At 42.1% G+C, this 72,089-nt stretch overlaps 1 protein-coding gene across 1 annotated transcript; it reads left to right on the top strand.

Annotated features, from left to right (window-relative positions):
* Positions 1-34,075: 34,075 nt before the first annotated feature.
* Positions 34,076-61,360, top strand: PRLR (prolactin receptor). The gene is made up of 12 exons (XM_029910927.1): positions 34,076-34,183; positions 34,983-35,115; positions 39,367-39,536; positions 41,585-41,751; positions 42,485-42,626; positions 44,184-44,313; positions 52,424-52,593; positions 54,719-54,888; positions 56,167-56,308; positions 57,199-57,298; positions 58,924-58,993; positions 59,779-61,360. Exons 1-12 carry the CDS (start codon positions 34,114-34,116, stop codon positions 60,799-60,801), a joined length of 2,487 nt encoding a protein of 828 aa, XP_029766787.1. The 5' UTR covers positions 34,076-34,113; the 3' UTR covers positions 60,802-61,360.
* The last annotated feature ends 10,729 nt before the right edge of the window (positions 61,361-72,089 follow it).

Below are 72,089 nucleotides of genomic sequence, written 5' to 3'. Positions count from 1 at the left end.
AAAGATTGGAGGTGTGGAATCAAGTTTCTAATTAAAATGACTTTTGTATAAGTGGAAAGTCAGCCTTTATATAAGCCATCATTAAAGAGCCTGTATTGTGTCATTATCTAACCAAAAATCCTTGCTGACAGGTTCCCCCTTCCTATTATTTAGTAAAATAATAACTGTTTTGATGACTGACAAAGGTTTTTATTTCAGGTGATGTGGAAAAAATACTGTTTTGGATTAAACACAATGTGAATGCTGTTAGCATATAAAAGACTTGATTACATAAGAATAGGAGCCTTGGATAGCACAAACAAAAATATAACCTACACAGATATGACCAGTTAAAGCTGTTTTTAATGTGATATTAAGCAAAATCAGCTGGTGTTAATTAGAGAAGCAGCAAAACAATTTGCTAGAGATCTGAATTATGGTGATTAAATCCCATTAAACTGATTTAGAAAAAATCCACCAAGTGGAGGCCATTCAGTATATTAAGCAGACAATAAAAAGAGCAAGCATAAAAGTTTCTGATGTTTCCTAGTTATGTGAAAATAGCAAATACTTTAAAACGAAATGTCACTAGAAATGTGGTTTTCATTATACTTTTGTGTAATGGCACTATTTCCATTCAAACAAAGGTCTTCTCTGTCCAAACATTAGAAATTTAATGTTTTATATAAAACATATGTGCATCTAAATGCAATTTTCCCTTTTGGAATTTCAGGTTTGAATTTGAAAAGTTTTGATGTTCATTTACTTGAAAATTGAAACGTTTCACTTGAAAATAATCCTATTCTTGCATGAAAAAACCCAAAAGATTAGACAGGCTTTAGAACCTTAAACAAATGTGTCACTTGAAAGGTGTGCAGAAGAGGAAGAGCTTTGTCATAAACAGGGTTTTCCAAGTTCTCACAACTCTAGTATCACTAGCCACTATAACAAAACTTTTATAACTTGATAAACATAGTGTAGACCAAAGCTCAGTTTTTACAGGCACTGGATTCAAATTTGAGTTCCAAGGAGAAAATTCAGTCATAGCTGCTCATATAGTAAATGGAGCAAACTAAGAACGTTTAATACAAAAGCAATGTGGTTGGATTTGTTGATAATTGCAGTCCTTCCTGATGGAATCGGGATTGAGTATCGTATGGATGGTCAACTCCTCATTCTTCAGCGTCTCCAAACAAAATCTAAGATCACGAGAATAGGCATCACTGACCTTCAGAATGCAGATGCCTGTGTCATTCTTGCATACACAGAGGCCGACCTGCAAAGCACCCTAAATCTTTTTGCAGATGCCTATCACAAACTGGGTCTCTCTCTCTCAACATCAGGAAAACAAGGCATTCTACCAGCTCTCACCTGCACAAACTACTCTTCTTACTCCACAAATCACTGTCAGCGGAGAAACCTTGGAAAATGTGGACCATTTTCTGTACCTTGGCAGCCAGCTCTCCCAAACAGCCAGCTTTGACACAGAAATTGAATACAGGATCTGCTGTGCCAGCACATCTTTTGGAAGACCACTCAAATGAGTCTTCAATGATAGGGATCTGCAAACAGGTACCAAGATCTTGGTTTACAAGGCAGTTGTCATCCCTACCCTTCTCTATGAGTGTGTGACCTGGGTAACCTACAGACAACATCTCAAGTGGCTGGAGTGGTTCCAGCAGCGCTGCCTCAGGAGGATTCTCAGGATCAGCTGTGAAGACCAACGGACTAACATCAGCGCTCTCTCTGCAGCGAACATCAGCAGTATAGAAGCACAGGTCATGAAACACCAACTCCGCTGGGCTGGCCACTGTGTACCTATGCCTGACACTCGCCTCCCGAAGCAAGTACTCTTCTCTCGTTAAGGGAAGAAGGGGTCACGGAGGGCAGTGGAAGCATTTCAAAGACATACTGAAAGTGCACCTTAAAAAGGGAGGCATCAACCCAACAAACTGGGAGGACTCGGCGCGGAACAGAACGCAGTAGCACCACACCATACACCAAGCCACAGCTCACTTTGAGGAGAACAGATGTGCTCATGAGACAGAAAAGCGACAAAGGAGGAAAGAAAGGGCACAATAGTCCAGCCAACAACTATGTCTCCTCCAAGATTACACCTGTCACTTCTGTGGGAAAACCTGCAGGGCAGGAATTGGGCTCCTCGGCCACGTAAAAACTCACCAATGTACCCCCTTGGCAGACATCATCCTCGCATCGAGGGATAGCCAAAGAAGAAGAATTGCAGTCATAACCCTGAGTTCCTTGAAACGGCATCCTGCATTTCAGCCCTCAGCTATTTTGGTCCCAGTTCATTAAATAATCTGAACTCGACTCAGGGAAAAGCATGAAAAGCAGATTTCATTTTTGTACAGGATGTAAGTTGTTTATTCCTGAAATATTTTTTTCTTCAAATACAAGTACCTGAAGCGCTTTTCCCTCTAGAGTATAAGTGGCTACTTCTTCATCATATAACCGAGGTGTGTAGAGCCCAAAAAGGAGACAGGAAGGGTGGAAGGGCCATGCTCCAGACTGTAGCATGCTGTATAGTACTTACGCTGATTTTAAAAGGGAAAGCAAAGTGGAGGTGGTTCACACAACAGTAGGTTAAGATTGAGACACTTTTCTTACTCTTTACCTTGCTAGACAATCAATACTGGCAAAAGGCCAATCCTGAATCATTTATGTGAGCAATTGTTGTTCATGTAAGTAGTCTCTTTGTACTTGGTGCATGAGGGAAGGTTTGCAGGATTTGGACCTAATGCACTGCTTGAAGCATGATTCATGTGTGCTTGCTGTTAAAGACTTGAAAGTCTCCCTCAGGAAATCTGGTCACGAGTACCAGCTGTGATATTGTTCTGGCAGTTTCTGGGGAGTAGAATAAATAGGTTAATGCACCACCACTCCACCTCTGGAGATCAGAGTTCAAATCTGAATTCTGGAAACGAGCACAGATGAATGTTTGGATCTCTCAACCGATATCCTCTGGATCATTTCTCGCTATTTAAAAGACAAACACAACTTGGCTTGCCTGGCAGCCTTTGTTCAAGGGAAGGCTGGGATGGAATAGGGGAGGTGGTTCACGTGAGTGCTGTATTTCATTCAGATTATGTTCATGAATAATCCACTTTCACTTAAAGGAAAGTTAGAAAAGAGAAATGAAATTTGGACTGCTGATCAAAGGGTGAACTTACTTCAATCCAGACAGAGGCTCCGGCTGCATCCTTGAAGAGTTTTAATATTTCTCTCCAACAAGCCCCATTATTAAACAGGAGCCCTCCAGCTGGATGATGGAACTGGGATTCCTAATGAGCACCTGTATGGAGTGGAGCAGAGCTTTGAGAGAGCAGCAGAAACAAAGTTATTGGCTTGGCATGCTGGGTGACCAGAGCAGTTTGAAAGTTTGATTGTCTGTTGCAAACTGGTTTCTCAGAAGGGCATTTTGCAGTGTTTTTATTCATGCTATGGCTCAGCAATCACCTTTTTGAAGACCTGAGGAAAACTATCTGGTTCCAAAATGTGTTAACAGCATATGTTCAGAAATGAGGTCCAAGAGCAGACCTACAAAATGCCAACAAAACTAGAGCTAAGTATGATGAGTTTATTTCCTTCCTGTGTATCCAATTGAGGGTTTGTACAAGGAAATCATAGAAATGTAGGGCTGAACGGGACCTCAGGAGGTCACCAAATCCAGCTCCCTTTGCTGAGGAAGGACCAAGTACTCCTGACAGGTGTTTGTCCAACCTGTTTTTAAAAACTTCCAGCAATGGGGATTCCACCACTTCCCTTGGAAGCCTATTCCAGAGTTTAGCTATCCTGATAGTTAGAAAGTTTTTCCTAATATCTAACCTAAATCTCCCTTGCTGCAGATTAAGCCCATTACTACTTTTCCTATCTTCACTGGACATGGAGAATAATGCTTCAAGTCAGAGATGCCTAAGGAGTTACTTTAATTATTTAAAACTATATAAACGAAAGCCAGATACTGCTTTATCACATTCATTACCAGCAGTTCCTCTCATATACTAACATAGAAATGTTTTTACTGAGCTTTAGATTACAAGGATAATATTGTTCTGTCTCTCTTAATTAAAACAGCATGTTGTTTAATCTGCTTATGGCATTAGTGACTTTTAGCATTTAATCAGGAGGCTTTCTATAAACCGCTTTTACCAGGAGTTTTGGGGAATGTTCACCACTGCAAGTAACAGGGCTTTGCGTTTTTATATTAACTTGTTTAGAGCAGTGCCTTTTTTTTTTTTTTTTTTGATAGTTCAGTACTCTTAGTGAACAACTCCAGAATCACTCAAGTAATGCAAGCCTGAACGTACAACATGTACTCAGGAAAGTACAAAGAATAAGTGACTTGAAGAGAGTCTTTCTCACTGAGGTCCTCTTGAAAAAGAAAGCATTTAAACAAACAGCAATTTACATAGCCAGTAATTTTCTCTGCTTGCGCTACTGTTGCTAATTGTTGGACAAACTTTTACTAGGATAAGAACTTTTATTTCCCTGTAGCCCGTGTTCTTTGTCTGCCCCAGACCTGCCTCGGCCATAATGCTCTGATGCAAAAATAATAGGGTGAAGTTCTTTGGCCTGTGTCATACAGGAGGTCACACAAGATGATTAGAATGACTCCTTCTTGCCTTAAAATCTATGATCCTATGAAGATTTCTGTGTTTATGACACCACCCTGACTTTTGGTGAAAATGACTTTTTAATGTCAGAAATGAGACATTAGGGGGCAGTCCTCCATCAGTGCATGTGTAGAACTCTTCCTATTTAAATCAATCAGGAGTTCAGAGTAAAATTCAGTGGCAGTAGATAGCCATATGCTTTTGCTGCATGATCAAGGAACAGAAACTGTGAAATGTAGGAGGAAACACATTTAAACCCAACAATCTGCAATAGATAATGATTAACACTATTTTGTTTTGTTTTTTGTCTGAATATCACATCAGTAAATTTCCACCCACAGTTAAGCTCCTGTATTTAAAGGACAAATGCATACTTAGAAAGAAAGAAAAAAGCGATTCCCTGTGAAGTAGCCTAGAACGCCAAGGCAGCTCATATTTTCAAGCTTCTTTTGTAATTTCCATTTTTAGGCAGTCTTGGCCAACTTTATTCCTGGTGTAACTCCACTAAATCTATTATCCCCAGAATGAATCTGGCACTTGATTTCTGTTCTGTGTAAAACAGAGATAATGTTCCTGCATTGCTGAGCTCCACCTTAATGTACTTTTTACATCATGTAATCTGGATAAAATTAAGTCCAGTCTTTGCCTTCAACATAAACATATATTTCTGCCCTATTCTGTTTTATGACATCTAAATTATTACATACACACACAAGAAGAGAAATGCAGTTCACTTTCCTCAGTTAAATTTGCTCTATCTCATTAGGTTTATTGAAATGGAGTTAAACACAAGAATACCCTGTTAATTTGTTAGTCCAGCCCCCCACCCCCACTCCCGACCACCACAGACCCACACATTCCATACTCTATCTAGAGTGCCCTTAGTGCTAAATGTAAAAATATTTTGTTTTATTTCAATCTGCATCTAATGAGAAGATTTTATAAGTAAATTAGACTGGGCTGGTAGTTTCATATGTAACTTTTTATTCCTTACTGGAAGACAAACTGCCCATTGAGCCTTGTATCAGTTAGTCATTCACTCTGCGGGCACTGAAAGCAAAGGTTTACCACCTGAGGAAGGGTAACAGGGAAAAGTTAGTTAAGTACAGTGCTTTTTCTGTAAGACATCCAGCTTCAGTGTACAAATGATGAATGTAAACTGTGCATTCTGAAACTCACTGATTGTTCCTTTCAGTGGAACAGTACTTATGACAGAAAAGGATCCAGCATTACAGTGTCTTTCACTAATTTTCATTATTTCTCCCAATTTTTTTTAATTGAATAAAAATGCTGGGGTTTGTATGTAAATTTGAAGGGTCAAATTCATCAGTGGTATAGGTATATCTGCTTACACCAACAATAAATGTTGCCTCTGGCATATTTTTGCATAGAAAATATCATTCATTTTCTCTTTAATAGTAAAATGCCTTCTCTTTCTTCTCATAGATAATCAACTGATCAGGCATACATGAACAACATTACCAAGAAGACTCCCTCACATAAATGAATGCTACAGGTAGGATGCTAGATTTTATTAATTTTATGAATACATTATGTATTAATCGTACTAAATCAGTTATATCACTGTAAAATACCTTGGTATTGGGCCTCTGTAAATTCTAATACTGGATTTACTTAGTATTTCAACAGCTGTTTTTAATTTTCATTCTCTGTAACTTTATGCCCATGTTTCTCTCTCTCTCTCAAAAGAAATTGCCAAGAAAGTTGAGATCCCAAAGTGACAAACATGCAAACCTGGCAGGGGAGTGAAACAGAGTCTTCAAGAGCCATGAAACTGGCAGAATGAAAGATTGTCATTTATTAGCTTAATTTTTTGTTCAGAGAGGAAGAATGGTCATGTGATACAGGCATTAAAGTGGGACTCCGTGTGTTTTGGGGTAAATCACTTATCACTCTGTTCTCAGTTCCCCATCTGTAAAATGGGAATAATGATATTTATCTATTTAGGTGCTGGATAAAAAAATATTTAAGTGCCTAAGTTCCATTTTCAGTGACTCAGGCACTGAAGACTTGGAGACTTAGGGCCAGATTAAAGGTATTTAGGTGCCTAACTCCCATTGGACTTTTAAGTGCTTAAGGCTTGGGTGCACAAAAGGAATTAGGCACCTAAAACAGGGACTTGGGTGCCTAAGTCTCAGTTTTGGCACCACTGCAATGCACAAAATTCTCACCTAAGTTCCTGCTGTAAAAGTTCCCTTGAGACCCATGTTTCTGTTTCTGATCATGTGCGCTGCTGCCTCCTGCTAGGCATCCAGACACCTATCTTCTGCCTCAGCCCTGGAGCAATTCACAGACCAGGGGAAGACCAGTGTTTGGCCGCCTAAGTTGCATGAAGGAATCTGATCTCGTAGGCATCCTCTGATCACGCCCAACGGATCCAGCCCTTCAGGCACATTCACACAGAACAGGTGTGGGGGGAGGGGAGGAGGAGTTCCCTCATAGCCTTTAGCCCAGTGGTTAGAGTACTCATTTGGGATGTGGGAGACCCCTGATTCAAGTCCCCCCTTTGCCTGAGGGGAAAAAGGGATTTGAAAAAAGATCTACCGCTTCTCCGGTGAGTGCCCTAGCCAGTGGCCTTTGGGATATTCTGATGTGAGGGCTCTCTCAGTCTCCCCCGTAGAAGCCGTTGCACTCTGGATAAATACTCAGAGTCACTGGGGCATGGGGGGGAGAGAGAGAGAATGAGAATGAATATAGGATGTGGGAGACCCAGGATCTAGCCCACTGTACCAATGACTCTTCAAGTATTTATCCAGAGTGCAACAGCTTCAATAGACTAAGGGAGCCCCCTGTGACAGTGTACCCCATAAGGCTTTATGGGGAGAGGGTGCTTATAAATGTATGTATGACATAACTGGAATATGTTTTGTGCTGCCTGTGCCAGGTAACATATCTCCGTAAAGGTTATGGTCTACTATATCTATTCATCCTATTTGTACATATATATATCATTTTCTACTTGAGGTTAAGAATATGGGCTGTATGCTTGCTTGGTTTCTAAGTAAGCTTTGGGAGGCATTTGGTCAGCTTCTTTAGGAAGGAATTCGCCAGGTTAAGTACCTGATCAGGGAACAATGCATCTTGGAATGCTCCAATCCACATAAGAAGTCTTCCTGGAGACATGCAAGATTCCATGTGGGCAATGGCTTCAGCCTGTAAAGACTGAGTCATGCAGGGACATGTGACTTGCCCAGGTGACTCCAGAACTCCATCTTGGAGCTGGACTTTGCATAGGAGGGAGGAGGGGGGTCTCCTCCCACAAGAGAGAGTCTATTTAACCCTGGGGGAGACCCCTCCTTTTAGTCTTCAGCTGGCTAAAGAAGGAGCCTCTCCACCCCCCCAGGATGCTTGAAGGAAACTGAAACAAAAGACAGTAACTACAGGGGTTGTGAGAGATTGCTGGACCCAGGCTAAAGGGAGATTAGCCTGTAAAAGGGAGCATTCTGGAACTGGTGAGGAACTTATCTGTATTTAGTTTGATCAGGCATAGATTTGCGCATTTTATTTTATTTTGCTTGTGACTTACTTTGTTCTGTCTGTTACTACTTTGAACCACTTAAATCCTACTGTCTGTATTTAATAAAATCACTTTTTATTTAGTAATTTACTCAGAGTATATATTAATACCTGGGGGAGCAAACAGCTGTGCATATCTCTCTATCTGTGTTATAGAGGGCGAACAATTTATGAGTTTGCCCTGCATAAGCTTTATGCAGGGTAAAACGGATTTATCTGGGTTTAGACCCCATTGGGAGTTGGGCATCTGAGTGCTAAAGACAAGCACACTCCTGTGAGCTGTTTTTGGGTAACCTTGCAGCTTTGGGACAAGTGATTCAGATCCTTGGTCTGTGTTAGAGCCAGACAGGAGTGTCTGACTCAGCAAGACGGGATGCTGGAGTCCTGAACTGGCAGGGAAAACAGAAGCAGGGGTAGTCTTGGCACATCGGGTGGCAGCTCCCAAGGGGGTTTCTGTGATCCAACCCGTCACACCCCCACATCAGAATACCCCATAACTAAGGATAAGATTTTGTCACCAAGGCCATGGAAGTCACAGATTCCGTGATTTTCAGAGACTGACATTTTGTGCTTCAGCTTCAGCCCCATGCCGGGGGTGGCGGGGGCCCTGGAGCGCTCAGCCCCATGCCGGGGGCGATGGGGGCCCTGGGGATGTTAATCCCCCTCCCCGGCAGCCAGCCCCCCCCTCATTATTTTTAGTAAAAGTCACAGACAGGTCACGGGCTTCCATGAATTTTTGTTTGTTGCCTGCGACCTGTCCATGACTTTTACTAAAAATAACTGACAAAAGCTTAACCTTACACATAACCCAATGGCTAGGGCACTCACCTGAGAGGTGGCAAGTTCCTATTCAAATCCCTTATCCATCTCAGGTGGAGGGGGAACTTGAACTGGGCTGAAAACTATGAGGGAGCTCCTCCCCTCCTGCCCCTGGGGCTTCTTGTTAAAACAGCATAGGTACCTAACTGCAGGGGAGGGTTCACAGCTGAAAATTGCTAGCAGAGTTAAGCACCTCTCTGCAGCCTGGACTTAGGTGCCTATTTCTGTGAGAGAGACAGGATTTCAGGTCTTTCTCTCAGTTCCCTGCAGGTCAGCTGCAACCTTGGTGATCTCCAATGAGGGAAAGTCAGTGTTCTCTAATCCAGGGGTTCTCAAACTGTGGGTCAGGTCCCCAAAGTGGGTCACAAGGCTAGTGTTAGACTTGCTGGGGCCTAGGGCTGAGGCCAAAGCCAAAGCCTGAGCCCCATTGCCCGGGGCTGAAGCCGAAGCCCGAGCCACACTGCCCAGGGCTAAGGTTACATTCCCCCTGCCCAGGGAAGAAGCCCTTTGAATTCAGCTTTCCCCCCCCCACCTGGGGCGGCAGTGCTGGGATGGGCTCAGGCTTCGGTCCCACCTCCTGGGGTCATATAGATTCATAGATTCATAGAATCTATGACCCCAGGAGGTGGGACCGAAGCCTGAGCCCACCCCAGGCTTCGGTCCCACCTCCTGGGGTCATATGTTTTTGATGTCAGAAGGAGGGTCACGTGCAATGAAGTTTGAGATCCACTGCAGTCTCATCCAATGGTGGTTCAGTTTCTCAAAGGTATTATTCGTCTTTAACCTCCTGTTCCTATGTATGACTTAAATGCAACGCTGGCATCTCTTATGGACCCTCCATATGAACCTTTAGCTAATTGCTCTCTAACTGACCTTTTTCAAAAGATAGCTTTTCTCATTGCAATAACTTCACTCGGAAGAGCTTGAGAAATTCAGGCCCTTATGTCAGGCCCTCTGTGTGCCCAGTTCTTCAAAGATAAGGTAGCCTTAAGGCCACCTCCTAAGTTTTTGACAAAATCTGTATCATCCTTTCATTTGAACCAAATGATACACTTACCTGAATTCTTCCCAAAGCTGCACTCCAGTAGTGAGGAATGGCATCTTCATACGTTAGACAAGAGAAGCGCATTAGTTCTATTAGGTTTAGACAAAACCAAGCCCTTTTGAGCATCTCCTTTGCCTTTTTGTTTCATATGCTGATAGAAAGAAAGGCTATGCAGTTTAAGCACTGGCTATTTCCAGGTGGATTGCAGCTTGCATCACAACAGACTATTGGATAGCATAACTTCCTTCTCCAGAAGGGCTCTTAGCTCAGTCCACAAGAACACAGTCTAACACAGACATATGTAGGGCTGCTACATGGTCTTCCATACATACCTTTTCAGCACTATGTCATCAGATTGCTTCCAGATATGATGCAAGTTTAAGAGAAACAGTTTTGCGATCATTATTCGGTTAGATCCAAGCCCCACTTCCTATCTGAGCTGCTTGGAAGTCACCTGAGTGGAATACATGTGTGAACTGTCCCCAAGGGTCAGTCCTGGGTGCCCCAAGGGTCGGCGTGGACTGCACCCTCAGCAAGTTTGCAGATGACGCTAAACTGGAAGGAGTGGATTGATACACTGGAGGGTAGGAATAGGATACAGAGGAACCTAGACAAATTAGAGGATTGGACCAAAATAAATCTGATGAGGTTCAACAAGGACAAGTGCAGAGTCCTGCACTTAGGACGGAAGAATCCCATTCACTGTTACAGACTAGGGACCGAATGGCTAGGCAGCAGTTCTGCAGAAAAGGACCATGGGGTTACAGTGGACGAGAAGCTGGATATGAGCCGACAATGTGTCCTTGTTGCCAAAAAGGCTAGTGGCATTTTGGGCTGTATAAATAGGGGCATTGCCAGCAGATCGAGGGACATGATCATTCGCCTCTATTCGACATTGGTGAGGCCTCATCTGGAGTACTGTGTCCAGTTTTGGGCCCCACACTACAAGAAGAATGTGAGGAAAATTGGAAAGAGTCCAGCGGAGGGCAACAAAAATGATTAGGGGGCTGGAGCACATGACTTATGAGGAGAGGCCGAGGTAACTGGGATTATTTAGTCTGCAGAAGAGAAGAATGAGGGGGGATTTGATAGCTGCTTTCAACTACCTGAAAGGGGGTTTACAGAACAAGGAGTAATGGTCTCAAGTTGCAGTGGAGGAGGTTTAGGTTGGATATTAGGAAAAAGTTTTTCACTAGGAGGGTGGTGAATGGGTTACCTAGGGAGGTGGTAGAATCTCCTTCCTTAGAGGTTTTTAAGGTCAGGCTTGACAAAGCCCTGGCTGGGATGATTTAGTTGGGGACTGGTCCTGCATTGGAGTCTCTGGCCTCATATTATGGTGCAAATGAACTAAGGGGGATTGGGGTGACACTGACATTAAATAGCCATGGAAGGGGCCAGAAGAAGGCATACAGCAAGTGTGCTGCCCTGACAGGTATTGCTACAGAAAATTATCCAGGCATGCTGGGTGCGCACACACCTGAGTGGAATACATGTGTGAATCACATTTCGAAGAACAAGTTACTGTACATAACCATTCTTTGAAATCTGCTCTCTTGATACAATTATGGCTAGGTATGTATTTAGTTTTTAGTGAAAAAAGAGATTTTAAAATAATGTGTTCTCAATAAAAGTATTATAGACAACAGTTGGGCCACAAACAGTAAGCAGTGGGCAACAGTGATTAAGCACAGGCATCATAACGAATGGTGAATGCTTCAGTGTTGCTTGGAAATTGGTGGCTTTGTTGCCAGCACTCCCTCAGGTAGTAATACAGATGTCAGGATAAAGCTGCTTTTCATGGTGTTTAGCCATATGTTTATGAGCCTCAGGCAAACAACAAGGTTCTCAGGGTTCTTTAAGAGACAATATTTTGGAAACATTAAATCTGATCCACAAAACAGGACAGCTAATCATCTCACACTTATATACAGTTTTCAAACTTTTAAAATTTCAATAAAAATGATGAATTGATGTGAGAGCATGATAAAGTTGTGCTATAAGGACTGCACAGTTCCCTACCATTCTTCATGGAGTGACTTACGATACTTATATTTATGGAAACACATACTAAAAATCAATGTATCCGTGGTTCATTTGAGACAATTCAGTCTGTTACCATAATAAATCCTTCCCATAAAGTTCTATGTTCCATAGTTTTGATTCACCATTTCACCAATTTATCCCATTAATACTAGCAAGTTTCATTTTTCCTATAGTCCTTGGGGTGTATATAGAGTGGAATGGTTTAAATCAAAGCAATTTAAATCACCAATTTTGTCATGATTTAAATCAGCAAGAAGAAACTCTGATTTAATTTATCAATTTTAATTGGGCTTGTATTTGTATTTCAATTATTTTCCTAATCTATCCTGTTTCATATCCTGTGTCCAACAGTGGCTATTACTAGATGCATCAGAAGAAAGTGTAAAAAACTCCGATACAAGACTATTGTAAAAAAAATACCATGCTGTAAGTTCCTTCCTAACCTCAAGCTGTTAATACTTGCTTATATCTTGAAGCAAGACAGTCTATATCCTGTATATTATAACTGCAGATATTCTTGTTAACCATATGTGGATCTAATCCTTTTTTTAATCTTACTAAATTCTTTCTCATGGTGATATATTTTGGGACGGAATTCCACAGATTAATTATAAACTAGGTAAAAACTCATCACATATCTTTTTATTAGTTTTAAATTTGTTAGAAACAGGAGCTCCCACTTGACCTGTTCCTTATTTTGTATATACTTCTAAAGTACCTTCTTATTTCTGATTATTTGGATTCACAAGCAATGAGGAGTTTGACAGACCAGCTACATTTTATTCCAATTAGAAATGTACTGTGAGAAAGTCCCAGCCCTCATTTCTAGAAGTGAAAAAATTACTCCTGCTCATATATATATATGTTGGGGTTTCATGCTTATTACTTCTAAATAAGTTCTGTATCAAATTTTACAAGTAAAATGATGACTTTTTAATTGTCAGTCCTAGGATCTGAGTGGAAAACTGGTTCTTTCCGACGGGTACGTCATCACTAGTAATAAAGGTCCTGCAGGCTAAATTATAACTCAGTTTATATCTATGCAACCAAATTGTCTTTAGTAAGTTTGCCCAGGCATACCCAATTAACTCTTAATAAACAAACCTGTGGATTATGCACAAGAAGAAAGAGAATCTAGCTTGCTCACTCTCTCTTAGCAGCCTGTCCAATCTGCAGAGCTCACAGGATTGAAAAGTACTAAGAACGGTTATTTTCACTAAATTCAGCAGATGAAACTGAACACACAACATATCCATTGCGTAAGGCGGGTCCATTTTTTACACAGACACTTTACAAAGTAGAACACTTTAAATAATAACCCTTTACCATACACACCCTGGCGATATGTTGCCCTCTAGCTCACTCTAGTGGATCATTCCGGTTGACTAATGCTTCAAGGACAACAATTCTGGATAATGAAACAGTGATACAGCCCAGGTCTCACTCCAGTGAAGCTTATTGTTATCTGTTTTTGTTGCAGACACAGCAGCAAAATGAGGACAGACACATGGATAGATTTTAAGCAGCAGGCTGCAACTTTATTAAACTTTAACATGGGAGGGGCACTACCCACCCATATTCTCCTATGCCAGGTGTTTAATTGGTTCCAGTTGGAAGGTTACAGGGCTCCGTACCATATATCCCATAACTCAGGATAGGCTCTCCTCAGCCTACATACAAGACTCAGCTCTTTTAAGACCTAGCACCCTCCACACCTCGAGGGGGACAGAGGGTGCAGCAGGGTGGGGACCTCTTCCCACAAGGGCCACGACGTCTCACCCTATCCCAAGACCCCCAGGTCTTTTACTTCTGGGAAATGTTCATTTTATTTTCTTAACTGCACTGGAAACCGGCTGCAGGGAGCGCCAGTGACTAGCTTGGTCGCTCTCTCCCGCCCCAGCCATGCTGCTTGATATCGCAACTCCTGCCCCATTCCATTCCCTCACATCCCATAGCCATATATCAACATCTTCATCTGACAGAGGTATGCCATCATCCCTGAAAACTTCCAAACAATTGTCAGGGATGTCCCTGTGCTGTATCACCAAACTCCTGCTGGCCAACGGAGTGAGTTCCAAGAATCTGTTGTCCTGAAATTGAAAGAGAGCATTTTCAACACCATTATTCGCACCTGAGGCTGGGTCTACACTACAGCGGGGGTCCGACCTAAGATACGCAACTTCAGCTACGTGAATACCGTAGCTGAAGTTGCGTATTTTAGGTCGGCTTACCTGGCTGTGAGGACGGGGGAAAGTCAACCGCTGCCGCCGACTCCGCTGCCGCCTCTTGTCGCGGTGGATTTCCGGAGTCGACGGCAGAGCGATCAGGGATCGATTTTATCGCGTCTTCACTAGACGCGATAAGTCGATCCCAGAACATCGATTGCCTGCCGCCGGATCCTCCGGTAAGTGTAGATGTATCCTTAGACATGCACTGTGTGAAAAAGGATGTTAAGCCTCAGGCAGTGTAAAATGAAAGCCCCCAACAGCCTCATTACCAGTGCAGTCTTAGCCAAGTGTTGGTTTACAGTATGAACCACAGCTTGTGTTATTGCACCAGAAACGGACATTTTTATTCTGAAAGTTTTCTTCCCAAATAGTGACTGCCACTAATATAGGAAAAAACTTGAGGAAGGTGATGTCCCTTGTAATATTGTGAGCCATCCAGATTTCTGGTCACCTCTGCGCATACCCCTCTCCTTGAAAGTAAACCACTAACCTATGCTTCCCAAGGCGTCAGATTGTACCTACAGCTCCATCTTGAGCAACATCTCCAAATACCATATCGAAACCCCATTAAACTCTTCCGGGAACCTTTCCCACACTTCTAAGTCTTCTTTCATTTCCCTTGTCATTCTGATAAAATGGTAGGGTTTTCACACTCCAGAGGAGGCAGATGCCAGATGGGTACAAAATGCCTGACTGGGGGTCATCACCTGGCAAGCAAAGTTTTGGTGCCCCGTGATCACCTGTAGTTCCCTCAGAGTAATTTTCTTTGCGCCTTTGAAAGCCTGTATCAGCACCCTGACTGATTCCAACTTCTCTGTAGATAACATAGAGACACTCTGAACTGAGTCCCGGTCAATGCCCGGGTATGCTAAACTTTGGGCAGGGCCTTCTGGGTTTTTTTAGTTCTTCTTCTTCTTCCATCACAAGGAGGACCTCGAGGTGCTCAGCTAGGTTCTGAAATGCCTGAAGCATGTACTTGCAGTTGCCTGTCACTAATCTTCCTGCAAATAAGAAGTTGTCAAGGTAGTGCACTGAGTGATGCAGGCCAGTCTCATACATCATCACCCACTCCAACATGGAGCTGAATCTTTTGAAAGTGACATGACATGGAGCACACCACAGGCTTGGCTTTATCAAAACAGTAATGATCTTCAAACTGAAACCCAAGCAAGTTAAAGTCCCTGGGATGCACTGGTAGCAACTGAAATGCAGACTTGATGTCACATTTTGCCAGCATTGCCTCAGGGCCACATTCCCTCCCATGGCTAGCACAGTATCACATGACAGGTATCTCACTGAACAGCTGGGGGTCAATATAATCATTTACCGATGAGCCCTGAGGCTATGACAGGTAATGGATAAGCCTGTATTCACCCTTTGCCTTCTTCAGAACTGCACCCCAGGGAGATATGTGCAATTCCCTCAGAAAGGGCTTGCCACTCTCCCTGCTGCCACCTTCAAGGTAATCTTTGCCTTTAGTTTAGGCTCGAAGCCTTTAACGGATTTAGTTACCAACTTTCACACGGTAAATAATCACCCCAACTTTCATAATGAGCCAAAAATCAAGCTAATCCCATTTCAAAACAAGGCCTAAACAAGCCAATCCCTAAGAACCCCAACAGTCATGTGACTAGATCCCCCCCCCCCCCCCCAGCGTGCAGTCTGGGACTGTGGTGGGTCCGCTGTGCACCCCTGACTCTCTCCCCCCCCTTGCCCCTGCTTGCCCCTTGCCCCCCCCCTTTCCCTTGCTTGCCAGGAGTCGATTAAAAAAAAAAGCAACAAGCTAGAAGCAAAAAGTAGCCAACAAACAACTCACAAGCCAATTAAGCCAAAAACAAGCCCAATTTCTGTGGTTTTTTTCATGGGTTTGGCATTCTGATTTCAAGCTCTCTACCTAAGAGTGGCACCCTCACCTGGGCTTTGAAAACCACCTGAAAATCTGTTCCATAAATAAGCTGCATCTTTTTTCCCCCCATAAACCTGTATTTTGACTGGAGAAGGAGCTTTTCCATGATTACTGCCTCCGCCTGTAGCATCTCCTGAAACACTAACTTTGCGGACCCCCTTTCCTACTGCACTGTTGGAGCCGCCTTTCCCCCCACAACAGAAGAGTGCACTCTGCTGACCCCCACCTCATACAGCGGTATTTGTACCTGCACTGGGATCGAAAACCTTTCTCATCATTAAATGCAAAAGCACACCTTGGCTTTTATAGCCGCCTTTTGATAACAAGGCTTTGGCATTGTCCACCTGCTGTCTGTAAATGCCAGCTGGACGGCGTGATAAGAAGTCATATGCTCCAGCCAAAATTCCCGGTCTGTTTTACCCCAGGTTCCTTTGCTGCCCTTTGTCTAAATTCTTGGTCATATCTTAACCATGCAATCCAACCATGTAGCACAAGCCCTCACTATTAAGTTCTATACTGGAATAAGGAAATACGCCTCGTGGGTTGCTCACACAAATTATACTCACATAAATGTAAAAGGCTGCAGACAAGTTCTCAAGAGTTGGAGGCATCTTAGGTCTATGGGGTTTGTCCTCATTTTTGTGCATTTTGCCCCTTTCTTCTGTCTGCTCGTCCCCAAACAACAAGGTAAATAAATCCACAAATTCCCTTTTCCAAATCTTTTCCTTAGCCCCTTTAGACAGATGATTCTTGAGTAAGTGATTGGATCCCGCATAAGCTCTATAGGCATTAGCTGCTTTGTCTCCTGCCCGTGTTTCATTAGGAATAATGCCCTCTGGAGCCAGAGTGAGGTCCCTCTCTAATTGCTCCATATTCCTGTATGGGATTTGAGTCCCACCCCTAAACTTTGCCAGTGTTACTTCCTCATCTGAGAGGAGCCCACTCTTGTCAGGCAGACTATCCAACTTATGGGCCACCAATGCCAATGACTTTGCCAGGTCACCCCATATCCTTTAGGCGGTGCATTCTGAGGGAAGAGGGACCTGGGCCACCACCCTTCCCCAAGTGCCAAGGTTTGCAATCCCCTCCTACATTACCTGCAACCTGCTGGTGAACTCTCACCTCCCTCCATGCCCCGCTGCATCCTGAGGATGCCTGTTGAACTCTTGGCAGGTTATGGAAGTGAGGCGCAGGTCCAGGATGACTCATCCACTCTTTGGCATCCTCGTCCACCTCAGTGAGGCTTGGACCCTCTCTAACCTTGAACTCAGACCCTGAATCCATCCTATGGACCTCCTGTATGAGGGGTTCACGATCCCATCCCAGGCATTCTTCCGGTTCACCACTATCCTGAAAAAAGAACTGTCCCTGTCAAGGTCCCACGTCCTGCCCAGCTGCTCCCCTCAGTGTGTGATTCTCTTTGGCGCCTGTGGCAGGCCATTGGTCCTCACCCGAACTCCATTCCTGCAAAGACGGAGCACAACTTTCCCCATGGGGCTGCGATCCCAGGCCCACAATTCCCTGGCAAAGCTGCCTGGGTGAACCCTCACCCACCTCTGAGGCCACACTCTCAGTGCCTCCATTAGGAGAGGGCTGGGTCCCTGCGGGAGGGTACCCCCACTACCTATGCCTGCTGCTTTGCCCCAAGGGGAGGGTGGGGGGAAGGGACCAGGCATTCTGCCTGGCTCCTGCAGAGCAATTCCTGGAGCAGGCACCTGCAGTCCACCTGTACCCTTGGCCAAAGGCTTGCGAGCCCCCAGCCCTCCTACCCCCCCAGAAATGGGGGTGGTGTAGCATGACACAAGGAGCACTGCACTCCCCTGGCAGCCACAGTATGCCCATGGCCTCTCCTCCCATGTGCAGTGAGAGGGGTGGGGGCCAAAGCAACAGACCCATCTCCCACAGGGCCACCTGGTAGCAGCACCACATGACCCCCGCCCCGTCCCCCTGCCCAGAGAATAGTGGAAGGGGTGGGATGGCTGAGGCAACTTCCCCACCCTGGCAGGGCTACCCAGGAACACAGGACCCTTCCCAGCCACTGTAGAGGCATCAGGTCAAATCCTGAGAGCTGGAGAATGCTGGCCAATCAGCACCCCTTCCCTCCAGCTGGCCAATGGAAGTCAAAGACTTCCGGGGGGAGAAGCTACTTAGAGTCCCTTCGCAAGTGCATCCCTCCCTGCTGGGATTGTCCCCTTTCACCACTGACCCCATCAACTTCCCCCACCAGTTGAGGCAGGTGGGTGGCACCCAAGAAATTCTGTCTCTGCACAGTAACCTGCCTGAGAAATGAAGCAAGCTACATTGCAAATACTGGGAAATAATATCCTGGGTTGTGCAAGTGAACTAACAATGTCCATAGTAATGGAAATTTGTTAGGGAAAGGTAGAATACACTGGGTCTGCCTACCACCAGTGAGCGGAAAGCTTCCTCAGATTCTAAGTTGCATTATTCCCTCTGTGCATTAATACATCCTTCCTCTGCCTCATTTCTATAGACATGTTATTTTAAAGAAAAAATATTTTGCAAACAGAATGTATTGGCCCAAATGTTTTGGCCACACAGTCTTATTTAACCAAGCAATGCAATAAAATAGGCAAAATAAAGAGAGATTGATGAGACCGCAAATAGAGGAAGTGGAAGACATTCATTAGGTGGCTAGGAAATTAAAATGTCAGAGTAGAGGCAAGGCAGGTACATCATAAAGGGATCCCAAAAGTAAAGAAACAATTAGTAGATGAAAGAATAACATACAAAGTACTGAAATAAAAAGGAGATAATACTGTAAGTGCAGCCCAGGAGAAAAGGAATTGAAAAGTCAGATTAGCATAGCGGAAAGCTAATGCAACACCAGTGGCTAAAACAACCTTCCACAACTCCTTAATAGACAGTTTTACCCTGTCTATTCTCATGAAAATTGTGCAATGTGAAATTCTGAGGCTGGCACCATTACTAATTAAAAAGACTTAAATTTAGATACAGTAAACATTTTTCAGACTCTAAAATCTATTCCTGTGGTTCATCAGACACAAAAAAACTTTGTCACAGATAAAGAAATTGTCTTTTGCAAGCCGGAAAGGGCAAACATTTCAGAAATACAACCTCTATGGTAAACTGTAACTGCAAAATATATGTGCTCACGAGATACATATGTTCATATGCAAATGAAGTAATTGCATGCACAGATGAGTATTTTTGCATGGCATACCCTTTTTGCCCATGCAAATGTGTATTTTGAATATACACCTACCCGTTTATGTTTACTTGTACACATTTTGCAGGCACAACTTAGATGCCCAATATTGAAATTTGACCTCATATGCCAGTGGTCCCCACACTGTGGCGCACACACCCCTACGGGGGTGCAGAGGAATGTTCAGGGGGTGCAGTGGGGACTGGGCCAGCCCCCACAGGGGCCAGGGAAGGAGTGCCACCCTGGCCCCACCCTCAGGGGCGCTGGAACAATTTTTATAATGGGGGTTGCTGAGTGCCATTGAACCAAACTGTAAACCCTGTATGTGATGGGAACCACTTCAAGTCAGGGGGTGCTGCAGCACCCCCCCCCCCATACTCCTAGTTCATGCACCTATGCCAGCCACAGCTCTGGGCCTGGCCCTGGCTCCTGGCTGAGACTCCACTCCCAGCTCCTCTCCTGACTGTGGCCCTGGCTCCCAACTGTGGCCCTGCTCCCAGCCCCAGTCCCTGCTGCGCCCCCAGCCCAGCTCTGCCTTCATTCCCTCTTCGCCACCAAACCAACTCTGCCTCTTGCCCCAGCTCCTCCCCCATCCCCAGTTCTACCCCCAGCTCCACTTTCAACCCAGGTGCCTCTGATGAGCCACCTGTGCAGGAATAGGGGGGATGACGTGGACAGATTCCATTCCAGATAAGGGCAGGGTGCGACAGGAAAAGTTTGGGACAAATTGTCAACTGTAGTAATGATGTTAAAGCTGTTAACTTCTCCCTTGATTATTTCCCCCAGAAACCTGCCCTATAAAAAGAGTACATTGTGGTATTTATAGCTATGTAACTAAAAAGAGATGTCTGTCTGTTCGGATAAAGACATCCCTAAGGGGAGGAGCTATTAATGGAGATTCTCTATGTCCTAGTAAGGAAAATGATAAAATACAGGTAGGATCTGATCAGAAACAGTCAAATTAAAGAGTCCTGTTCAATTATATCATGTAATGGCAGACAGCTAAAAAGTGACTAGTTTTTAAAGTGCTTATATACCAATGCTAGAAGTCTAAATAATAAGATGGGTGAACTAGAGTGCCTCATATTAAATGGGCATATTGCTATAATAGGCATCACAGAAACTTGGTAGAATGAGGATAATCAATGGGACACAGTAATACCAGGGTACAAAATATATCGGAAGGACAGAACAGGTTGTGCTGGTGGGGGAGTGGCACTATATGTGAAAGAAAGTGTAGAATCAAATGAAGTAAAAATCTTAAATGAACCAAACTGTACCATAGAATCTCTATGGATAATACTACCATGCTCTAATAATAAGAATATAGCAGTAGGGATCTATTACTGACCACCTGACTAGGATGGTGATAGTGACTGTGAAATTCTCAGGGAGATTAGAGAGGCTATTAAAATAAAAAACTCAATAATAATGGGGGATTTCAACTATCCCCATTTTGACTGGGTACATGTCACCTCAGGAAGGGATGCAGAGATAAAGTTTCTTGACACCTTAAATGACTGCTTCTTGGAGCAGCTGGTCCTGGAACCCACAAGAGGAGAGGCAATTCTTGATTTAGTCCTAAGTGGAGCACAGGAGCTGGTCCAAGAGGTGAATATAGCTGGACCGCTTGGTAATAGTGACCATAATATAATTAAATTTAACATCCCTGTGGTGGGAAAAACACCACAGCAGCCCAACACTGTAGCATTTAATTTCAGAAAGGGGAACTACACAAAAATGAGGAGGTTAGTTAAACAGAAATTAAAAGGTACAGTCCCAAAAGTGAAATCTCTGCAAGCTGCATGGAAACTTTTTAAATACACCATAACAGAGGCTCAACTTAAATGTATACCCCAAATTAAAAAACATAATAAGAGAACCAAAAAAAGTGCCAACAAAGTAAAAGAAGCAGTGAGAAGCAAAATGGCATCCTTTAAAAAGTGGAAATTAAATCCTAGGAAAATAGAAAGGAGCAAGAACTCTGACAAATGAAGTGTAAAAGTATAATTAGGAAGGCCAAAAAAGAATTTGAAGAACAGCTAGCCAAAGACTCAAAAAGTAATAGCAAAAAAATTTTTAAGTACATCAGAAGCAGGAAGTCTGCTAAACAACCAGTGGGGCCACTGGACGATTGAGATGCTAAAGGAGCTAAAGCCATTGTGAATTCTTTGCATCAGTCTTCATGGCGGAGCATGTTAGGGAGATTCCCAAACCTGAGCCATTCTTTGTAGGTGACATATCAGAGGAACTGTCCCAGACTGAGGTGTCATTAGAGGAGGTTTTGGAACAAATTGATAAATTAAACAGTAATAAGTTACCAGGACCAGATGGTATTCACCCAAGAGTTCTGAAGGAACTCAAATGTGAAATTGCTGAACTATTAACTGTAGTCTGTAACCTATCATTTAAATCAGCTTCTGTACCAAATGACTGGAGGATAGCTAATGTGACACCAATTTTTAAAAAGGGCTCCGGAGGTGATCCCAGCAATTACAGGCCAGTAAGCCTGACTTCGGTACCGGGAAAACTGGTTGAAACTATAGTAAAGAACAATATCGTCAGACATATAGATGAACATAATTTGTTGGGGGAAGAGTCAACATGATTTTTGTAAAGGGAAATCATGCCTCACCAATCTACTAGAATTCTTTGAGGGAGTCAACAAGCATGTGGACAAGGGGGATCCAGTGACTATAGTGTACTTAGATTTTCAGAAAGCCTTTGACAAGGTCCCTCACCAAAGGCTCATAAGCAAAGTTAGCTGTCATGGGATAAGAGGGAAGGTCCTCTCATGGACTGGTAACTGGTTAAAAGATAGAAAACAAAAGGTAGGTATATATGGTCAGTTTTCAGAATGGAGAGAAGTAAATAGTGGTGTCCCCCAGGGGTCTGTACTGGGACCAGTCCTATTCAACATATTCATAAATGATCTGGAAAAAGGGGTAAACAGTGAGGTGGCAAAATTTGCAGATGATACAAACTACTCAAGATAGTTAAGTCCCAAGCAGACTGCAAAGAGCTACAAAAGGATCTCTCAAAACTGGGTGACTGGGCAACAAAATTTCAGATGAAATTTAATGTTGATAAATGCAAAGTAATGCACATTTGAAAACTTAATCCCAACTATACATATAAAATGTCTAAATTAGTTGTTACCACTCAAGAAAGAGATCTTGGAGTCATTATGGATAGTTCTCTGAAAACATCCACTCAATGTGCAGCGGCAGTCAAAAAAGTGAACAGAATATTGGGAATCATTAAGACAGAAAATATCATATTGCCTCTATATAAATCCATGGTACACCCACATCTTGAATACTGCATGCAGATGTGGTCACCCCATATCAAAAAAGATATATTGAAATTGGAAAGGGTTCCGAAAAGGGCAACAAAAATTATTAGGAGTATGGAACAACTTCCATATGAGGAGAGATTAATAAGATTGGGACTTTTCAGCTTGGAAAAGAGACGACTAAGGCGGAATATGATAGAGGTCTATAAAATCATGACTGGTGTAGAGGAAGTAAATAAGGAAGTGCTATTTACTCCTTCCCATAACACAAGAACTAGGGGCCATGAAGGACATAAATCCACACCATGTAGAGGTCAAGCATAGGAGTTTATTACACACAGCGCTGGCGGAGTGTCACCTTGCTTATTAGGCTCAGAGACACTGTCAATCAATTGATTACAATAGAATATATAGATTTTTCCATGGGCGGGGGAAAGTGACAGGGTAGGCAGTACCACACCCTGGGATAGGTTTTGCAGCAAGACACGATAGCACAGTAGCCAATGGTTAACAGGTTACATAATGTCTCCGCCCATGGTCTCAAGTTAGCAAGTTAACATTTAATTAATACTTTGATAAAATGTTATTAGTATAAAATATATATGTTGAATTCTGATATGGGGTCCATTGGAATGGGTAGTTCCTCTGATTGTCCAGCAGATACATTCCTAGGGGTTAAAACGAAAAAACAGTGAAAGTATATGGCAATAAAGATTGTCTCCTTTATGTCTTAAGGCAAGCATTGGTCCCTTGGAAGGGGAGGTGGGAGGATGCCATATCTTATAATGACATGTACCAACTTTTCATAAACTCAAGGTTGGATCTGTGGGAAGAATGTCTCCCTACAGAAGAAACTAACACAATAGGAACAGGGATTCTTTGTTCAATTTGAAACATAATTATTCAGTTATTGCTTCAACATCTGGCATTTCTACTGACCAAGCATATCTTTAGCAAAGGCAATGTTATCTTGTTTATTCTGCTTTTCTCTTAGCTAATCACTATTTGCTAAGGCCTCTGGTCTCTTGACCAAACTCTGGACATTGGGTCTGAAACAGAGCTGGCACAATCCAAATACCTGGTTGTTATATAAAATGCACATGGATTTTAACCCTTCAGCCACCAAATGAAATTAATAAGTAGCAGATTTAAAACAAATAAAAGGAAGTATTTCTTCACACAAACGCACAGTCAACCTGTGGAACTCTTTGCCAGAGGATGTTGTGAAGGCCAAGACTATAACAGGATTCAAAAAATAACTAGATAAATTCATGGAGAGTAGGTCCATCAATGGCTATTAGCCAGGATGGGCAGGGATGGTGTCCCTAGCCTCTGTTTGCCAAAAGCTGGGAATGAGCGACTGGGAATGGATCACTTGATGATTACCTGTTCTGTTCATTCCCTCTGAAGCATCTGGCATTGGCCACTGTTGGAAGACAGGATACTGAGCTAGATGGACCTTTGGTCTGACCCAGTATGGCCGTTCTTATGTTCTTCTGTGTACAGCACAGCTTTAAATATAGAGGTGACACTGTGTTTCAGGAGCAGCTTCCACTTTGTGTTTCAGTTCTGATGCAGAATGTTAGAGTCACTATGTATTGTTTCTCAGGAAGACATAGAGTGAAATACTAGCCACACTGAAGTCAATTGCAAAATTTCTATTTACTTCAGTTGGGCCAGGATTTTTACCCTTTCTATGTTTTTCCTTAATCTGAAGTAAAAGTAATGTAGACTGAATAATACTTATTTTGATCTATGTATGTAGCAAATTGTAACAAATATCTGGAGTGGTTTTGTAGGCTGAAGTGGGGAGGGAAATATTAACCACATGTAAGGCTATTGGGTTTTTAAACAGATGAACTTAATGGAATTTGAGCACGTTTTAAGTGCTTTGCTGAATTGAGGCCTTTGAGATCACATGAGTCTGAAGAAGAAAAGTGTATTTTCCCTTCTTCTCTCTCTTTTTAGTCTTCTCAGAAGAAATAGTAAAATGAATACTTCCAGTTAGTCACTTGTGTGACCTAGTGTTTACTAATTATCATAGGCGGCAAGTTCCATACCCACGTGGTGCTCGGGCACCAGCAATATTCAGAGCCAGGGGTCCAGCTCCAGCAATACTTGGGGCCGGGTTTCCCCCCCACGCCTTCCCCGAGTGTCCCCTGGCCCCGACTTGCTGCCCCCGCCCCCCACTCGCCTTTCACGGGCCCCGGAGCAGTGTCCCTGTCTCTTCCATGTGTGGGTCCATGCTGCCGCAGGGTCCTAGTGCCCCCCATCTCGACTGCCAGGGCAGACTGACTCTGAGCCTGCCCTTCCCCCTCAGACCCTTTCATTTTCCAATGGGACCCTCCAGCAACTCAGGGGGCCCCCCGCCCGCAGTCACCGCTCCTGCCCCACGCTGGGCAAGGGGCAGCCCCATCCCTCACCCCCAGTGAGGCTACAGTCAGGGGCAACAGCAGGGGAGAAGGTGCACGCAGCACCCCCCGGCACCCACCACGGGGGAGGCGAGGGAGATTCCTGGGCCCTAGGAGCACATGCAGTGACAGTGGTGGGGGTGAGTGTGCTGCTGGGGGTGGGTGGGAAAGGGGGGCTCGTCCCCCAGAGCTTGCTGCTGCCGGCAGGGAAAGAGCTGGGGGGAGTCCTCCTCTCTGGCCCCTGTCCCAGAGCAGCCTGCCTGCACCCCAAACTCATCCTCAAGCCTGCCCCATCCCAGAGCCCACACCCCCAGCCAGAGCTTTCATCCCCCCACTGCACCCTCAACCCTCTGCCCGAGCCCTGAGCCCCTCCAACACCCCAAACACCTTATCCCCAGTGCCAGCCAGAGCCCTCATCCCCCCACACCCTGACCCTCTGCCCGAGCCCTGAGCCCCTCCAGCACCCCAAACACCTTATCCCCAGTCCCAGCCAGAGCCCTCATCCCCCACACTCCTACTCTTGCCCTGAGCCCCTCCCACACCCCAAACCCCCCATTGCCAGCCTCAGACAGAGCCCTCACCCCCTACACCCTACTCTCGCCCTGAGCCCCTCCCATACTCCAAACCCCTCATCTGCAGCCACACCCCACAGCCCTCACCCCTGCACCTCATCCCTCTGCACCCCTCCTATCCCAAAACTCCCTCCCAGAGCCTGCACCCTGCACCCCAATCCCCTGCTCCAGCCTAGGACCTGCACTCCAGACCTCCTCCCTCACCCAAACTCCCTCCCAGAGCCTTGGGCAGGTGGGGGCCGGAGTTTGGGCAGGGGCGGGTTCTGGGCACCACCAAAATTTCTACAAACATGCCACCCCTGCTAATGATATGTTCATGATTTCATCAACAGTTTAGCATTCAGAACAGAAAACTAAATATCTTACACACTAGACCAAGTTTTTGACTACAAATCTGGCGAAAATGAAGCAAACAAGCAGGAATGGAAGAAGCTAATGCAAACATTTTGATCTACAAAATGGCAGCCTCTGCACAGCGAGACTTCTCACATACGGTGTGTGTCAGTTCATGTGTGTGGAGGCTGCTATTTTATAAAATGGCAGCTTCTTGGCGCAACATTTGTGGAGCAGGTCCGGACACATTGGCTGTGCGGAGGTTGGTGTGGATACCAGTTTGGCCATTTGCATCATCCTTCTGTGCAAACATCCCACTGAAGGATTTGAATCCAGATGATCCTTATCTGTGGGCAACAGCCTTATCAACAGAGCATCCTCACTCCTTGAGCTGGTAGGAGCCTGTGCTAGCCTTTTCTGAGATGGGAATCTGCTGTGACTTGTAAGCTCCTTAAGGTAGGGCCCATATCTTCTTTTATGCCACCCTGAGTACACTGTTGGCACTCAAGGATAAAGAATCACTGTAAGTCACTGTCTCTGTGCTCCCCTAGTAGAAGCTGGAAATGGGCGACAGGAAATGGATCACTTGATGATCACCTGTTCTGTTCATTCCCTCTGGGGCACCTGACATTGGCCATTGTCGGAAGATAGGATATTGGGCTAGATGGACCTTTAGTCTGACCCAGTATGGCCGTTCTTATGTTCACCACACAGGTCTTCCTAAGTCATGGTCTCATTTGCTCAACTGTGAATTCCTCTTTCTAATTTGTGAGAAGAGGCACATTTTACTCATTTTTATGCAGAGTATCTACTGCATCCTGCAGCAGTGAGTCTAGTGAGGAAGTAATGAATGAAACACAAGAGTGCAAGAAACCTACTCACAGATTGATTAGACTTCCTTTGAGTCTGGCTTCACCAGTGTTTTGGTCAAGAGCAAAGAAAGTGCCTGCTATCTCACACAGTGTTATCTAGTTAAAGCATGAAGCCTAATAAACTTAAATGACACTTGGGAACCCTTCAAAAGGAACACGTAGGAAAATGAAGGTCATTTTTCTCGCATCAGAACAAAGAACTTTCATGTCAACAAATGCAATTCAAGAGAGCCATGTCCATCTCTGACTGAGCTCAAAAGGCATCATGTGAGGTGTTACCACATCGCACAGGCCAAGAAGCCTCACACAATTGGAAAGACTTTTGTCTGGAGACAATGTGTGGGGAAACCAAGGCAAACAAATGTAAAGCCATATACTCTTTAACAACACATGAAGCAAAGGAGTGAGGCGATAGGAGCAGATCAGGAAAACACACTGGTAGAGTGTTTGAAAAACACGGATGGTTTTGCTCTTCAAGTTGATGTGAGCACTGTGGGTCGTGATGCATATTTTTTCACAAAAGCCAAGAAAACATAGGAGAGTGCAATTCTCAAAGACATTCTGGTCTATCTCCCTCTTCCTGGACACGAGACAGCACAAGGAATGTTTGATGTGCTACGTGGCTGCACCTAAAACAAAAATATCACATGTAATCACATGGTGAGCACAGATGCAGCTCCGTCTGTGGCAGGCCACAAAGCAGGTCTGCATGCATTGGTAAAGATAGTTGTTCCATCTGTTGTGAGGACTCACTGCATGATTCACAGTGAACAACTGGCATCTAAAGCTCTGAGTTCAGCGCTTGTAGCAGGCCTCATCTATAGGGAACTACATCAAGACTCAGCCTCTGTCTGAAGACATAGGGTCCAATCATAACATGGTGTTATTCCACATGGAAGCTCATTGGCTCTCAAGAGGAAAAGTACTAAGATGATTTTTTGAACTGAGAGATGAGCTGTGTGCCTATGCAATGAATGGCAAAAAGAGTGAATTTGTTAACTTTCTGTGACCAGAGGAAGATGTGCCTTCTTGCCTGTGCCACAGGTGTATCTGGGAAACTGAATGAATTGAATACAGGTCTGCAAGAAAAGAACACCCACATCCTTCAGCTGAGTGATCGAATCACAGGATTCACAAAGAAAATTGTTTTCTGGAAGAATAATCTAGTGAAGACAAACTTATGAATCCTTCCTGCAGCTTTGCAAATTCCTGGCTGACAGTGAAATTATTCAGCCTCCCACAGAGGTGATGGCTCAGTATCTCAGCCAGATAGAGAAATAATTTGCATTGTTTTTCCCCTGACATGGACGTGACAAAGTACGATTGGGTGCAAAATCCCTTTCAGTGGAAGGCTGATGTCATGGATTTGCCAGCAGATTAAATCAAACAGCTCATTGACATTTCTTGAGGTTGATTCTTTCAAGGAACATGTACCCAACTTTCTCTCTTGGGTTCTGTTTCACTGTCAAGAATGAATATCCTGCACTCTCAACACTCTCTTTGATGGTGCCATTTGTGAGCACATATTTGTGTGAACTGTGAAGCTGGATTCAGCGCACTTGTGTCCATCAAGTCTTGGTATCAATCTACTGTTGATGTCACTTAGGAAATTAGATGTGCAATTTCTACCATGCTACCAGACATCAAGAAGCTGTATCACAACACACAAGCCCATGTATCATATTAGAGAGCATTAAATAGCATACCTAGTGTGTAAATTCCTTGATCGCTATGTTGCTTTGTTACTGTCTGGGGTCACAGGAAACAGTCTCAAAATGGGGTCATGCAGGGAAAAAGTTTGGGAACCCCTGGTATAGATAGTCCCTGCCTTTAGAAGCTTATGGTCTAAATAGACAAGACAGAGAAAGGTTAGTAGAAAGAATCATCATCTCTCTTTTATAGTTGTGGAACTGAAGCATAGCGAGATGAAGGTTAAGATTTTTCAAAGCAGTCTGAGGAATTTAGAGATTTAGCCACCATTCATTCTAATAAGGAATGTGGTAAAGCTTTTAGACTGCTCTGAAAATCTCAACCTATGTGACTTCTTAAGGTTACACAGTAAGTCTGCAGCAGAGTTGGGAACTGAACCCAAATCTTCTGAGTCCTAATTCAGTCCCTTAACCACAAGGGTCTCAGAGGAGGAGAGGATGGAGTCAGGAGTGGGCAGGTAATAGGTGAGCATGAAAGGACTGTGAAAGAAGGCACGAAGGCTAGATAGAAAAAAGTACTTTCAGGGGACATTCTGAGCAGTGTAGGAGAAGAGGGAGTGAAAGGAGATGAGAACTGAGGGAAGAGGGTTCTATGCTGTAGGGGGCCTGGAAGGTAAAAACAAGGAGTGTTGAATTTGATGAATGAGGTAATATTGAGCCAGTAAAGGGATTTAAGGAAGGGCTGAATTTGATCTTAGTATATTGGGAAAGGCAGATGAGTTTTGCACCACACATTTGAGGGATTAAGGGGGGGGGGCTGAGGTAACTGTTGAGGCATGCCAGTGGTGGAGGCTGCACTAATCAAAGTCTGAGCGAGGGATTTTGGCAGAAGATATGGAAATTTTGGAGATGTCAAGATAAACAATTGGCAGCATCCAAATAAATGGGAGGATGGGGTTGGGAAGCTATGAAATGTGGAATGACTGAACTATGAAGCAGAACCTGCGTCTTGTTCTACCTTTTTTTTTTTCTTTGAAAGTTTTTTTTTTAGGGCCAGATTCTGAGCAGCCCTGCTTAGTTATGCCAGGGATGTAAGTGGCAAAGAGTTGTCAGTTGTGGGAGAAACAATATATAGAATCAAGGTATTGTCCAAAAATTAACTATAAAAATAATTTGGCGAAAACATTTGGTGACAAACGTTTTGAAGGTAGAGGTCTAATGGCACAGGTTCAGGTGCACTAGCACCTGCACACATGGTTATTCCAGTTCCACAAAACTAGAGTAATTCCATGTGCAAATTGTTAGATACCTAACTGCCAACTTGTATGTGTAATTTCCTGGTGTCCTTGCAGTGGTAACTGACCCCACAAATGTGAGTGCACATGGATTCCCATCTTTCTTTAAAAATGTGCCCTGTTAACTGTACATTTAAATAACGCAAGAGAATCAGCTGTATAGATGTCTATAAGGAAGAGATTTCCACCAGTCCAGGACACCAGTACAAATGGGGTGTTTGATAGGGCTAGAGGTAGATGGAGGATTTTCTGACCCCAAATGAATTCACTCTGAAAACTGAAGAAGAGTCTATTAATGAGGGAGAATGGATACCAAATGGGGGGTTAGGGAGAGAGAAAAGAGTAGATTATGATGATATCAGCAAAAAGGTAAAGCTGAGGAAGAAAATAAACCAAAATGTATAATTGTAAGATCCCTAGCCAAAGAAATAAGACTATGTGATATTAACTCTGTGAAAGTAGCTGACTGGATTTTTAAAAAAACAACATAGGGGATATTGTAATAGCCAGGAGGCTGTGAGTTGGTGATCTTTCAGTCGACTGTAAAAACAAAGAGCAAGCTGATAAACTGCTAAAAACTAAAATGCTGGGGAAAGTCAAATGTATGCAATGTAGTTGTAGTCGTGTCAGTCCCAGGATATTAGGGAGACAAGGTGGGTGAGGTAATATATTTTATTGGACCAACTTTTGTTGGTAAGAAAGACGAGCTTTTGAGCCACACAGAGCTCTTCTTCTGGTCTGAAAAAAGCACTTTGAGTGTCACAGCTAAATGCAAGCTGGAACAGATTGTTTAGCATCAGTAGTTAGCACATATTCCTTCCCCTAAGGCAGGGGTAGGCAACCTATGGCACATGTGCCAAAGGCAGCACGCGAGCTGATTTTCAGTGGCACTCACACTGCCCAGGTCCTGGCTACCGGTCCGGGGGGCTCTGCATTTTAATTTAATTTTAAATGAAGCTTCTTAAACATTTTTAAAACCTTATTTACTTTACAAACAACAATAGTTTAGTTATTTATTATAGACTAATAGAGACCTTCTAAAAATTTTAAAATGTATTAACTGGCACGCGAAACCTTAAATTAGAGTGAATAAATGAAGACTCGGCACACCACTTCTGAAAGGTTGCCGCCTCCTGCCCTAAGGTGTTATAAGTGCCAGTGGTGTGGAGCTGTAGCAACTGTTTGTAAAGGGAAAATGATATGTGGGAGCGAGCATTCCTCTGAAAATTGTATAGAAGGGACAGAGGTCAAATGTCGTAACTGTGATGGTAATCGCAGTCCAGCATAGAGAGGGTGTATTGTGGCAAGAAAAGCTAAAGAGACAGAAGACAAAAATGGTTAATAACATATCTAATGTGAAAGCTTTATGTTAGAGCAAGTTTTCAGCTGATTCCAAAATTGTATACCAAAATATGTGCCTGCAACTGATTGCAGTCAAAGAATTGGGCATACACCCATTCTGCATGCATAAAACTTGTGTTTATATGTAAACTTAGTGCCCAGCTGATAAGTTTTTGTGTACAAATACAGTTTATGTGACTAAAACCAGCATTCACCCAATTTTGCAGGCTCATTTGGTTGTGTGCATGAATTTGTGTGGGGAAATTCACAGGCGGCAGCTAAAACATTTTCTGAAAATGTAGACGAAAATTTGCTTTGGGGCAGTACATAGTATGCGTTGCTAGTAAACACATGCTAAAGTCATTACGGATATAACTGATTTTTAATTTAAATATGCATTTAAGAGGATTTACATATCTGTAATTTGTAACGTGTTTCTTGATATGGAAAGTAATTACATAGTAGAAATGGAATAATCTGTTAAACAACAAGTATATTTCCTGTGCAAACAACAAGCCAAATCATCTCCTTTGTTGTGAGACACGGATGGGGGTCATGAGAGCCCAATTTCCTTCCAGATCTACTCAGCATAAGTGGGGAGGTGAGGCTGAGGAGACATTGCCGATCTCCCTTTGGATGATAGTTGGGGGTACAGTTGGCCAGCAGGTGGAGCCTGGAAATCCTACTCCAAGCAACATCTCATGTTATGAGCCAATTATATCAGGAGGAACAGGAGGTTTAGTTGAGGTTCCTCTTTCTCTTTTCCTCATGAAAGTTACAGTTTAAGCAAGTAGATTTAACAGTACCAGTGATTCCCAATCTATGTGCACTGTAACCTGCGTTTTGAGGCTATGTCGTGGTATGAATGCACTTCACAAATAGGAACTATTCCTTCAGAGCTATGAGGCTGGTTGTCCTCCTACTTATCCCAGTGTAATTCTGCTGATTTTAGTGAGGTTGCTCCTCATATACACTGGTGTAAACAAGAGGAGAATCAGCCCCCATCTATCATTTGTATCTGGTAAGTTAACCATGAAGCTGTATTATATTTTCCATTGTTTCTTTTGTCTTTGTGAGGGGCTTGGGCCCTTTGGGGTGTCACCTGCTATGCTGGGGTTTAACTGAGCCTCCCCTGCTCAATCAGCCTATTCTGCCAGCCTGGGTTCCCTTTACCTGGCCTTGCTGGGCTAGGCTCACAAGCCTCTTCCAGCCAAGCACACAGGCAGGGCCACATCCAGCTGCACAGAGAGACAGAGATCTGCTCTGGAAAGATTCAACCTTAGGGGCTCTCCCCAACACTCTGGTGCCCACTTCCTTTAAAGGGGACAAACCCAAAGGTTTTATGAAATTCTCCCCCTCCCTCAATGTGGAGGGAGATCTGCACAACTTCTTGCCTCTCCCCCCCCCCCAGTTAGAAATTACATAAATTGGGTTATATTATAAACAAGCAATAAGTTTATTAACTACAAAAGGTGAATTTTAAGTGAATATAAGAGATAACTGACAGAACAAAGCAGATTACTCACCAAATAAAGCAAAATACACAAGCTAAGCTTGATATACTTAAGAAACAGGTTACAAAATGTAAATTCTCACCCTAAATGTTATTCTAGGCAGGTTGCAAAGTTTCTGTGGTTCAGAGTTCCAGTTATTTTCCTTTTCAGACTGGACCCCTGTCTCAGTCTGGACTCCCCCCCCCCTTGCCTTCCCTTCAGGTGGCTTTCGCAGTCTTTCTTCTTGGGCAGACAGGCCATGGAGAAGAGGAGTCCCATTTGCCTTCCTCCCCACCCTTAAATAGGATTTACATAAGGTGGGAATCCTTTGTTTGCCAAACTTGACCCCCCACTTCCGTTCCAGTGGAAAATTACAAAAAATCCCAGGTAATGTTCAGTATCAGGTGCCAAGACCACCTGACTCTGTAGTATCACAGTGTCCATGAGTTAGTGGCAGTATGGAGGGTCCTCAGGAAGGCCAAGCCTTTTCACAGTCCCTTGTCCTTGCTGATGGGTCATCAGTCCTGTCTGGCTTTTCCATTGTTGTACCTGAAGTGTTAGCAGTGGTAGCATAGTTGAAATACAGATACATAGTCAATATTCCTAACTTCAGATACAGAAATGATACAGGCATACAAATTGGATAATCACATTCAGTAAATTATAACCTTTCCAATAATATCTTACAAGACCCATCTTGCGTAAAGTACATCTCAGTTATGTCATTCATATCATAAGCATATTTTCATAAAGAATATGGAGTGAAACGTCACAGTCTTGCTTTGTCATTTAGATGCAAAATTGAATGCAACAGAAAGAGTGAGTTACACGCACTGACATGGCAGCATCATTTGGTGGATGGCAACTGAGGGACAACTGAATTCAATATTGCCAAACCCAAAGCTCAATAATCATGAGTTAGTCCCCTCAGAATCATGAGATTGGCTCAAAAGTCATGCGAGTTTAAAAAAAAAATAATGATGGGTTTTTTTTATTTGCCTTCCAGTTTTTGAGCCTTTAGGGTTCAGTTGGGTCATGTTCTCAAGCTGTTCTCTGCAACCACAACTTAATTACTTTTCAAGTGAAGCGGAGATTCACATGTAATTGCATGAATCTGAGAGCTGGAGCTTTAAAAAGGTTCCAAATATCATAGACATACAATCAAATCACAAGAATAGACCATGCTGTGAATTCTAATTGGGGTGCTGCTAACGATTGGCTGAATGACCTTGAGTAGGATACTTAGCCTTTCTGTGATTCATCTTCCCTATCTGGAAAATTAGGGACTATAACTCTTATTGGATTACAGAGGTGTGGTGAGGATTAATTAGTTCAAGTTTGCAAAGTGCTTTGAACACATAATGATATACACACACATGCCAAATACTATTATTAAATGTTGCACATTGTCATATTTTTCAGCTATCCTCTGATCCTACTTTCCCCGCTGGAGGAGGAGTAGGTAAACAACATGAAGCAAAACTTGGCATCATCAGTTAGATTTATTTTGCTGCTTTTTCTGAACATAGAGTGTTTGAATGGTAAGTAGAAAACTATACAGCACATTATTTTCCCGAAAGCAGTTTGTTTAGAAAATTCTGACGATAAATCCTGGCTATCCTGATCCTCATTGGAACCTATACAACTTCAAATGATCAATTCTCTTAAGAACTCCTGTACAGAGATTTTGAAAATGGCTTGATTTACTCTTGTGAAAGTTTTAGGGTCAGTAAGTGATAACTTAGGGATGTCTACACAGCAAAGAAAAACCTGTGGTTGGCCCAAGCCAGCTGCTTTGGGCTCATGGGGCTCGGGCTGTGCGGCTGTTTCACATTGCTGTGTAGACTTCCAGGCTCGGGGTGGAGCCTGAGCTCTGGGACCCTCCCACCTTGCAGAGTCCTAGAGCCCAGGGAGTCTAGTTGCTGAGTAAACATACCCTTAGAGATAGTACTGACAGACACCTGTCCCTTCCCCTTCATTCTTCTTAGGACTTGTCACCATGAAAATGTGACTAGCAACATTAATGAAAAAGTGGCCTGGAACTTTACTAAAGTAATAAATAAGCTTAGAAGGAGAAGGCACATGTATGCAAATTTGAATACACTTTTTTCTTAGAGATTATTGACCAATGTGTTCTTTATTTTAAAAAGACGTGTTTTTAAATACTATTGGATTCTATGCAGTAGTAATTCACACATTCAGGTTTGCCTTTACACAGTGTACTGTATCCAATCCATGGAATCTATCATCTCCTTACACCTCACCGTCAGTACTACCTAAATGTGTAATGTATGATATTTGTAAAGCTTATTAACTAGGCTGATTTCTGCACTTCCCCAGAGCAATCACCTCCTGGAAAGCCTGAGGTTTTGAAGTGTCGTTCTCCAGAAATGGAAACCTTTACTTGCTGGTGGAAGCCTGGCTCAGATGGAGGACTTCCTACCAACTACACTCTGCTCTACAACAAGGAAGGGTGAGAAGCTGTGGATAATTATTCTGTAGATTATTACTTTGCTTCATATATATTTACAGACCCCAAACTCTCACTTGTCTTTAAATTGCAGGTAATTATCAGATGACGAAGGTGTTGTTACAGAATAGGGGTGTAGAGGGGTTTTGTTAGGGTCGCCCCTCTCTGGGGCGGCTGGGAGCCAGGCCGCCTCACTACGGAGCTCTGCTGAGTCAGGGAACTAGCCGGGTGAGACAGGAAATAGTCAAGGGCTCAGGCCCTCAGGCAGGGGCTGAGCAAATAGTTCCAGAACAAGCCCGGGCCCTGGGTCAGGGCGGGGCAGTAAACAAGCAGTCTAGAGCTCAGGTCCCAGGCAGGGGCTGAGCAAATAGTTCAATATCAGGCCCCAGGCCCTGGGTCAGGGCAGGGCAACACACAATCTGGAGCTCAGGCCCTCAGGCAGGGGCTGAGCAACTAGTTCAGGAATCAAAAACCCAGACTCTTGGTTCTGAGCATCTGGGGCGAGGGGGAGACTGCCACCCGTAAGTGGGGTGGCGGGGGGGGGACGCAGGCCCGCCCACTCCACTGCGTCCCAGCCCGGGGCCCTAACTGCTGCTGTGTCAGTGGGGATCCTGGCCACAATACACTGACATGGGCTCTGGGTGTGCCGCAGCCAGACTAGGGTCGGCTGCCCCTGGACTACTTCCTACCTCCCCCTCTAGCAGTACCTGCATCTGGTCGGTGTCCTCCAGGGAATCAAGGACCATGGGCTCCTCAGGGTACTCGGCAAGCGGTAGGCTTGGCAGCTCCTCTGGGTCGCTTCTCTCCGGTAGGGTTAACAGCTTCTCTGGGGTCTGGTTGCCATCAGGCCTTGACTGGTATGGCCAGTCCTCGGGTCGGTCACAGGCTGCAGGAGTCTCCCCAGCGTCTGGCTTCTCCAGCGGCCAGGCAGCTTCTTAGCCCTGGGATGCGGCTTTTATACTTCCGGTTCTGCGCTTTAACCTTTGGGGGGCGGGCGCAGGCTCCAGTGGCTCCGCCCACTTTGGCAACCAGAGGGGCTCGTCCCTCTCTGGGGCGGCTGGGAGCCAGGTCGCCTCACTACAAGGGGAATATGTCCATGTCGATTTGTGGATTTCGTTTTTGTTTTATGAATACTTGTATTTCAAACTCTGTTTTGAATGTAATCTTTAGTATGGCTTTGAGTGTTCCTTTTGGTAGCTGGAAATTGACAATTAGTGGGGAACCTGTATTTGGAAAGCTGTTACAAACCCATCAACATTAAATAGCTCTACCCTGGAGAAACAGTGAGGTTGCTTCAGCTGTGTCATTGACTTTGAATGAACTCTCTACACATAAATCTGTCTGTGGGGAGAGGGCTGACATTCCCCTGGTCTACGCACATGGCTGGGAGAGCTGTAGTTAGTCCACCTGACCAAAGAGAGACAGAATCTGTTTTTTAAAAGGGTGTTTCTCTAAGCAAAGGGAGTAATTTCACTGCCAGGAACAGAAGACACAGCCAGTGGGAGTGCCTTCTCTAAAGGACTTGGACCAAACCCAGGGACTCACAAAAGGGGATGAAATGAGGAGTTTGGTTTCCATAGATCTGTGTGTGCATGTGTAAGAATTCCTTTGCTTTACTGCCACATTGTCCAGTGCTTAATTTGCAATGAAAGAGGTGTTGAGGCTCAAGCAACTAGGTGCCAGGGCTCAAGGAATTTTTTGTACTTTCATAACTGATGTGGCAAGCCCTGGCACAAAATAAGCACTGACATTGTCCCTGAGAGGGTGAACTTGAAACCAGAGCTCCCACAGCCAGGTGGTCTCTGAGGGGAACATGTCTAAATAACTGGGAGGCTCAGGCACCAGTTCCAGGTTCTAGGCAGCTGGACTGCAGGGTCCTACTGTCCAAGAAGGGTGTCAGACATGGGGTCTGCATCAGGGAATGCACCTGAGACCCAGAGTTAGGAACAGTGTCCAGTCACTACCCAGAGAACTTAGCACCACATGGGATTCAATGGGTTGGATCCGGTCACGCAGACAGTGTTGTCCATTCCAAAAGCAGAACTGGTCCAGGTTGTAACAGATATTATTTAAGAACTATGTCAAAGTGAGGTTTATTTTAAGCATGAATTAGACATCTGTGCTTGTGAAAAGAAAAGCATGAGATGTGCAAATGCATGTTCCTTATGTGCAAGAGGAGCTGTAGTCACTCCCAAGTAACTACTGATGTTGGTAACTTCACTGAAAGCAGAATCTTTTCTGATTAATAAAGACAGAATCTGAAATTAGTTTACATAAAGAGAATGTGTTCTAAATTCACATTTCTGTCATTTACATTTTGTTTCAGTGGCTCAGTATATTCATGCTGTCTGTCAGGTCTCCATTTAAGGGTTCTTTCTTTGGACATACTTGTGTGAAGATCCTAAATTACTTGTACAGGTGGGGGAATGAGATTGACCAGTAATAATAGTAATGGGCAAGTGACTGTGTCACAGAAACCACCATCTCAGTTGTCACTGAATGGTAGACATATTGGTAGTCTTTGCAGAGAGACCATGGAGCAATTTGACAGAGTAGTGAGAGTAATTGCTTTCACTGCTGTTCCCCGTGTTGTACCTGATCTGTACATAAAAAGTGGGCTTCATTCTCTGGGGCTCTCAATCCTGCACCACTTTCACAAGCACTAAAATTCACTCTTATAATATGGAATGAAGGTCATGCTCTTTTGTGCTTTTACACACATCTCTAAGACACTTTTGATTATATACTGACTAAGGGCCCAACACTGATCTGTGCTTATGTAAGACCATGGGGAACACAAGAACCCTCCCCAGCTACTGCGTGAGGGCAGATCTCAATCCTTCCCTGTGAGCAGCAGGAACTGGTTCCCAACTGGATAGGGGTGGGGAGGTTACAGGGCCATAGCCCTGCTCCTTCCCATCATTGGTCCATGGAGCAAGGCAGCACACCAGGGGAACCAATATGCCCCATGGCACAGCTATGGGAGAGATTTGCCTCCTGGGTCATCATCTCAACCAGTGTTCCTCTAGGCATTGGTGCAGCTTTCTATGGCCTCTTGTACCAGGCTGTATGTCAGTCACACAATCTAGCACTAAATGAATGCAAAATAATGCTATTGCCAAAAGCACCTATAAGAAATAGGAGAGTTAGGTATAATGAACTGATAAATTTTTATTTTAATGAGATTATAACATTAAAAATTAGACAAGGCATCTTCTTGTCTGCAGGCAGAACTGACCTGATTAAAGTAATAAAAAATTCTCCTCTATCATAATGCTAAGTAATGAGACTTTCAGGTGGAAATATGTAAAGAAAATATTTGACAACATGCTGTCTTCAAACCAGGGGTGAAAGTTACTTTCACCCCTGGTTTGAAGACAGGATTTACCGGTATGCCGGAGTCCTGAGCAGGGGCGTGGCCTCAACCGGAAGGGGCGTGGCCTCAACCATAAGCGGCAGGGCTTTTAAATCAAGATTTAAAGGCCCCGGGGCTCTGGCTGCGGCTAAGAGCCCCGAGGCCTTTAAATCACCCCCGAGCTACCAGCTGCAGAGGCGGCTGGGAGCCCTGGGGCTCAGGGGTGATTTAAAGGGCCCAGGGCTCTGGCCGCCGCTACTGCAGCAGAGCTCCGGGCTCTTTAAATTGCCGACGGAGCCCTGCCGTCGCTACCCTGGGGCTCCAGCAGTGGGGCTTGGGAGGCAATTTAAAGGGCCCTGGGGTCCGGCCACTTCAGGGAGCCCCGGGCCCTTTAAATCGCGAGCCTGGGGAAGCCAGTCCGGTCTGGCACGGCGTACTGGCTCTTGCTGGTACGCCAGACCGGACCGGCTTACTTTCACCTCTGCTTCAAACCAAGTGACTGTCTTTGATTTGCCTCTAACTTCTTGTTCTTAAACATTTTAGAAGTGTTTTGGTGTTCTCTAGAATATTCTGTTTTATGGCTCCATGTCAGGCAAACCATCTCCTCCTCCATTTTAATAGCATACATTTAGTTATGACCTATATAATTACTAGTTCTAAAAGAACAGAGGACAAGTTCTAGCCCTGCGTAGTTCTAGTAAAGATAGCTCCAGTTCAGCAAAGCAGTTAAATTAATGGGACTTGAGCATGTACTTAAGTGCTGTGCTGTGACAGGAGTGCATACATGCTTAAAGTTAAGTGTCTGTTAAAATGTTTTGCTGAACTGTGGCCACTATTAGTAAATCAGATGCTTTACTTAATTTCCTGATGACTGATCATTTTTCATTTTTTAATTTCAGAAAAGAACAAATTTATGAATGTCCAGATTACAGAACTGCAGGTCCCAATTCCTGTTACTTTGACAAAAAGCACACCAATCTCTGGACATCTTATAACATTTCTGTAAAGGCAACTAATGAGGTGGGAAGTAACATCTCTAACCCTCATTATGTGGACGTGACTTCCATAGGTAAGAGGGGGGAAAAACAGAAAATAAAGTGGAGATAGGCAGGAGCTGGGAATCATAGAATCAGAGAAATCATAGAAAGGTAGGGTTGGAAGGGATCTTGAGAGGTCATCTAATCCATCTTTCTGTGCTGAGGCAAGGCCAAGTATACATAGACCACCCCTGACAGATGTTTGTCTAGCCTGTTCTTAAAAACCTCCAAAAATGGGGATTCCACAACCTCCTTGGTAATCTGTTCAAGTTCTCAACGATCCTTAGAATGTTTTTTTCCTAATATCCATCCTAAATTTCCCTTGCGTCAAACTAAGCCAATTACTTCTTGTCCTACCCTCGGTGGACACAGAGAGCCATCTTCTTTATCACAATCTTTTACATATTTGAAGATTGCTATCATGTCCCACTTAAACCTTCTTGTCACTAGACTAAAAGTGCCCATTGCTTTCAACTTTTCCTCATAGGACATGTTTTCTAAAGCTCTTATCAATTTTGTTGCTCTTCTCTGGACTCTCTCCAGTGTGTTCATAGCCTTCTTAAAGTGTGGTGCCCAAAATTGGACACAGTACTCCAGCTGAAGCCCCACCAGCGCTGAGTAGAATGGCACAATTTCCTCCCATGACTTACATACGACACTTCTGTTAATACACACCAGAAAATGCGATTTGTCTTTTTCGCAACTGCATCACACTGTTGGCTCATATTCAGTGTGCAATCCACTATAACCCCCAGATCCTTTTCTGAAGTACAGCTGCTTAGCTAGTTATTCCCCATTTTCTGCATTTGATTTTTCCTTCTTAAATGTAGTACTTAACACTTAAAGTTCCGAACTATGCCATCTTGTTTCTGAAACTTTAGCCTGAAGCTGCTGATTGTGAAACGTCTTAATTTGATGGTGAGGGAGCCTTGTAAGAATGGCATTGATCAGCAGATCATGTGCATTCATTTTAAATATGTATGTGTCTGAAAACCGTATGATGTGTGTATTATTTATAAATAAATAAATAAATCTTATTAATTTTGACTGATAAATTGGCACCAGGTTTAATTAAAATTAGCTCATGTTTTCCCAATGGTTTGCTGACAGTTAATGCAATTCCATAACAATTCGGATTCTAAATATATCAGACTAGGTTATTTTATCTCAGTGTCTTCCGATCAAATTTTGCTCCATTTACAAATGTAAAGATATTTTTCTAGCTGCTAGCCCCGAAAACTCAGTCAGGATTTTGAAAGCTAAATCATGTTCTTCTTGACTTGTGTTTCATAACTAGTACTATGTCTCTGTGGGGTAAATGTTTCTGTTAGTTACTGTATTAAAGGTATGATTTGCAAGAGAGCTGAATTTTTTTTTTTTTAGTCCCAGTCACATGTCCAGGCTCAAAGTCTCAAAGATCAATGTCTCTTTCACAACACAGGAATTATTGCCCACTGCTGCCATGAGGTAACCCTAGGCACCTTCTTCTGAAACATACTAGCGAGGGACAGACCTTACTTTTCTAGGTACAGAGGTTCCTGGTGGCTCCTTAAGCCCCGTCGGAAGTGTTACTAGTACAGTATTTTGAATTAGACCCATATTAGAGAATTGCGAGCCCTGCTCTTTAGTTTATTTTACACTCATACCTTAAATATTACATTCAAAACGGTAGGGGCTCCGACCCACACTCCTAACATCATCCTGCTTTCAGTGTGTTACCGAATGTACATATTATATTGATATAAAGATACTCAGTCTATTATCAGGCCAGACGGTTTCATTCTATGAAAACATGTACAGTTTTATGCAAGTGTGCGTTTCTGTTGCCTGACAGATTCAGCAGAAAGTGTAAGAGGAACATGAGCAATACTGTGGCAAGTCAACAGCCAGTTCAAACATACTCAAAAAGAGAGAAAGGAAGCCAGCGAGCTACTGGACTATTCCAAACCCCTGTTGTCTTTTTGATTGGCTTTTCTTATTTAATGTAAATGGATGCTTCCTGAAGCAAATAAGTTAAAATACTAGACGATAATAGGAGGCTTCTTTGGTGATTTCAGTTTTTGATCTTTCATTTGTACAGTTCAGCCAGATCCTCCTATAAACCTGTCTCTGCAAGTAATACAATCAGCTGGGATATTGTATCTTTGGGCAAATTGGTCTCCACCTCCATTGGTTGATGTCAGATCTGGTTGGCTTATACTTCATTATGAATTACGCCTAAAGTCTGAAGAAAGGGAAGAGTGGGAGGTAAGGAAATGGCAAACTTTCATAGTGAATGTTCTCTTTTCTCTAGTTCATATATCTGAACTTTATATCTTGATATTATATACACTGTGGTGTCTGACCAGGGTCAGGGTAACCAAGTAAGGCTATCCAAATATGACCATTAAAAAGAGGAGAGTATTTCTGTGGTTTGGAGGGAGAGAAAGTAAGAATTCCAGATATGTACATTGTTGTCCTAAGAACTACATACAAGAGAGAGAAACTGACTACAAGACTGAGAGTACAGTAGATTTTCCTTGCAGTGGCTATCCTGAACGTGTCTATCTCAGAGATACTAGGGAAAAAATCACACTTCATATGTTCCTTACATCATGGAGTCAGATTTGGTGAAAAGCTGGCTCAGTGAGCAGCAGGGCTATATTTCTCTTGCTCTGACATCTGAAGTGGAGTTGCTAATATTGGAATGAATGAAAACTAAACTGGTCCTCAGAAATCTAAAATAAGCCATGTGTTCTAGACTCCTGAAGAAATCTTGGTCTCATTGAAGGGAGATTTTGCCATTGACTTCCATGGGTCAGGATTTCACTCTTACTTCTTTGTAGTGCCCATTCTTTAAAGTCTGTGGGTGAAATCCCGCTCCCACTGAAGTCAATGGCAAAACTCACATTGACTTAATGAAACCAGGATTTCACTTCATGATTTGTATAGAAAAATGCCCCAGTTCCTTATGGTTTCTATATTTTTGATTCCTCTCCAGACTATTTTTGTTGGACAGCAAGCACATTATAAGGCGTTTAAATTACATCCTGGATTGAAATACATTGTACAGGTTCACTGCATGCTAGACCATGGAGAATGGAGTGAATGGAGCTCAGAAAGTTACATTCAGATCCCCAATGGTGAGTGGCTGACAATCCTTCTGTTAATTTCCTTTTAAAATCTCGGTGATTCCAGTGTTTGTGAAATGTTCCCATGTAGCAGCCCTGAATACTAATGTCCTCTATACACAGGAAATGTACAGTACAAGAGAGAGCAGCAGTGCAACCCTGATAATATCCAGGTATGACACGGTTGTTCAGTCTTCCTGGTCCATTAGTCCTTGGCCTCATTGTTGAGACTGACAACTACAGGTGCTATTTAATGACATTGTGATGGCAGGCTTTGGACATTTGTTAACTGGGAACTGGACTGAAATCATCAGCTCATTTCAGACAGGGCACGAAACTGCATTCACCATAATATGGTAACAATTTTTTACCAACCTGGTGTGGGTTTTAGTTGGTGGCCTAAATATGGTAGACCTCAGATCTTGTTACCAAACTCCTTAGCCATGCTGTTGCTGCTAGTCACCTCTGCTATTTTATTAATTATATTTTTCATGTCTTGACATGGAACGTGTTGGCAATGATTAAAATTTTCACATGTGACTAAGGAGCCTAAGTAAGTCCTATTTTCAGAACTGACTTTTAGGCACTTTGGAACATTGAAAATTAAAGGTCCCAATCTCAAGAATTGAAAAACAAAGATTCTCAATAGCTTGAGACCATTATTCACCTCACGTGCACAATCACAACAGCCTTACTTAGTGCAGTGTTTCAATCAGCATCATGCTACTTGATGTGTTAACCTTTGTCCTGCTGTAAGTTTTTTGTTTGAGTCTCTAATAACATCAGTGAGACACCAAACAGGTCACAATAAATCTTCTTTGGCTGTGATCAGACGAGTAGCTTAGGTCTCTAAGTACCATGTATGAGGTCACTAAGCAAGGAACACATAAGTGCTTCCTTTTTCTTATCCCTTAAAGGCAACTCAGCCTGGTCTGGGGCTGCAGGAGAGAAGGGACAACACTGGCGAGAAGACACACATGGGCAAACACTTGGAAGGAAAATGCAGCTTAATCAGCTAGACTTCTTTTGCTGATTTGTTTTTTGTTTTTCTTAACAGAGTTTTGGGATGATGAGTAGAGAACTAAAGTGTCCTTTTTAAAAGTGGTTTATATAGAATAATCTGAAGATAGACAGACATATCTAGAGTGTATGTACCTTAGGAACTCAGATGTTCCCCATTACCACAGTATCTGAGCCCCTCACAAACTTTAATGTATTTATCCTTACAACATTCCTGCGAGGGAGGGCAGTGCTGTTATCCCCATTTTTACGTACAAGGAACTGAAGCACAGAGTGACTAAGTGACTTGCCCAAAGTCACACACCATGTCCCTGCACCACACAGACATCAACCCAGATTTCCCAAGGCCTAGTCTAGTGCGCTAACCACTGGACCTTCCTTCCTTCTCTACTGATGTAGAAGTGAAAACATGTTTTTTCTTGTACAGTAAATATACCTAAGTCTGACTGTCCTGTACCTCTCAATAATTTATAAATTCAGGATTGATATTATTCAGTGTACTGTATAACAGTTAAGTTTATTAACTAGATAATTTATGCATTTCTACAGGGCAGCCCCCTGGAAAGCCTGAGCTACTGAGGTGTCGTTCTCCAGAAAAGGAAACTTTTACTTGCTGGTGGAAGCCCGGCTCAGATGGAGGACTTCCTACCAACTACACTCTGCTCTACAGCAAGGAGGGGTAAGAAGCTGTGGATAGTTATTCTGTGGCTTATTATTTTATCTTATGTACGTTTACAGAACCTGAGTTCTCATTTGTTCTTAAATTGTAGTTAATTATCAGGAAAGTAAAAAGTAATTTAAGATTTTTGTAAAAATTAATTGTATTAGGAAGCAGCAGTAGCAACTTCATAATTGAGATTGCAGCAGGGTTTCTGTTTAAAGCCACTCTTTCAAAATGCACTGAAATATTCTATGCAGTGTTGTTGTAGCCATGTTGGTCCCAGAATATTAGAGAGACAAAGTGGGTGATGTAATATCTTTTATTGGACCAACTTCTGTTGGTGAGAGAGACAAGAAGAGCTCTGTGTACGCTCAAAAGCATGTCTCTCTCACCAATAGAAATTGGTCCAATAAAAGATATTACCTCATCCACCTTGTCTGTCTGGGATATTCTGACAGTCTTTGCCAGATTGCCTTGAAAACTGCTATGCCACTATAAGGCTCGGGCTACAGTTTGTGGTACAAATTTGGGGTCCTTTGGCCAAGGGGCTCCTGAGACACAAGGCCACCCAAAATTACCTGTTTTTAAAATTACCATCTTTATATCGAGCCTTTCGCACAGAGATCCATAGACAATGGTAGGGTAGAGCGACACAAAATATGATCATGGTAAGGGCATTCCAGAGATACAAGTGTCTGGCACCAGAGTCAATCTCCAAAAATTTATGAATAAAAAGTTATTCAATATGTTTGTTTAGTTCTGAGGAGCGAGCTACTTTTGGCTTGTCCCAGCATTGCTCATGCTTGAGCAATGAGCTAACTTAATGTTGGAGTGTGTAGCTGTCTGCTGAGAGCAGGCTCATTCAGGAAGTGTGCAGACACCAGGTCAAACGGTGAGAGACAAAGCATGGAGCCCACATGCTCATCTTCCTGCTTCTTAGAGGGAGCTAGGAAACGAACACACTTCCTGCAGTCACGGACCTCCTCCCCCACCCCTAATCAGGGTATGTCTACACTAGAGCTGGAAGGGGTAAATTCCAACTTAAGGAGACATACTCATGCTAGCTCTGATCGAGCTAGCGCACTAAAAATAGAAGTGCATCCATGGTGGCACGAATGGTAGGAGGAGCTAGTTGCCCCAAGTATGATCCCATCAATACTTTAAGTACGTATGTGGGGCAGCTAGCTCCTCCCACTGCTTGCGCTGCTGTGACTACACTTCTATTTTTAGCACACTAGTGTTACAACCCAATGGCAATAAAAAAAAGCTTACCAATCCTCTCTCCACGCCGGTAAAATCCTCGGTGCATATATCCTCAACCGTAGCATAACTGCACATAAAAAAAAACGTAGGGTTTCTCCCTCTGCCCCTGGGAGGGGTTTTTGCATGGGGTGTATAAACCCTCGGTGGTAACAAAAAAAGGCCTAGCGTCCCTCCCTCTGGCCCAGTGGGGTAACATTGTAAGCCCCGGTGCCCGCTTGGGCAGCATAAAATCTTAAGTAACTAAAAAAATTGTAAAAGCAATACCAACAAGTTGTAACAACGTGTTTAAAAAACAAAAGGGTTCAACTGCGGACTCGGGTGTCCCGCAGTCGTGGACAATGGCGGCGTTCACGGTGGGGTCAGGGCTGAACGCACGGGCAATAGGCAGCGCGAACACGAAAGTCCCGCTGCCCGTCCCGCTGGTGTCACAAAAGGTTGGTGGTCCTAATGCCCGAGCTACAAAAGGGGCAACAAAACCCCAGTTGCCTCTTTCACAGGGGGGGTGAGGACCAATCCTGGCTGGAGAGGGCTCTCACCAAGGTAAAATACAATCCCTGGGGTTCCGTCATAAAGCTTCAAAAAAGTGTGCATTCTTGGCAGAATTTATTAAGCCTGTATGCCAAGTATAAAAAGCAAAAGGGTAAAAACCTAGGGGCAGCTGTAAAATTAATATAAACTGCAGCAGCCATGTGATATCAAACATTGTCAAAACAAAAAAGAAAGGTTAAAAAAAAAAATCAGTGTGCACCCAACAACTAGTAAAAATTAATCAATTAAAAGCGCAAATTACTAACCAGGCAGCAACCCAAGCCCATGCCCAAAACAAGTTGCAGGGTCTTAAAACAAAACTTCCAGGCAAAAAAAGCAAAATGCACCGCCTAAAAGCACTGGCTAAGCAAGTACGGGTCCTTCAAAAATTTAACCATTCGTGCTCAGCATACGCCGCAACGGCAGTGTGTCTGCCATAAAAAAAAAATTAAACAATTAAAATGCCAATTGGCCGTGTGTTCTGTCCAGGTGGCAAGCCTCACGAAAAATAACTCGGGTAACCCTTGTAAGTAATATTATTTAAAAAAAAACAACCAAAAGGGGTGGGGACTAGTTAAAAAGCCCGCCCTCCTTGCTAAATTGGAAATAAAACAAAGCCTGTGCCCATAAAAAAAAAATCAGCAAAAAAAGCAAAATCGGACCCAAACAAGCAGGCAGGCAACAAATAAAAAATAGTAAAAAATGGGTTAAAAGCCCTAAGGGCATAGTGGCAAAAGTAAAAAAAAGCAGTAAATACAGGCATCAAAATTTCAAATCCCCAAAACACTACTTAAAATAGAAAAATCTAAGTTAATAAAGGTATCGTGTTAAAAAATAAGTAAGTAATTTTAAAAAAAAATTAAAAATGCCATAAATGCTAAAAAAAACCCCTAAACAATTAAAGATTGTAAAAATGTTCAAAAAAATTTTTTTGGTTTCTTTGCACCCATTCTAAAAAAAAATGGGTCCTTTTCCAAAAAAAATTCTATAAATAAGCCAGGCAAAAAAATAATCTAATTTAAATCATTAATGTATAAACAATTTAGTCAAATTTGCTAAAAAAAAACGTAAGGGGTGTCTATTAAAACTTAACTGCCCCCAAATGTATATACATGTAATCTATGTACAGATATATAAAAATTAAAGCAGTGTAAGGGGTGTTAAAAAAATAAAATAAATTGGTTTTGTTTTTAAATAATACCACTAAAATCCATTTAAATCTTTCATTCAAAGTTGCAAAACCAAAAAATGGTTTTGGCCAAACACAAATAACTAAAGTGTTGTTTGGCTTTGGTATTTAACATTTAACCCTTAAGGGGTAACTTAATGCTTTACAAAATTTAAAATGACAAAGAGTCTTGTGGCACCTTATAGACTAACAGACGTATCTTTGTCGTCTTTTACAGATCCAGACTAACATGGCTACCCCTCTGAAAATTTAAAATGTTTTTAAATAAAAACCAAAGTCATGGCTGCAGCAGGGCAGCCAAAGCCAAAAAAAATAAAAATAAATCTAAATTTTTTTTTTTGGGGTAACAAAATGGCAAATAAAAGCTGTAGTAAACAAAAACAAAAAAACCAGTGCCCCACACTAAGCCTTAAAATAGCTCTGTGTAATCAAACTGTCACTTTGCTAAAGGTACATAAAATTTCTGTAAGCACAAAAAAAACCAATTACACCTTATATAAAAATTAATATGCCTAATGTTCTAAAAATTAAATTATAAAAAAATGCATTTTCCCCAAAACATGTGCAATGTATATTATAATAGGGGTTAAAAAATGCAAAAACATACCATACTACTTAATTAAAATCCTATTAGGGCTCCAAAAAATGCCACAATAGGTTGTGTTTTCTTTTTCAAGTGTTTTAAAAGCAAAAATTAAAAAGTTAAAAGTAATCAGAACTCTGGTAAAAGTTAATTGTGTCCCTTTTAAAACAAAGTCTCTAAGTTGCTAATGGCTTTAAATCTGAAAGCAAGCCAAAAAGTGTCTGTATTAATGCAAATTACCTAACTAATAAAGGTAAAAGCCATTAAAACCTGGCCTGCCTATAAAACAAACACACAAAAATAAGCGGGTAATTCCTCTGTAATGCCTGCAATCAGCAAGGGTATTTGTAAAAAATATATATATATTTTAAGCAATAATCTGACACCCCCAAAGGGGTAAAAATACGGTTGGGTTTTTTTTGGGGGGGAGGGTTTGGTCTTTCAAAAAAACCCCAAAAAAGCTAATACCAGCTAAAAAGCAACCCAAAATACCATAAATCTACTGTCACCAAAAAATTTTATTTTGTGTTCTATGTTTTGTCCTGTGTTGTTTGTCTTGTTGCTAGCACTGTTGTGTATCAAATGCTGCAAAAAACATCCTCAGGTAGCACACACCATATTTAAAAAAATTGGTTTTAAAGCAAAAATTATAAATACTATGAACCTAAAGATAATTAAAAATAAATTAAGCTCTCTGTCCCAGCTACAAAACAGCCTAATACAAAAACAAATAAAAATAAAAAATCATACTGCTATTTGACATAAAATGTATTAAAAGGCAAATACTTGCTTTGTCCACCTTAAAATACAAAATGTTTTGGGTAATACTAAAAAACACTAAGATTTTAATACACTTGCTAAAGCAAAAAAAACCAAACACTGTTTAATACTTATCAGTACAAATAAATGCAGTATGTTTCTAGCATAGTAAGGCCAAACCTTTTAATTAAAAAAATTGTTATCAAAATTGCACACCAACAGGCTCTAAAAGCAAAAATATAAAAAGTTAGCCCACTCCCCATATTGCACATAAAATCCTTCTGGCTACCCCAAACCTCCCCTAAATCCAATAAAAACAAACCCTGTTCCTCCTATGGTGGCCTAAAGCAAAATAAAAAGCCCTTTAACAAGTAATAGCAATCCCTAATCCCTAAACGCAATATTGTTGTTGTAACCTCCTAAACCAGGCAAACAACATCCACAACAAAAACTAAAAAGGGCTGTAACAAAATAACTAATAATTTAAATGGTTTTCACATGTGCCTCAATTTCCCCAAATAGGTGCATTTATGTTGTCCCTTTTCTTTCCCTTTGGCTTTGTTAACAAAACCGGGAGTAATAGCAAAAGCCCCAAAACACCCCAAACAAAAGTGGTAAAACCGTTCTTGCTACTTCAGGCCTGCAAAATCCTTCATTGCAATATAATCCTCCTCCGCTTAGCCCCCAGTCTTCAAAAAATGGTCCTAAAAAAGCACCTCCACGTCTCTCCCCACCCCCACCAGCAGTGGTGGCAAATTTTACCAGCCACCAAATAAAAGGCAGCCACTCAATGGTAAATCCTCCATAATGCCACTTTAAAAGCTTTAAACATTTATTTGCCTCTAAAACGCTTCCAAGTCCCAGCCTTCCTTCCCAATTGTACCGGGGGGGGGGGGGGGGGGGGTCACCCTCCAACTTGCCCTCCTTACCCAAATATTGTCCCCCCAAAAAAGGCAAACCCTAGTAAGCTCCTTGTGGAATGGGGCTAATTCGGCAGTCAATATTTAAAATATTCAGCAGCGGGCCATAAAAAACAAGCGGTTAAAACAATTTTAAAAGGTCATGGGGCTGGTCACAAGTGCAAATCTTACCCACCTTACAGTGGCCACCTCCACCCTCAAACATAGTGCCAAATTGGCCCTCCACATGCAAAACACCTTGCAAAAATTAATTAAAACCATAATTAAGGCCAAAAACCAACTAGGTTAAAATTCTGTGTGCTCCCAAATCCAACAATATTTAACCCAGCAAATTCATAGCATCCAAAAAAATTTGCTCCATAAAGCCTGGCCCAAAAAAATCCATTCCCACTCAAAAATTCCCCCAAAACAATAGCCTTTTCGCTACTCCTAAAAACTCACTAATTAAAAGTGCACAGTCATAGCCTGCTTCTTCACGGCCGTTGGCCCCATAAAAAAAGGGTGGGCCCCTGGTATAAAAATCCAACCAGGCCTTTAAAAAGGCTGCCTCTAAACCCATAGTCCATCGCAATGTGTAAAAGGTGGCTCCGCCCAATAACACGGCTAAGCTGTATGTGCTAACTACAGCCCCCAACTATCAGCACATATAAATCGCAAAGGGCAACACCTGGCAACTATAACCTATAAAACCCCCTCAAATAATGTGTAAAAAAAGGGCAATGCCAAGCCGCTTTTACAAGGTGGGTCAACACAGCTGCTAAAAAGGAAAGGCATCAAAATATGCCCCCACTAAGGCACATCTGTTTACCAATACCTCAGCGTGTGTTTAAAAAAACACCAAGCCCAAAGTGCCTCTCAACTTGCTGTTACAATCTAAAATGCAAACATTTTTAGTGCATTGGCCCGCTGTTATTCGAAGTATTGTTAATGTTTCTAACTATGTTGTGTTTAATTTTTCATAAATCACACCCAATGTTTTCCTGCCGTTAATGCACACCCAAAAACAACTAACCACGTTCCAGACAAATGCCTCCTCCTTTACAGTGTTGCAGCACATGTTTAATCTAAAAAAAGCTGCCTTTGCCACAGCCATCCAAATGGGGCATCTATGCCAACAAAAAAAAGTGTTATGCTATGTTTCTAATAAAGCCAAAAGCCACTACTGGCTAGTGCATGCAATTGTTGCCGCCCTAACAATTTTATTTGTGCTATATTGCTGTTTATGTAAAAGGCCAACGGTAACCCTAGCCACCGTGTCAGAGAACGGGTAAAAACCTAAGTGGTGATCCCTCAGAACAAAATGTTGATTAGGGGTCAAGGGGGGACTGTCACAACCCAATGGCCCCCTCCCTCAGGGGGTCCCCTGGGGAGGCAAATCAGCATTGTATGTTGCTAACGCTGTTGCAGGTATTGCAAGGTATTTCGGAAAGGGAAAGGTGTGAGTGTGGAGTGAGAGGTTCCTTTGCAGGTTACAAAAGGCCATAAAGGAAGGAAAGAAGAAGGGAATGGGTTAACTCGATGCTCCAGCTAGCTCCAAAAATAAAACTCTATCTCCAGCCCAAGGCCATGGCACACAACCAACTCTCGGCTGCCTGCCAAAAAAAACGGGGGCCTAAATTCCAACCCCAACCAGCCATAAAAAAAAAAAAAAAAACCACCAAAACAAAACTGCAGGGGCTGCAAAAACAAGTAAAACAGAAAAGGCCAGCAAAAAAAAAAACCAACAGTTTCGCGTCCTTAAAGCTGGTGTGTTTTAAAAAAGCTTTAAAAGCCACAAAAGGCCGTTTTAAACTGCTACAAAAAGCATGGGAAACAAAGGTCCCTAAACAAAATGCCCCCAAAAAAACCCCAAACTTAAAACCTTCCTAAAAACTAAAGCAAATTAAAAATTAACAGCAAACCCTAAATGGCCTGTGCACAAAACAAAACTCTCATCTACCCTTCCCCCTCTTCTTCTTCCGTTACACCCAGGCTTGGCCAGCCTTGGGTTGTGCGTGTGTAAGTATAAAAATGGGTTAGGGCTCGGGCACTAACACTTTTTTCCTTCTTCTACGTAACATGGAGGTAAACACATCACTCACCGCTGTTATTTTATTAATAAAGCTTTAAAATTTAGTCACTTGGTGTGCTCCTTCATCTCCTCCCCTAACAATCCTGCAGCCTCAGCCTAATCACCTAACACCTCAGGCAGATTGGTAACATAAATCTGTCACACTAGCTAGCCACAGGTACATCTCCTGGAGCTGGAATTTACACCTTCCAGCTCTAGTGTGGACATACCCTCAGTCTGGGAATAGTAATAAATATATTACTGGGGACATAAAGAGAGGCACAAACTGGATTTTTGAGGGGCAGATGGTGAAAGACACAGAATAGGTTTTGGGTATGGGGGAGAGATGCACAAAACAGATGTTGAAGGTATATCAGAGCTACAAAATGAATTTGGGGGGGAAATGAATGTTTGAATTATTTAGTATTTAGTAGGCTTGTTAAAAGATTTTTCCAAGGCCACCTAGTACCTGGCACTTGGCAGAGGCAGGTGGCATGCAGTGGGACTCACTTTGCTGCTGTTCTGAAAGAAAACCAGCTAACCCCCTGCAGCGTTTACCCAGCTGAACACTCCCACACACAGCTGATAGAACACACTCTTTGGGGGCCATGGTGTGCAGATCATCTCAGTATCTAGGGCCTACTGCACATTTTTGAACACTGGGGATGAATCCTGCCTTATTGCTCCCCTGAGCTGGATCAGCATTTTATGCCTTCTTCCTGTTCCCCAGAGCATGAGTGGGTGATATCCAGTCCTAAGTAAGTAGTAGTGATAGTAGTAAAATTCATGTGCTTTATTCTGTATATTTCCTGATCACTACGTTTCTTTAATTTCAGAGACAAATCAATCAATGAATGTCCAGATTACAGAACTGCAGGCCCCAATTCCTGTTACTTTGATAAAAAGCACACCTCACTTTGGGCAATCTATAATATCACCATAAAGGCAACCAATAAGATGGGAAGTAACATCTCTGAACCTCAATATGTGGATGTGACTTACATAGGTAAGACATTAAGACTTTTTTAAACAGTGGAGCCAGAGGCAAACTGATCCAAAGTGCATGGGCTTTCAGATCCAGTGTTCAGGACCCAGTTAATGTGTAAAAAATATATACCCATGCAATGTGGCATCTAAGGTAAAACTGCTGACAAATGCATATAGCCTCCTTCCAGTGTGCAGAAATAACACATTTTTAAAATTGCACTGATTTTAATCGATGTTATTTTAAGAGCTGGATGACTTTTTCATACTAAACCTTTTTTGATAGAACCATAGAAGATTAGGGTTGGAAGAGACCTCAGGAGGTCATCTTGTCCAACCCCCTGCTCAAAACAGGACCAACTCTAACTAAATCATCCTAGCCAGGGCTTTGTCAAGCCGGGCCTTAAAAACCTCTAAGGATGGAGATTCCTTTTTTTTTCATTTTTCACCCAAAAATGCAGATTTGGGTTGACCAAAACAATTTGCAAATTCAGGTCAATTTCTGCAAATTGTTTTGGTTGGAAAAAATATTTAAAAAAAGCTTGGATATATCAAAATAGTTTGTTTCAGCATTTCCAAAATGAAATGTTTTGACTTTTAGTTTCAGAAAGATGTTACATTTCTGAATTTCCCTCAATTTTATTTTGAAAAAAAAATTAAATATTTTTTTAAAACCTCAACATTGAAATAAAACATTTAGTTTTGGGTTGATTAAAACATTTTGGTCAACCCGAAACAAAACTTTTTTCAACATTTCATTTCACCAAAAAATTCAAACCATTTTCATTTTGAGTTGACCCATAACAACTCTTTTTTTTTTCAATTTTTCATTTGGTAATTGAACAGAAAATTGGTTATTCAGATAGCTCTAGTTGCGTGGTTACATTCCATGCAAGTCTTTGACCATTTTTAATTTTCTGTTACCTGCTATATTTCCTGAATGCCCAAGAAGTGGAAAACAGGACAGAAATGGCATTTGATATTATTTGCGTGTCAACGCACATACCATATATCACACGTACATGTACCAAACACAGCCCTGGGAAACACCATTTCAATTCTGCCACTACAGAAGCTGAGGTCAAGTTGATACTCCCACTAACAGTCCCTAGATTTGAATGTCTGGGGGCATGGTGTTATCAATAGAGAGTCCTCTACTCTGGAATTTGTTTTCCCATCAGGTCCAATAGAGCCTGAGTCAGTTGCTCTTTGGGTCATGGTGTGAGGATCATTCTCTTCTCAGGCTTTTGCTGAGAGAAGTAACTCTGGGCAAGTATTCAGTTTATTTCATGGGAAAGAGTGTTTAAGAGTACATCTATACTAGAAAAATGTAGTACCAGTTTGCCAGCAGTGATGTAGCTGCCTGGGTGCTAGAAAGCGTGTAAGTACTACTACTGTAGACATGGCTACGGTATTTTTACCACCATTTTTTGTGGCATATTGGTAAAAATGCCTGAATCTGTCTACACTAGCAGTTTGAAATGCTGCAGCTGCAATGCTGCTGATTTTTGCTGGAATCTGGATTCAGTTCTTTCTAGTGTAGACATGCCTTAATGTTGACACTGGCCAACAACTCATGTATTATTTTTAAATACTACATATGCACATGGAGACTGTGGTCTTGTTTTTTCTGAATTTTATGTGAGATGTGACTATGTAAAATGTTACCTACTTAATCACTTAAATCTGCTACTTCTGTGGATTCAGAGATATATCTGCTGACTTTCATGACAATAGATTTTTACTATATTGTACTCCCACTAGCTATGTTGTCTCTTCAAGGTTATGAGGGAGAGAGGTAACAGTAACACAGCAAACAATAATGCAGCAAAAAATAATTTTCAGTTTTAATTGTTATGAGTTCATAATATTACAAATCTCAAAATGAACTCAATGCATAAACTACTCTGATTGCTTCAAATTTGTGCATTCATGCTATCGTGCATTTCCAAAAGATTATTAATCTCCTTTCTCACAATACCAGAAAGAGTTATAACCAACCTGACAGTTGCAGGTAGCAGATGAATATAAAACACTCCCAATTTAGAATTCTCTACTCACTTTTCTTACACCAATTGATAGCATTTTACAATGACTTCCCAAGGTGCAAGGCGAAGGTGATTTAAACTTTTTATCCCTTTTTACAGTTCAGCCAGACCCTCCTGTGAACCTATCTCTAGAAGTAAAAAAACAAGTAGATGGAAAACCATATCTGTTGTTGAAATGGCATCCACCTCCACTGGCTGATGTCAAATCTGGGTGGCTTACTCTTGAATATAAGTTGCGACTAAAACCTGAAGAAGGGGACGAATGGGAGGTAAGATTTTGCTAGTTGGTCTTCTCTTTTCAATTATATTATATCCATGAATGTAACACACCAGACACCATCAAAAATTCAGCATTACCAAAAGTTGCCCTACAGTGCTGTATGAGGGATCACAGTATTTTCCCACACCTAGAGAAAAAAATAAAGTGGTATCTCAGATACCTCTGTGTGGTAACCAGTGGCAAAAATATTTGACTGTATATTAACTGTAGTATTACCATACTCTTTAAATTGTCAGTCCTAGTTTAACCATGTTCTAGATATGGGTTTGATTGTTGTTGTTCACCATGGTAATCTATTCTAAATCACAGACATAAAATTGCTAACAGAAAGCTCAGTAACAATCGGTGGTAAAATTATCTGGAACTATTTCCATTCATGCAAATAATCATTCGATTCTATTGGCAGGCTATATAATGACAATGTATGCACAAGCCTTTACCTCTCCCTGTCCTTAAAACTGGGGACATTTTCTTTGGGTTCCAAGCTCACAACTCTTTCTTCTGTCTTCACTACTCACTTGAGCTCCGCTCAGAGTTCCATCTTTGGTGCTCCGTCAGCTATTGCTCCTCCAAAATGCTGTCTCTCTCTGTTGGCTTGTGCTGCTCTTTTCAATATCCTCTAAACCCTTTCAAGTTTAACATTTTCAAAATTCACGATTCAGAATGATTTTTTTTTAACTGAGTACCCCGCATCACTAAAGGACGTCCGCTTCCCCATCACCTTCATCATCTGCTGGATCCTTCCTTGTTTTTCGAATTCATAAACCAAAATAAATAAAACTTGGGAAAAAGGGAGATCCAGTCCTGGTGTGTTTTCACAATAGTTTCACTTAAGCATTGCACTAGAGCTAAAATTCTTTCTCACAGCATTATATTAGAAAACTGAGAATGGCTATATAATAGATAGACCATTATTCAGTTCCCATATTGCAAATTCTTATGTTGCTATCTAGTTTCAGTACTGTTCATTTTACACTCCCATTACTTTGTCAACTTTCTAAATAGCCTAAAATTTTTATAGCAAAATGCCTCAGGGATGAAACCCCATGCTCTGGATGTCCCTAAACCTCTGACTACCAAATACTGGGACTGGATGACAGGGGATGAATTGTTCAATAATTGCCTTGTTATGTGCATTTCCTCTGAAGCACCTGGCATTGGCCACTGTTGGAAGACAGGATATTGGCTAGATGGACCATTGGTCTGACCCAGTCTGGCCATTCTTATGGTCTCAATTTTTATGGGTTTTGTGTTCTTTATTCTTCAGACAATTTTTGTTGGACAACAAACACAATACAAGTTGTTTAGTTTAAATCCAGGAAAGAAATACCTTGCACAGGTACACTGCAAACCGGACCATGGAGAATGGAGTGAATGGAGCTCAGAAAGTTATATTCAAATCCCCAGTGGTGAGTTATTTGATCCTCCTTTTATTAATTATTTTTAAATGGAAGTGAATTTAGTACGTTAGTTAGCTGCCCCGCTAGCAGACCTGAAGACTGAAATCCTGTATTACCCACAGGACAGATAAAACATTGCTAAGGTAGCAGAAATGGCAGCTTCCCTACACCATGTTCTCAATTTGCCTCAGCCTTGATTACTTCTGAGTAAGAAGGTGGTTCATTCTCCTTACCCACTTAAGCATTGGCCACTCCACTGAATCTGCCAGCAAGGGTGCTGTTTACTGCCTTTTAATATAGTGATTTTGCTATGTGGATACTTGTCCATTGCGAACTGCACTGAGATTACTGTATAAGACACCAAACAGCCATTAACATCAGATGGTAATAGTTTTTAGTCACTGCCTACAGGGGATGTATTTGAACTGGCCTAAAGGTATAAGGCTTCGTGTACTATTAGAAATTCTCAAAGCCATCCAGTAGTTGCCCTCTCCCTATAATTTCATTAATTATATTATTCAGGACTTGACAATGAAATGGCTAAACTATTCACAAAAACAGATTTATGCATGGCATAGATGCTGCCCTTGCTTTTCTGTCCTGTGTTGGTGTATCTGGCTGTGGCAAAATTTACCCTCCTCGTGTACTTTTTACTCTGATAGGGTTTTTCTCCTAGGCATTTTATTTCCTGTGCTGTGCCATCAGGTGAAGAACACCTAAATATCAAGCACTAATATGATGCAGTAGATCAGTATGTACTAGAGATGGTCTCGAGCCACAAAACTGAGTTTGGGGGTTAGGCCCATTTTAAAGATAGGTGCCATTTGCAACATTTTTATCACCCGCTTTTTAGCTGCTACACTGTATGCAATTAAAGCATTCCTGCTTGTATTTTCTAGACATAGAGTTGAAGGATGTGATTGTCTGGATCTTTGTGGCTGTATTATCATCTGTCATTTGCTTAATCATTATCTGGATGATGGCTTTGAAAGGCTTTAGGTAAGTCACTGCCTTACTGTTTGTATTAAATCTAAAGGATTTAGTTAATTACCTTTAAAAATAAGCTTTTAATATTTGTTTTAATTTTTCATTGTTTTTATGGTCTATTAGAAGCTTATCAAGAAATGATTAGATCCTGAACTGAAGTAAATTTAACGTCACTGGAGCTATGCCTGTTTACATTGACTGAGAATCTAGCCTTGAGCTTCCTGTTTAGTTTTTCCTAGTTCATTTGGCAAACGTATTATGGAGTATTCCTACTTCTGTATGCCTTCTATCGTGGCTTTTTGTTTATTTTTTGCATGGTACCATAGTAGCATGAAGTGCCCAGTGCTGGAAATAGTGTTGGCTGGTTAGGTGCTGCAGCAAAGCGATCTGCGTAACTTATATTATTTTTCTAGTGAGACATAGTGAAATGGTGGCGCTTTTTTTGTTGTTTGGTTGTTTGTTTTCACCATGGAGTCTTTTTTGTTTGAATAGATATTTAGAACCAATTGTGCCTATCAGTGCCTGTGCCGGGGCTTTGCAGAACCACATTGTCCCAGGGGGAGTTGAGCTGTAATAAACTTTGGGCAAGTGCCTGACGGTTGTCTCCTTCTATCCCTCCCTGTTCCCTTTGGGGCACTATGGGGGCGTTTGAAGGAAGCATTCCTTGAGCTCCCCCAACTACAGACAGAGATTGCAGTTGTGATTGTGACAGGCTCTTGCATGGGGGAAAGCTCCTTGTGCCCCCCTCCATGTCCTCCCACCCGCTCAGACACTAGATAGACATTAGAGCCTGAGCCCCGGTCTACACTAAAAACGCATGTTGCTTTAACTATGTCACTCAAAGTGTGGCAGTTATACTGACCGAACTCCTGGTGTAGACAGCGCTATGTCACTGGGAGGGCTTCGCCTGTCGACATAGCTAATGCCTCTCGGGCAGGTGGAGTACCTACACCAATGGGAGAAGCTCTCTCATCAGCATAGGTAGTGTGTCTTCACTAAGTGCTACAGTTGTGCTGTAAGTGTAGACAAGCCCTCAGAATATTCTCCTGTGAACAGGAACAGTTTAGCAATTGAAAGAGCACACTAGCCTGAGGCCTGGATGTACTATTTGAAGTTTAAGACTTCTGCCAAAATCACTGATTACAATCAGAGTGAATGTTAATTACTGCATTCAGTTTCAGTTGAATAGTGCATTTTTCTTCAGTTTCATCACCAAAATGTTGTGTAGTGTTGCTGTACGGTGTTTGCAGCTGCTGTGTTCCACACTTGAGATAGATGCATTTCAGCACCAAAATGATGTTAGGTGCTGTACTATTCCAAATATTAGTAATAATAGAAATAAGTGTTTCTGACAATGTATATCACTTACAGTTTATAAGTACCGTAATTAACTTCACCACAGTATTTGCACTATTCCCTTTCCTGTATAGATATGTTAGGCACTTAAAAATGTTTACTGAGCTATACCTGGCTGACACTGTCCTGGGAAGGCGTCACACAGTGGGCTTGGGTCTAATAAGAAAGGTATCAAATACATTAGAAATGTTTGAACTGAACTGGTATCGAAATAGGCTAGCAATTGGGGCAATAGGGTCTGTGCCTTCACTTCTTATGTTCTCTGCCTTTGTTTTTTTCAGTATGGTAGCCTGCATCTTACCACCAGTCCCCGGGCCCAAGATAAAGGGACTCGATACACATCTGCTAGAGGTGGGTATTACTAAAGAATATAGTGGAATTCAGTGCTACATACTTTGCCAAGCTTTTGTAATAATGAACGCAACAAGGATGGCATTTGCATTTAATACTGGAACAAGCCTTTACCCTACTTAGGTACTTTATAGCTTGAATTTGTTTGAAGAATAAGTAAAATGGCCAGGTTGATAATATGGACAGGACATGCCTTTAAGCTAGTGCCTTCACTGGGGGGGAAGAGTGTATTTGAAGAGGGGTTTTGTACCAGCAGTTACTCTCAGAGGCATTGTATCTGAAGCTATCATAATGCCTCCTGGTGCACCAGGGCCACTTAAAGCCTGAGTGACTCTTGTCAACTCTTTTTTTAATAGGATAAAGTATGTGCTCCCCACAACGCTCTGCTGTCCAGAGGAGAAGAGGTGGCTGGGCCATAGTCTTCCATCATCCTGTCCCTCCCCACCCCATTGGCTGCCTAGTACCATTGTCATCACTAGATTCCCCTGGTCCTGGTGTGCCGTAAGCACAAGTTTTGGGACTATCTGGCCCCTGAACAAGGGTTCACATGGGAGCTTGTAGACTCCCACTATGTTTTGCACCAAAACAAGGTTAGGTTTAGTGTAGCCTTACCCGTATAACTGCACACATTACAGCAACTGCAGCATTCAAGCACATTTTCCATGTTATAGGCGTAGACTAATCACTGCGGTCTCAGTCAGGGTGGGAGAGAAATACTAACAACAGATAAATCTTACAGTTAGCCACAAATATGATTGTAACGTATATTGTTGTTATCCCCTCAGACAGGGAGGTCCGACGAGTTTTTGAGCGCTCTGGGTTGCCAAGACTTCCCTCCAACATCAGACTGTGAGGATCTACTGGTAGAATTTCTGGAGGTAGATGACAGTGAGGATCAGCAACTAATGCCAAGTCATGAAAAAGGTCATCCCAGTAAAAATATGAAGTCAACACACAAGGAAACAGACAGTGACTCAGGGAGAGGGAGCTGTGACAGCCCTTTCCTACTCTCTGACAGGAGCAGAGAGCCCAGAATCCCTCCATCAGCATTTCAAACACCAGATATCAGTGAAATTTCAGAAAATAATGCAAGAAAAAGCAGCTGCGAAATTCAGAGCACAGACCTAAAAGGGAAAATACCTTATTTTAGCATTGGTAGTACAAAGTTATCTACGTGGCCTGGAGCTCAGCTATCTAACAATCAGACTCCTAAATGCTCCTACCACAACATTACGGATGTTTGTAAGATAGCCCTTGGCACCATGAATGTGAATGTTACATCAATTTTGGGGGGAAATGAAGAAAATCAACAGTCACAATATTCTAAACCCACTGAAACTATCAGTGAGGAAAAACTGGACAAGCAAGGAGAAGTGGAGAGCTTGCATTCCAAAGCTGACCAAGACAGAATGCAATTGCTGCCCAATGAGAAGTCACCTTTTTTGTCTGCTAAACTAATGGATTATGTAGAAATTCACAAAGTCAACCAAGACGGGGCGTTAGCTGTATTGCCGAAACAGAAAGAAAATGGTGGCAAAACTGAAAACTGTACTGTCCCTGGAACCAGCAAGGAATATGCAAAGGTCTCAAGAGTTGTGGACAACAGCATTCTAGTAATAATACCAGTTTCAAGAGTTCAGACCACACCTATGTTTCAAGAACCTCCAAAGGAATCTGTTCAGAACCTTCAACAGAGTCAAACAGAGAAAAATATGAGCTATTGTTTTACAACTCCAAGTGAGTGCAAAATAGACACTGGTGGATTAGATTACCTGGATCCAACTTCCTTTATGTGCTCCTTTAATTAACTGAAAGTTCGATTATCCTTCTTCAGGTAACACTACAGAGTAAATTAAATGCAATTAAAATGGAATGTTCTAGTATGTGGATTACATAGAATTACACTACTAAAGCTCAGTTGTAGCTCACACCTTTCTATGTTTTCTACTAGCTGATTGCAGAACAAATTATTTCATTTTCTAATTGTGATTTATAGATTTACTTTTGTTAATAGTTATGTACAGTAAAACAAAAGTATGTGACATGGTTTCTTGGAAAGGGGTATAATAAAGAGAAAAAAGGGATTTGTAGGTTGATGTAATAGAATAAATAAACCTCAGATCATTAAAATAGATTTTCAATTTAGGAAGAAAGGACAAGGAAGTGGATATTATGTGCCATGGAAAACTACAATGTAAACAAATTGTTGAACTTTGCATTTCTTCTATTTGATGAAAACTAGCCAAATATTGCAGGTTCAACAAAGATACAAAATTGGGGGAGGTTGGTCAATATACCATGATTAAGGCTAAGATTTTGTCACGGATATTTTTAGTAAAAGTCATGGACAGGTCCTGGACAATAAAGAAAAATTCACAGAAGCCCGTGACCTGTCCATGGCTTTTACTAAAAATATCCGTGACAAAATGGGGAGCTGCGGAGTCCCGACACCACCCACGTGGCTGGGCAGCTCAGAGCTCCCAGGGCCCCACTGCCTGCGGCGGATCAGAGCTCCCAGGGGCCCCAAGCTGCGGGGTACCCTCACCACCGTTGTGGGGCAGAGGGACCCTGCAACTCCCAGCCGCTGTGGGCTGAAGTCATAGAGGTCTCTGGAAGTCCAGGATTCCGTGACTTCCGCAACCTCCATGACAAAATCGTAGTCTTACCCATGATTGTTCATACAGTTCTTAGACCATGTATACTGCTGATGAACTACTATGGCATACAGTGTATTTTTTCTTAATGAATTCTAAACACTGGTATAGGTTTTTCTATTATATATTTTTCTCAATCCTAAAAAAAAAAAGTTAGTTTTTTGGATGTTGACGATTTCATATATAAAAAATAATATATTAAAGTAATTGTAGCAAAGTAGTAAATCATTCTCAACATATTTTCCTGCTTCCTTTCAATATGATGAATAAACTACATCCCACCCATCTCTTAGCCAAATAGAACTGAACAATGTTCACTTTTATTGAAAGAAAAGAACACTATTTGATAGACTGCCTTATTGTACATAATATAAAAATCTACTTTAGTAAAAGCCCATGAGTTCAACAATGTATTTTTCAAGACTATTTTTCTAAAGTAAAAATAAAATATTTTCTAACTTCCCAGAACTATTTACCTACCTGGCAACTTCACTGATTTTTTCTGCTGATGCAGGAAGAAGTGAAGCTATCATTTCAATAGTGAAACACCAAAATAACTAAAGGAGACCTGTAGAATAATGAAGGATATGAAGTAACTTCTGAATTTATATTTCTAATAGACTGTAGATGTAATACAATGAATTGAGAATTATGTAGTCCATTTATTTTATCAACTATTCCTGTAAAACTAAGTGGAATGCTAGGTTTGGGGGGCTTTGTCCCTCCCTAAATTGCTGTCTCCCTGCTGGCCTGTGGACTGTTCCATAGAAGTAACTGTGTAAAGTCAATCTGTGATGGAATGACATCCCCCTACATCGTAAAAGATACACTTTTCCCTGAGCCAGGGAGGACATTTTAAAGAAGTTACGTTTGCCAAAATCGATGTCTCCCTGTCCAAGCTCAATAGGATGAAGAGCCATGACCCCTGATGTCAAAGAGCCTCTACTCTGCTAAAATTAAGAAGGAGGAGGGGGTCATACATTTGATCTGGGGCAGTTCCTCCATAATGAAAATGGACCAATAGAGCCTTCTGCCATTGCTAGTAACTGAGGCTGGCAGGAAGCACCCCAATCACCCCAAAATGACAACTGGAAATAATGGCACTCCTTTTCTGGCCCTACCCCCCACCCAAAGAAAACCTTAATTTTCTAAAGGAAAATACAGTCAAATAATGATTTATTTGTCTCCATTGCAATTGGGCTAAGTACAGAATATACTTAGCTGAGTAACATCCATAGGTATAGTGGCCCAGTGGCATGGGGAAGAGGGTCAGGCTGAGGATAGAGCATTGTGTTGTGCAAGTGATGGGAAATATATTTACAGGACATGCACTCACCTTCCCTATCCCACCCCTTCCCCTCAACAGCTCTGGAGTTTTCCAGTAGGCACCTTTTTGGCCTTGTGCACCGAGCCAGCTGCTTAGCCAACGTACAGAAGGGCCCATCTAGTAGGGCCCATCTAGTAGGGCCCACACATACTACCTTCAGGCCAGAGGAAAGCCCCTCTCTGTTCACCTATCCGCTTAACTTTGACACAATAAGACTTTGGAGAGGCATTAATTTTTAAAAGAACACTATATTATGTAGATATAAAATACACTCTCTCTGTGTGTGTGTGTCTGTCTGTTTGTCTATCTGTCTACACAGTGATGACCCTTAAAATATTTTACTTTATTCTGGATAACTGGATAACTTTAGTGCAGTGTTTGCAGTATTTTCTGGGCATTGTGTAGGAAATGCCATGATTATTGCAGTGAAATTATCTAGTTATCAAAAGGAAAAAAAAATTGGGGGTGCACACTGAGTTAATACACAGTGACCCTATCTGTCTCTCTGTTTGAAAGTTCTTCATTGGGACTTCAGTTTCCTAACTGTGGACTGGTACAGTCAGTTCAGATCAGACACACTCCTTTTGTTATTACTGATAGTCATACCTAAGCCAAAAAAAATTATTATTAAGTATATTAGGGCCAGATTTTCAGGCTCACTCTAGGCCCTACGTGTCTCATAGTAAAAAGGCAGGTTACTCAGCCACCTGTAGATTCCCCTTGCGTAGGGGAAATCTTTGGAGTTACATACAGTTAGATAGCATAGGGAGTACAGGCAGGGAAAAAGTGATGTGTCCGGATACAATGACTTCTTAGGACAGAGGCAAGCAGTCACAACTTAGAGCAATCTTTAGCCATCTCGACATTTCATTAGGGGTTCAGTCAGTCCATATCCCAAGGATCAGGATTTTATACTACCTTTGCCTGCTCACCTCTGTTTCTGTACTGAGCATTGCCTGGCTGGACCAGCGAATCTGGATCATTATGATTTTCTGGGATAGGTCCATTCTAGTGCCAACATCCCACTATTAATTTGAAGAACATCAGATGATAAGGCATTAAGAGACGTATTTTCAGAAACTCTACACATGCAAACTCCAAATTGCCATGAGGAGAAAATGGGCATTTTTGCCTGCAAATACGGGTTTCTACACACATAAAATGGAGGCCCCTTTGAACATTTGGTCTAAAATATTTGTTGTCATGCAAACAAGGTGCTCAATCTCTCTCTCTGTGGGAGATCTAATATACAGATAAACAGACCCAATGGCCCAAACCCAAAGGGAGCAGAAGGACCATAACTGCTATTCCATGCATCAGTTGGCAGAGCACCTGTGGAAGGGTTGCAATGCAGCCTAAAGCAAGTCCAGGGACATTACCTACCAGAATTCTTCCCAGTAAATAGCCCTCCAGCAGTTGCTTTGCTATTCAAATCTCTCACTTGGGAACGATGTTCAAATAGGCTTCACACTTTTTCTATGTCAGGTTTGTGAATATGTTACATCAATAGTGCATTACTTTTTAAATAAAGTATAAGCTCTAAAATGTAAGCATAAAGCCTCCACTGAAAAATGCTAATTTGTTTTTTAAAATACACTAAATTACTTTTAAATTTTTTTAAAATTAACTACCTCCCCTTCGGGTTAAAAACAGTTTTATAAATAAAAGATATACTTTCCTTCAGTATTGAAAAAGATGACGTCTCATACGTTTAAATTTTCTAATTAGGCTGTTTTTGTTTTAGCAGACACATATTTGATGTATGATACCCTTATTTTCTGTGTAATGTTTGGTGCTTTTAAGTAGTTGTCTATGTGCTTTAGTGAATTTAGGACATGTGGTCCCAAAACTGCCTGTCACATGAAACATATGATCTCTGAAGAGTGCTCTTTATGATGAAATAATCCTTTGCAGTCATATTACATACAAATGTACATATCTGTCCATATACAGTACTAATATGGGAAAGTATGTGTCTATAGAACAAAACTGAATAACAAACCTGTAATCATAATGGATTTGTGTTGAAGCAGTGAATGCTATGTAAATGTTTTGATGTATGTCAGTCTAGATCGCTTGAACTACAAATGCACTGTAGCTCTAAAATATTATTCAAATATTTAAAGTACAGTAACAGCAGTTAATTAAAAGTGAATATTCAGCTTTTACTTTCTGACCTCTAAAGCACTGTGCATGTGGAGTTCACATTATGAAGCCAGCTAATGTGCTCAGTCATTTTTCATTAACTTTAAACAACTTGAAAGAGTTATACAGGGAAACCAAAGTAACCTGGGCCAGTTAATGGATAACATGTGTCCTTTCTAAAGCCATAAAGTCATATTGAAATCAAGCACATCATGTTATTCGGCTCCATATTTTCAAAGGAATCACTACCTCTGTTTTTTTCCCTCCCTTTAAAAAGGCAAACAGAAGCATTTTACTTGAAGTGTCAAATTGGAAATAATTATTATAGTAAATACCAAAAAAAATCGTATGTTACAATTGCTTTTGTTGTATGACAGCCTGTCATGGAGGCACCATTTGTGTTGCATTAGAACATTAAAATGGGTTATTATGGATGCATAGTGAGGTGGGATATTTTTGTGTGAAAAATTACATGTCTTTTCAGTTCATTGTCAGGCCCAGACTGGTGTGTTGGTCATCTGCCATGTTCCTGGCGTGTCAGTCTCTTTCCTGGGCTGTGTGGCCAGTTAGCTAGTCACTGCTGCTCCCTTACTGGTGCCCAGCTCATCAAGGGTGAGTGAGCTGAGTGGCTATAGGTATTCAGGTTCTAGATCTGGCAAATTGAACTGAGTATTTGTCATAGTGTTTGCTGTGCTCAGACACACGTTGGTATTTAAGCTGCTGCTAGGTTGAACCTCTTCAGCCCTTTCCTCACTCTGTGGTAATGGAGATTAGCTACCCCTTTCCCAACTGTAAACTCGCATCTCCTCCACCAACACCACCAATTAAAAAGCAAGGTCCTTGGCTCCCTTCTGACTCCCATACCTATGGAGGTGAGAAAGAGGGACTGTATTTCCTAGATTGAGGTAGAAATTCCTGCTGCTGTGGCTCCCAAGAGTCTCAAGACTCTTGTGGTATCAACAGCTGCATCTCTTCCCTCCTTTTTCTCTAGGCCAGGTATCTGCAGGATGCAATGAATAAATGATGGGTAGGGGTTAGAAATAAGTGATGCATAAGAGTTGTTGCAAGTGAGTAGAATGAGAGAAGAGTGCAGATACAATGAGTGCTGGGTGATGAGGAAGTGCATGAGTGGATGACTGAAAGGGTAGGATATACTAGAGAGGGGGTATGTCTACACTTCGAGCTAGAGATGTAAAGTTCAGCTCAAGGAGGCATTCCTGCACTACTCTGCTCAAATTAGGCAGGAGGGGCTAGCTGCCTGAGTACGTACCTACCGTCTTGGATGGGTGCATCCTCAGGGTGGCTAGTCCCTGCTGTCATTCGTGCTGTGACAGCTACGCTATTTTTAGTGTAGCTCCATCAAGGCTAGCACAGGTATGTCTCCTCGAGCTGGAAATTACAACTTCCTGCTCCAGCACAGACATACCCATGAGAGAGAGAGAGTGAATGAGTAGGATAATGGTGAGAGTGACTCAGGAAAGGTTGGAAAGTGGATGAGAGGTGAAAAATGGAGGCAGAAGAGGACAAGGGAAGAATGAGAAGAGGGAACACTACTAAAAGAGTTTGAAAGACAACATTGTGGAAGGAGGAGAAATACAGGGAAAGAAAGAATGGAACAGGAATAATGAAAAGAGGGGATTATTAAACATTATTAAGAAATTAGATGTTAGAAAACTGACAAAATCTCACTGGAAAAGAGACACCAAAACATAAAATAAAATAAAATAAAAAGTGACAAAGAAAAGGGAATAGAAGGGATTAGACATTGCTATGGATAATGAGAATATCCACAGCTACATTAGATAGTATAAAAATATATATGGGATAGAAGCCCTCATGTTTCAGTGCCTAGTATAACAATAACCAGTCAGATTTATGAGGAAACTTTCCCTCTGGGTTGGTTATTTCATAATTATCCTCTCTGGGGTTTCTTGCACTTTCCCCTGAAGCATCTGACACTGGCCACTGTCAGAAACAGGATACGGGAAGAGCTGGACCACTGGTTTTATCCAGTCTGGGAGTTCCTATGTTCTGAATAAGAAAAATGCAAGGGAAATATAGTGGGCCAATTTTTGTACTTTACTCATTTGCATCATTTAAACCACACACACTATTTTAACTCTAACATTCCTGTTTCTCTTAAGTTATCTTCCTTTTTATCAGTCAAAGTATGTGGCATCTTCTCAGCCTCAAGCAGTGAAAGACTGATGATTCCACTAAACAGGCCATTGAAATCTATAGGAATCATTTGATTTTTGCCTGTGACAATATACAAATCAGGTATCTTCTAAAGCAGAAAAGCTTCATCTTGCAGGTAAATTTTCAGAGTTGAGAGATATGTGACGGAAATACAATTTTATTCCCATTCAGCAGAGTCATTCCTATAAAAATTCCTATACCCAAACTTGTGGTGGGGCCTAATGGAAACAATGATATGCTAAAAGCTAAGCTTACAATACTCACTGCATTGTTGCATGTTGAAGATGGCAAGGGAGAAGGGAAAGACTGTTTTCTCCCCTTCTTCCTTTTTTTTTCCTCCAGGGTGAAAGCCCAGATAACTACCTGTGATGCTACTAGCCCTTTCACTTTCTCCTTTCTCAGAGACTAGGTCTTTATTTAAATGGGCCTTCTTTATTGATGGATGCTGCTGCTCTGAGGCCTTCCTGATCCTGAGAACCCCCAACTCTCACTGAAGTCAATAGGAATCAAGGGCTCTCAGAAACTTCCAGGCAAGTATCCTATAGTAGTGAATTCCCTAAGCTAAACCAGGAAGACCAGTGGCATTGACTGATTTTTACAGGATGCTGGAAATCCTTGTAGAAATCATTTCTAGAAAATATCCCATATGGATCACAGAAGATAGCACATGTCTGGGAACAGTCTGACCCTTTTGTAAAGCCCCACATGGATGCATCCACCCTTTACTAGAATTAGTAAACATGCACAGAGTAGAATGATATTGGGCCATATTCTTAATGATGATGTTATGGTGCTTTGGCTACTAATTCATTCTCCTTCACTCCAAAGGGAAAGGAAAATCACCCCTCTTAGGGTCAGATATACCCAGATTGACATTCTTGCTATTGCTGCTCATTTTCCAACCTGGAAAACAGTCTTTCCAGCATGACTACAAATGCCATTTTTTGTTGTGGTTAACAGCCACATCCATCCCATATATGAGTTACATTGCTCAGGGCTTGTCTACACTTACCAGAGGATCGACGCTGCGGCGATCAATGCATAGGCGGTCGATTTAGCAGACCTTCCGGCGGTCGATTTAGCGGGTCTAGTGAAGACCCGCTAAATCGACTGCTGATCGCTCTCCTGTCGACTCCTGTACTCCACCGGTTCGAGAAAAGTAAGGGGCTTGCTCTCCATCAACATTGCATAATGTGGACTCCGCGGTAAGTAGATCTAAACTACGTCTATTTGAGTTACGCTATTCACGTAACTCAAATTGCGTAGCTTAGATCGACTTTTCCCTTTAGTGTAGACAAGGCCTCAGAGATACTCAATGACGTGTATTTGGGATTCTGAAACTTCCTAGTTGGTACTTCATAGATTTAGTTTTGAGTCCATGTTTAAAATGTAGCAATACTGTGAATGCCAGTGTGAATAAATACTGTCCATAAAAAGTAACTAATAAACTTTATGGTAGCTAAAAATGTCTATTTTCTCAAGCTTCTCACATGCCATTGTTTGGGTGCAGGACAGAAGGAGGCTGCAGAATATCTGGACATTTTCTTGCCCAATTCCTGATTGATGCGTCACATCAACAGGTCTCTTTAAGAAACATATTTATGAATTAAATTGCATATTCTGAATAACATGCACACACAGAAGAAAAAAGGGATATCCCTATGCTTAAAGCAGAACTCTACTCATCCATTTGTGTAAGACAACCCACTACAAGCTTGCAATAAATGTAAGCTAGCCATTTTTCTTTAGAAATATTCTTTAGATTCTGCATTCCATTTTTCATATCCAAGTCATTTTGTCACTATAATATTTTTTGAAGCACAGAAAACTTATTTTTATTAAATGGATCCAAATATTTTTAAATTAAAGGATATAGTACACAAATAAAATAATGTAATGTACAGAATGTACATTGATTGGACACCTCTGGTATAAAAATACGTGCTCAGGAATCCTTCATTATTTATAAGTGTATTTGGTAGACAGTGTTTTGAAGGTAACAATAAGTTTGTTCTAATTAAGTTATTAAAATTTAAAATGTTAGTTTTAATAACGTCTGCCAGTAATTTCACTTGTGATCAATATTGTTACTAAAGTCTATCGCTTTATGATGGACTTTTCAATCTTTTTTCAGTGTAAATGCTTTCTGGCAAAATTTACAGGTGCAATCATCTAGCTTTCCTCAAATGATTTAGAGATTTCAAATAGAAGGTGTTGGCTTTGGGGGTTTTTTGGAGAGGATTTTTTACTCTTCTTTTAGGAATCCCAACATGAGCTGAATAACAAAAGAGAAGAAAAAATTATACATTTTGTCCTTTCCAAAAATTCAAGGCTTTTTTTTACTACTGGTACACCCTGCAAATCAAGGGCCCAGTCATGCAATGCTACACAGCCAAAACCCAATATGATAAATGGTGGGTTTTGTGCAAAATCAGCACAATATCAGGCCTCATACTATGAAAACCGTACTCCAAAACATTTAGAATATTCTATGGTGAATCCAGTTTGAACAAAAAAAAAGTATCATAAATTAGATAGAATGTAGGGAAGCAACGTGGTCTAGAGCAGAGGTTCCCAAACTGTGGCCAGTCTACCATTGGTAGTCAGTGGAACATTTGTTGGTGGTCTGGGAAGAGCTGGCTGATCACATTGTGTTGGCTCCTCCTCCTTGAATCCAGCTACTTCTCTAGGTGTCCAAGTTCATCACTGCGAAGAAGAGCCTGGAGCCGTGTAAAAGTAGCTGGGGAAATGAGAGTCCAGCCTCGCTGCTTCTACTTTGGTGTGCTGCTACGTTGGCCCAGCAGAAAGCAGGAGTGGCAAAGAGGAAGAGTCACACAAAAACACAGCCTTAACAAAAGTAGCATTTCTTAACTTTGCAACATGAGACTACCCAGTCTCTGGTTATAACAGAAGGATCAAATACTGGTTCCAGCAGCATTCAATTTGGACAGCTCTCAGCACAACACCAAAACAATAAGTGTAATAGAAATACTAGATAGACTAGACAGAGTGAGCCCACAGGTGCTCTGTGGCCTGGCCAGCCCCCATAGCTACAGAGGTATTCACACATCCTGAGGACAAAGCACATTTTTTCAGAGGCAGACAGATAACACTTATGCCACTTTTCCCTCTTCCTGGGGTTGTCACAGACTACGGCCATGCCAGTTGCCCTACAGTATACGGCAATGCAGTGTTGGACCGTAACATTGGAGCAGGCATTGCATGTGCACAGCTCCTCTCCAACATGCCCATGGCATGGGCAGGGGCCTTTCAGTTTTGTTCTCAAAGAGTGAAGCTGAATGCAAGTTAAGTTGAACAAGTGGAACTTTATTAAACCTATGCACTACTCTGTCCTGGTGGCTGAATTGCTTCCCTTCCAGCATAACTCCTGGGTTTCCTGTTCCACTGGTGTCCTGTCAATAAAAATACCTCCAGGGAACATGGGATCTCTGATTCCAGTTCCACTGATCATGATACTGGGGAAATAACTAAATGGGACCTTGTCACCCAAAGACAATCTCCTGACTGACATCTCCAAGTTATCAGCACATTGACCGGAAGATCATCCCTGGTGTTCAGAGCGAGGGAGGGAGTCCCCTTAACAATTCCCTCCAGTATCCTTCTTTTTACAAGCCAAAGACAATGTTATAAGGCTGAAGACTCCATTCCGGTCTCCTTTTCTCCTCCCTACCCCATGCTGGATCCATTTAGGAGTCACTGCAGTCTTGAGTATAGAGTAAATCCCACATTCATAACAAGCAGCTAACATAAAGATATATGAACGGCTGCACAGAGGAACAGGGAACCTGTCCTCCAAGCAACTCTATGACTCCTGATCACTATAGAGCAGGGTCGCGTCTGATGAAGTGGGCATTCATCCACGAAAGCTTATGCTCCAATACTTCTGTTAGTCTTAGAGGTGCCACAGGACCCTCTGTTGCTTATTCCATATACAGTATTTTAGTGTGTATCTCCCCTTCCCCCCTTCTATGCACTCACTCTCCACTTCTCAGATACCATGCTCCTGCCATAACTAGCTTCTACACACACCTATGCAAAAGATTGTGCTGGTATTCCCACCCCTGCCTCCCCCCCAAGCCAACCAGGGAGCAGTGAGGACCAGAATTTGACCTTAAAGATTCTGCTCCCTATTATTATCCCTGTCCAGTCTCCCTTACTATAACTAAATAGGCTTGAAAGTATCTTCCACCTTACTGTTTGTAAAGATGTCATCTTTCTTTTCTTTACAGTGTCCTCATTTTTTTCTGCTCCATCACCACAAGGTGTTACATACAAATCACTGAACCCAATTCTGTAAAACTTTTTTCCTGTCACTGTCAAATGTTTTGGGATACACTTTGTAGCTATTTCAGATATATATAAAACTAACCTGTATTTTATAACAAACAAAAGTCCCCTTGTACTTAATCATGGTGACCCCAAATGTTCTTGGCCAAAACAAGTTTGGTCAGGAAATAACTGTCAGGGTCAGAGTGACATATAGATAAACACCTGTCAGGGATGGTCTAGATAATACTTAGTCCTGCCATGAGAGCAGGGGACTGGACTAGATGACCTCTTGTGGTCCCTTCCAGTCATACAAGTCTATGGGCTTGTCTTCACTACCCGCCCGGATCAGCGGGTAGAAATCGATCTCTCGGGGATCAATTTATCGCGTCTCGTCGGGACACGATAATCGATCCCTGAATCGACACACGTACTCCACCAGCCCAGGTAGGAGTAAGCGCCGTCGACGGGGGAGCCGCGGCGG

Source organism: Terrapene carolina, unplaced genomic scaffold, assembly GCF_002925995.2.
Source record: "Terrapene carolina triunguis isolate 2854851 unplaced genomic scaffold, T_m_triunguis-2.0 Scaffold69, whole genome shotgun sequence".
NCBI lineage: Eukaryota > Metazoa > Chordata > Testudines > Emydidae > Terrapene > Terrapene triunguis.
The sequence above is the reverse complement of the archived record's forward strand: the minus strand, read 5'-3'. Positions and strand labels throughout refer to the sequence as shown.

What these genes read in the sequence shown, in the direction of transcription:
- PRLR (XM_029910927.1), top strand. Translation starts at nt 34,114, where the DNA reads ATGAAGCAAAACTTGGCATCATCAGTTAGATTTATTTTGCTGCTTTTT. An exon ending in TGTGGATGTGACTTACATAG is followed by an intron (nt 52,594 to 54,718) that starts GTAAGACATTAA and finishes CCCTTTTTACAG; the next exon opens with TTCAGCCAGACCCTCCTGTG. An exon ending in TCGATACACATCTGCTAGAG is followed by an intron (nt 58,994 to 59,778) that starts GTGGGTATTACT and finishes TTATCCCCTCAG; the next exon opens with ACAGGGAGGTCCGACGAGTT.